This window comes from Peromyscus leucopus, chromosome 2, assembly GCF_004664715.2.
Source record: "Peromyscus leucopus breed LL Stock chromosome 2, UCI_PerLeu_2.1, whole genome shotgun sequence".
In the NCBI taxonomy this organism is placed as follows: domain Eukaryota; kingdom Metazoa; phylum Chordata; class Mammalia; order Rodentia; family Cricetidae; genus Peromyscus; species Peromyscus leucopus.
The window spans coordinates 11,186,473-11,258,561 of NC_051064.1; the positions used below are offsets into that span (position 1 = coordinate 11,186,473).

Consider the following 72,089-nt stretch of genomic DNA (forward strand, 5'->3'; position numbering starts at 1 on the left):
CCCAGGACACTCAGCATGAACTTCCTCAGGCAGTGATTGTCCGCTATCAGGATCAAATGGAGGGTTGATAAGAATTACAAAGAGGGGCACTAGTTGTTAATTACCATTTGTGACCCAAAGGGGAAGTGACTAATAAATTAACTAAAGGCTAAATACGGGTAATATCTAAGAAGAGGGATCTTATGTGCACAACTATAATCTTAAATGTGTTTGGTAAAAGATGTTAAAAATCTATAAGTTGCTAGGTCAATGGGAGAAAATAAAACTGTCTTCTTTTTTCCTGTGGCTCCTATCTGTCCAAGCTGTCTGCTGTTTTTCTGCAGGGTGGGGGAAAGTGTGCTCAGTCTCTAGGCAACCTGTCTACAGGTAGATGCCTCTGGTGATAGTTAAAGGGAGACCTGGAATTGGAGGTAAGATTTGGGAAAGGAGGAAGTTGAGCTTAATTAGCACATCCACCAGGCCTTCTCAAACAGGTAGCCTGGATGCTTAAGTCTGTTCTTAGAGAGTACAGAGGTATCTCTGATAAGGCACTTCCTCCGTCTGGGGATGCACCTGGCTGGATGCTGCCAATGATGATAATTACAGGGAGGCTTGAACTGGGAGTTCTGGCTGAGCATAGCTGTTAGCGCAGAATGTTATCTAAATATTCCTAGAAATGGTTAGGTAAGTAGTTAGAGGTCTATAAAGTTAGTAAGGAGGGTTCTGAGCTAAATTGTGTAAAACTATTACTTAATGTCTACCTGACCTAGGTGGTGTCCCCTTGTGGAATTTACCTTAAGTCAGGAGACTCGACTGTGGGTTGTTATCACTGTTAATCCTCAGAAATTGGGTGACCACCTGGGTGATGTCTCTTTTAGTCCTTGAAAGTGGCTAGGGGAGATATCTGATTCCAGAGAAAGCCTTTCCTGAGGCTGTTCTCCAAATGCCTGGAATGTGTATGTCTAGAGAGTGATCAGTCCACATTGTTAGCCCTTCTTAAGGAAAAATCAATTGGGAAAACTATGAAGGCACACATGATTTTCATAACAGAATACAGCTGATATATAACAAGCCAAGTAACACCAAAAACTCCTTGGGATTTGGCTTCCTCTGGAGGAATTCCCTGATTCCTCCAGGTAGTGACTTTGCCATAACCAGCTGAGTTCTTATGATATTCCTGCGGTCCGCAGCAGAAAAACTCTCCAACTTAGTGTCAGGTCAGGGCCCTGCTTTTGTCTTTACAGGGGAAAAAAATCTATCTTAATGATATCAAGAACCTTTAGACAGAGAGATATCTAAAGAAAGAGGGAGAACTAAAGTCTCCAAGAGGATTTAAGGGCCCCAAATAGTGATTATACCTGGATCACTATAAAGCCATTAAGCCAATAACACCACCCAAAGATTGATTTTGGAAAAACAAACTGCTCAAGACAGTTCTAAGATGCTAGCTGAAATGGTCACCCTCTTCAACCAGAACTTCAGAATTTCGGCTTTACCCATTACTCAGGGACAAGCTACAAATGTTGCAGCTAGTTCTAGTAAGAATTAACTATTGTTTCAGTCCTTACAGTGTCCCATAGATACACCACTGCCGCCCCCCTAACAACAAGTATTTCTAAGAAAATGACACCCACTTTATCAATTGATGGGGAGGGTGGTTTGGGTTATTTTCTCAAAGTTATGGATAATTGTCATCTGTAGGGGGTTGATAACAAGTTGTTACAGGGTTTGGGGCAGAACAATAGAGATTAAATTCAAGAATCTTGTTTGGAATAGAAAAAAAAATGGGATAGGAATGATAGGACCAAAAGGTAGACTATCAGTTTTAAGTAATATACATTGATATGGAATCTTGTATATTGATATAAATTCAAAATTATTTTTGTTATACTGTATATATTTATATTTCTGTCTAAGATACTTTTGTATATTGACAAAAATTCAAAATTATTTGGTTATATTGTATATGTTTCTTCTTCCATTTAAGATATTTTTGTATCTTTGATTTTGTAAAATTAATTTTGTTATACTGTATCTTTCTGCTTCTGTTTAGGATAATTTTGTATATTGATGCAAATTAAGGTTATTTTGTCATATTGCATTTTACGTTTCTACCTCTGGTTATATTTTTGTATATTGTCAAAATTGCAAAATTATCTTTATACAGTACTCCTGTTTCTATTTTAGCATAAAGTATTATCTCTGCAGCTTGTTTATTTTTATATGTGAAGCTTTAGTCCTTAAAGTATAAAATAAAAATAAAAATTACAGGTTGATAGTAACCCATGTTTGTCAAATTTATTGTCATGGTAGTTAGATTTTCTAGGCATGCAGAGAGATACATTCCCAAATAGACAGGTAGTTTTCAAACACTTCAAAGACCTACAGAATATGTCATTTAAAATGTTTTAATAACTTAGAATTCTTTGAACATGAGACATGTCTTCTCTTAGTAGCACGGATCTACTCCTGAGAAGATGATGGGCACCAAAGACACTCCTTATGGAGTGTGAGGCATTTGCCCACCAACCCCACAGCTCCCCAGAGTTTTCTTGAGTGCCAGCAGCAGGAAATATTAGATAAAAGGATATATTGCCAAGTATACTGCAGAGATATACAGTTAGAAAATAAATGATAGCCTCGAGAGGGCCTGGAACCTACTCCAGTGGGTCCTGTTTCTGCCCCAGAGTATTTATAGAGACGCCAAGGGGTGGAGCAAAAGACCTCCCCTCAGCACAGCCAAGTGCAGACCATCTCAGACACCTGCACTCAGGCCTGCGGGTCTAATCATCCTCTATGTGGACCTGCTGGGTAAATCCACAAGGAACCTGAAAATAGGCTCCCACAGGTTCCCCTTTCTTAATATATACAAAATAACTCATTATTAATAGCTTACAGAAATCTCCATAGTTGTTATACTCCCCAGTATGGGAGTAGAGAATGATATAGATGGCATTTCTCTTTTGAATTAGGTCCAAGGTGACCACAGCAGTCTTAGCTGCCTCAATCCCTTTCTAAACCAAAAACTCTTAAGGCGACTACAAACTTAAAGAATCCCTTAGCTTCATCATTACCATTAACAGGTTAACATAAATATTGCTATACATAGTCACAATTCTCTCAATCTTACAACTCAAAGCAAACTCTTAACAGAACCATTTGAATTAGCATATATGGTGCTATATATAGTTAACAATTTTCTCCGTCTTACAACTTTAACTCAATGATTTGAATTTCTTGCTAACAGAACATAGGAAAAACTTCTGATGTATTCACATCAAACTTAAACATTTCCTTAACTCCACAAAACCAGGGTGTATTAATATCGATAGGTTTCTGCGAACATAATTCAATCTCATAACTCCTCCTTTTCTTTATAATTTTTTAAACAAAATCACAAACCTAGTTAGAGGAACCCAAACTTATACAATTCCTACAAACCCATATTGAAAAGCAATATTTTCAATCTAACCATTAACACTTTGAAAACTTTTAGCAAAACATCCAAAAGCAGTTTCTTAATAAAACTCTTTACACACTTTAAAAGTAGTCTCTTAGTATACCCCATTTGCATTTCTTCCTAACAAAACATGACATTAATCCACTCAAAGAAAATATTTTTTAAATTACATAGACTAAGGGATATGAGGTCTCCCTTTTCTTTATAATTTTTTAAGCAAAGTCTCAAGCCTCGTTAGAAAACCCAAACTTTCCCAGTTAGTTCCATTTGCAACACAAAACCAGTTCCAAAAGTAATTCCATTTTTACATAAGCAGTTCCACAAAACAATTGCATTTTTAAGCACAGAACAATACATGAAGCACCAGCATATATGCATACACAAAACTGCATCTTGAGTCAAGGTAGAAACAATAAATTTCTTCATTTAAACAGTCCCATTTTTAACCCAATTCCAGAAAACGGTTCCTAGGTCATTACTATAAGTAAGCTCAAAATTGTCCCATTGCAATGAAATCTCTATTATTTATTTCATTTCTTAAGTCCCAAAATTCAAATGATAAATTCTGGTACTAGCCTTCCAAATATGAAGAAATCCATAACCAAAATCTTTTTGTAGTTTTTAATCTCATTTTATTCAAAAAATACAAACAAGAAATTAATTCTGGTATCAGGCTTTCACTTCCAAATATGAAGAGACGTTTTACAACCAAAACTTTTTGCAGTTAACAATTTTAGTTCAAACAAGCGTCTCTGCAACTTTTGTTCTCACAGACAGAGATCTTTTTAGGTACAGTAGTATTCTAAACCGCACCATTTTTGATGTTAGCTCAGGTTTTTCTCTGTTGTGTTGATTTTCCACAAATCTGAGCTGCAGATGCCTTGTTGTACTGGTTCTGGCATCTGCCTTTATTAGCTTCTTAGTGGCTTCTGGAGCTTTTAAAACCATTCAGACTGCCTGCTTTGCAGTCTAGTAGGACACTACCTTCTGTGTCTCAGGTTCTTTCACCATGTACATTAAGAATAGACTCACACTTAACTTTTACACTTTACAAACTCACATATAACATTTTTTGCCTTGCAAAGCATTTAGACTCATATTCAACATTTACATTTTACAAACTCACACATGATGTATTAACATCTACATATTTATACTCCTTAAGGAAACTAATAGAACTAATTTAGCAAATATATTTCTTATTACTTCTTATATACTTCTTATCTTATTTCTTATTTAAAGTGACATTTGCAACTAGTATCTTTATTCCTTATAAGCTTATTACTACATGTCTTAAGACTACCTTAGATATTTCTTGCAAGTTTATATTCTTAAAGGAACTCTATAGATCTATTTTACAAACTTATATAGGACTACCATTAGCATATATTTAACTTAGCAAACACAGATCTAACAAGACAGAATAATTTCTACAAACTCACATATCTTATTTTCATCTTTTTCTACTTCTTACTCTTAATTATTATCACCATCTCTATTAAAAAGATTCTCTTAACTAGACAAGAAGTACGTACATCATTTCTAAATATTCACCTTTATAGTTATAGTTTATATGTTATAGTCAGCTTTGCTATACAACACTGGAATTTAGTGAGTGTTGTTGTTACAGAATTGTGATAGTTGTTGCTAGAGGACTGTAACCTTCCCTGGATGAAGCCACACTCCAAAGTTGCCAGTTCTCTCAGCTATTCCAGGACTGGCAGAGATGCACTGTCAGCGGTAAACGGTTTTTAACTAGAGGCTGTCCCTTCACCCAAATTCATAATGGTTTCCCTAAGTGCTTCAATTCAGACAAATGTTTCTATTACAACGGTACTTTTTGTTTGTTCTACCGAAAAACTTCACTTCACATTGAGGGTGAAATTACCGTATTTAGCTGCTGTGAAGCTCTTTGCCAAATACTGCACAGCTATTAGGTGATATATTAGGTGATATAAAGCATTTTTTCTAAAGGAGCTAGTAAAGCCAAAAGCAGCACAGCTCTGAACTCTATTTCCTCACTGTTTGCACTAACCAGTGACAAAACCTCAGAAACACTAATCGAGTCACTTTCATTCTGGTTCCTTTATAGGAACGTCATTGGAGCTGACTTTTCTTAATTCCACACTCCTTACCAGATGCTCCGATAACCACCGAGCTTCATTCTCCTCTTGTGAAAAACCACAAACATGTCCTCGACCCCATATTAAAACAGGATCAGGACCCTTCCATAATCCCAAACAGGGATCTTTCCATTTCACTTGAGCAAAAGTCACTTGGATACCACTGTGCCAAAATCTGTCTGCAGCAGACTGATCATGGACATCCATATTCAAAAAGTTCAGAACTAAAAGAGCATGATTTAATGTATTATGTGGAGATTGAGGGCAAATTTTTTCCTTTTTTACTTTTAATTTTAGAAGTTGTATTTTAAGACTGCTATGAGCCCTTTCTACAATACCTGGTCCCTGAGGATTATAAGGAATACCTGTTTTATGTACAATTTCCCATTGGGTAAAAAATTGTTGAAATGCCTTACACTACTATATCCAGAACCATTATCAGTTTTAATAATTTTTGGTATACCCATATACGAAAAACACTTCCAAAGCAGTGCAAAATTACATGTTTTGTAGCTTCCCCAGGTTGTGCACTAGCCATTAAAAATCCTGAATAAGTGTCAATGGTCACAAGTACATATCTTAATTTGCCAAATTCTGCAATATGCATAACATCCATTTGCCATAGATGATTGGGAAGAAGACCTCGAGGGTTTAGCCCTAAGTGAGGAACAGGAAAATATTTTGGACATACCCCACATCATTTAACTATTTGAGGAGCTGCTTCTTTGGTAAGATTGAATTGCTTTCTTAAGCTTTTGGTATTTTGATGATGAAGAGCATGCGACGGTTGAGCCATTTCCACTTGGGATAATGCTCCTATCTTTGTTAACTTACCAGCCATTGCATTACTCAGCTAAAGGACCAGGAAGTTTAGAATGAGCTCTAATATGGCCCACAAAGCATGGCAGGTTTCTTTTCTGAATAGCATCTTGAATGTGTTGAAACAATTTGACTTGATTGTTGTTAGTTCCAATATTTTCACCAAAACTGTTACTATTCAAAGGAGTCAAAAACATAGATGTTCTTTCATGAAACATATCCATTATTAGCTTACTCTGAGAAAAAGCATTTTCAGGATTTAGTATTTTCACTTCATTAATTTAACTCCTGATGTTATTAGCAGCTGTGATATTTACCATTGATTTCTTATAAGGAACTTTCAGGTAAAGCAACTCTTTTGTAAGACAGCTAGATTTTCTGAAGTTTGTTCCAGTCTGTAAAGCAGTCATTTCTTTTTTGAATGCCTGTTTCCTTGTCTCCTTATTAGATTTGCAAAGGAATTACTCATTGAAGGCAGTTTGTTCAAAAGGCAAAGAACTTTTTTAATTTCAACATAAGTTTATTCATATCTAAGACAACAAACATTCAGTGTATAAACTGCTTTCCCTAGTTTTAAGGATTATAAAGTGGCTTGTTTGCTCTTAAAGGTAGCTTTTTGTCATCCAACTACCGTAAAAACTTTGCACAGCTATTAGGGTAAATAAGGCATTTTACCAATGGAGCGCCAAACCACGAAGCACCTAGTTCTGTATCCTTTAAATTTTTCATTGGAACTGACACTTAAACTCTTAAACGATTTTCCTCTTTATTCTTTTAAAAGCTGTATTTTAAGTTTACCATGAACGTATTTTCGAGCTGACAAAAGTGTTTCAGGGCAATGTCGCCATCTTTAGCGGAAAAACTACCTTTCCCAGAATGCATTTCCCTTTATCAGTCCATAATAATATCAGTCCCTTATATCAGTCATTTCCCATAGTTCTTTTCGGGTCTGAGAGTCAACTTCTAAGTTCTTTTTTAGCAGACTTGCATATAAATTCTTGCCTGGGAGGTTTGAACAAAGTTTTTTGCTTTTGCAACGGGAGATTTGAACAAGCATTTTACATTTTCAGCTATGGCACATTGGGAGATTCCTATTCTCTCCTCAGCTGGCTTCAACAGTTGTCTCTCCTTCCTTTGACTCTGACCCTGGATCAGAACCGCACTTGCCTCATTAGCGCGCATTGAGGCTGGCATTTCTGATAGCAACTTTCCTCGGGGCTTGTGTTTGTTTTAGCCAGTCAGTGAAAAACAAGATCATGTACAACAGCTTTTCCATAGTTCTTTCAGAGAGATTTTCTCCCACTGATTTTATTCTTATTTTGCTTGTTCCTTTCCCCCCAGATGCAGAGCTTCAGATATCTCAGGCTGCTCTGTTCCTCTGCTAGCTGCCTTTGGAGGTAGGGTTTTTTTTTTTCTCCCCCCAAATCTGCCTCAAATTCTAGCAGCTTTTTCAGGTCATACATTTTCAGGGGAGGTATCTGTCCCATCTCTGTTTCTTCAGAGTCTTTCTCCCAGACAGTTCTCAGTTTGGTCTCAATTTATCCCCTCTACCCCAGAAACATTTCCCAATGTCACAGTGACAGCTTTTTTGCTTCTGAAGGTAGGGGCTTTGGCCCGTTTCTGTTTTGGGGGTCTGTGTGGTTTGCATACAGACCGAAAATCTAACAAGAGAGGTGTTTGCCATTTCTAAACTCCCATTAGGACAGGTGCTTTGCCTCATCAGGCCTTCACCTGGCCCAGCACCCCAGTGGGTTGTGGTTGGATGTCTGGGTGCTCAAGAACAGAGCTTAAGCCAGAAGCAATTACCCCTCAGGGCTACACTCCCTCTTCTCACTGGGTGTAAGTTGAAACAAAGCTTTTCTCAAAGAGCTGCTTTCTCTGACAGAAAAGAAAGCTTTACTCCTGGATAGTTCTGTTTTGCCCTGGCTGGGCTCATTCCCCAGACAGCGTTCTGACTCAGCAGCACAACTGCTTCAGACACATTTCAGCTTTACTGTTTTCCCAGAAAGGTCCTTTCTCTGATAGGAAACCTTTTCTCAGATTTCTTTTTGCAGCTGTGTACCTGTCAACCCAGGACTTATAGGAAAGTGGATAACTGTGCTGTTCCCACTGGCTTTAGTTTTGTTTGTTCATTGGCAATCTTCCTCTGGGTCCTGCAGCTTCCTGCCTCAGCTCTGTGCTCCAGGAAGTTTACAACTGTAGGAACCCTAGTATCCCCGAAATGCATTTCAACTCAGAGATGCTGGCCAGTTGCCTCTGGGTTTTTGGTCAGAAGCAAGGATACAATGCTAACAGTTTGCATTGATTCAGGGGATATTTACATTAGGATTAGAAGCAACTTTTCAAAGATGCTCACTCAGAAACAAAACCCTTGATGCCTCAGCTTGGCTTTTTGGCTTTTCTCAGATAAAGTTTCCTGCCCTTTGGGGCTCTCTGTAGCTCTTTACCCACACTCTCCCAAGTGTTTCCCTTGGGGACTTTGACACACTGTCTTTTACTAGCTTGAAGAGACAGAGCTTAGAAGAGGTTTTTGGGAACTTGTACCTGCCTCCTGCATTGCAGGGAGGATTTTTAAAGCTTGAACGAGAACTTAGAGAGGTTTTGCTGTCTTAAGAGCTTTGTTGTTTTCCCATAGAGCTAATCACAGGTGGCCCCCATACTAATATCTTCAGGTGATTCTAATATTTGCCCTTTTCAGAAAGTTAAAGGCTTTAGTTTTTAAGTTTAAGAGCATTTGAGAAAGATTAAAGCTTTTTAGAGAGATTTTTTCCCCCAAAATTTTCCAAGAGAAGCTTTATAGTTTAAGAGAAAGATCCCCCCCCCCCAGGAGAAAGACCAACTTTTCCCAAAACTTCCCAATTCTAAACTTTGTCTTCTTACACCCCCATCTTTTGCCTCAGGGATTAAACACTTTCTCCTGCCACTTGGACTTAGCATTTCAGCTGCCCCCCAGGTCAAAAGCTTCCATAGGAAACTTTTTCTTCGCCATAAGCTCAGAGAAGAGCTTTTTTACTACCCGTAAAGCCCAAAGAAAGAATTTTTTTCCCAGTTTGCGTTTATAGCCCTCAAAGTTAGAAAATTGGAGAGTTTTTCTGTCTAGTTGCCTTACTTATTTTTTTCTACACGATCTTATACTTCTAAGTTTTTCCTACACTATATTACTACCCTATATCTTATACTTATTTTTCACAGATAGAAATTGAGAAAGGGATAGAAGATAGAAAATTTTGACAGAAGAGAATTGCGCTGCAGCATCGGACATCCTTCCAGTCTGCTTTCCTTTTCTCTTGAGGATAAAACCCCTGCCCCTCAATAATATATATAATAAAATATATATTTTCCATAACACTGGCATGCCTTTCCACTGGCAGGGCTGACAGCACTTTCGCCAAAAACACTGTAATAAAACTATTATTTTCCTTTATCTTTAGTCCCTATTACTTTGTCTTTAGTCCCTGTTCATTTGTCTTTAGCCCCCCTTCTTTTGTCCCCCCTTTATTTGTTTAGTCCCTTTTTCTATTTTCTTTAGTCCCTGTTCAGGCGCCATTCTGTGGGGTGTTTACCCACCACCCCCACAGTTCCCCAGAGTTTTCTTGAGTGCAATCAGCAGGAAATATTAGATAGAAGGATTTATTGTGGAGAATCTTGCGGAGATAAACAGATAGAAAATAAAAGATAGCCTCAAGAGGGCCTGGAACCTTTTCCAATGGCCTCCGACTGTCTCTGGCCCAGGGTATTTATAGAGATGCCAAGGGGTGGAGCAAAAGACCTCCTCCCCCAGCACAGTCGCATGCCTTTAATCCCAGCACTTGAAAGGCAGAGGCAGGCGGATCTCTGTGAGTTCAAGGCCAGCCTGGTTTCCAAAGCAAGCTCTCCAAAGCAATCTCCAGGAAAGGCACCAAAACTACACAGAGAAACCCTGTCTCGAAAAACCAAAAAGAAAAAAGAAAAAAAAATGCTTTTCCTCTGAGTTAGCTAATGAAGGATGTTTTGTGAAAGAACATCTGTATTCTTGACTCCTTTGAATAGTAAGTTTGGGTGAGAATATTGGGCTAATAAAAACCTATCAGAAACATCAGCATCGTTAAAGAACTCATGGCAAATACAGCTTAAAAATTAAGAAGGGGAAAATTGTATCAGAGTTTGATTATGAAAAGCAGCTAAATTAATTTTCTCGATATTGAGGTTCCATCTTGCAGTCCGGGGATAGTAAGAGTAGAAAGAGTCTTCCAGACTTCTGGGGAGTTTTGAGACAACTGTAACTAAGTTTCAGCAATGTTTTCAGACCTGTTGAAAGCTGCAGGTCTGGAATCTCACTCCAATTTAGACAACTATTCCCAACAATTTCTGTTGGGAAATTGACTGTTATGGAATGACTGACTAGCTAAGCATTTCAGAAACAGAATATTCATCACAGGGTTTTTCTTTGGTCTTTTCCTTTTTGGGTTTTCTGTAAACTGATGTGGCTCTTAATAGAGTTGTTATAAAACATCTGAAGCTGGGCAGTGGTGGCAAACGCCTTTAATCCCAGCATTAGGGAGGCAGAGGCAGGTGGATGTCTGTGAGTTCCTGGCCAGCCTTGTCTCCAAAGCAAGTTCCAGGAAAGGCACAAAGGTACACAGAGAAACCCTGTCTTGACAAAACAAAACAAAACAAAAAAATCTGAAATGCATAGCAAGAGAAGTCACTAAGTCCCAGAGTTAAGAGAAAGCTATTAAAGAATTACATTCTTGTTTCAATCTATCAAGAACTTTTAGAATAGCAAAGCTGATTACAAGCTCTGAACTTTAGAAATTATTTGCATACTTTCTGTCTAGTTTAGAGAATCTTTCTACTAGAGATAGTGATGATAATTAAGTGTAAGAAGTAGAAAATTATTCTGTCTTGTTAGAAAATATTAACACTCTTCTAAGCGTTAAAGAATCTTTAGGTGTTTGCTAAGTTAGATATATGCTAAGAAATAAAGATTTAAGTTAAAATAAGAAGTAAGAATATAAACTTACAAGAAGTATAAGTAAAAGATGCTAGTTGCAAATCTAAGGTAGTCCTAAGACATGTAGAAATAAGTTTGTAAGAAGTAAAGATGCTAGTTGTAAATGTAAGTTTAAATAAGAATATAAGAAATAAATAAGATGCTAGTTGTAAAAGATAAATATAAAAAGTAAATAAGAAATATATTTGCTAAAGTAGTTTTATAGTTTCCTTGAGGAGTATAAATAAGTGGATGCTCATGTGCTATATGTGAGTTTGTAAAAATGTATAAATGTTGAGTGTGAGTTTATGCTTAAGCACTGATTACATGTGAGTTTGTGAAAATGTGTAAATGTTGATTGTGAATCTATGTTTAATGTATATGGTGAAAGAACCTGAGACACAGAAGGTAGTGTCCTAGTAGACTGCAAAGTAGGCAGTCTGAATGGTTTCAAAAGCTCCAGAAGCTGCTAAGCAGTTTCTGGAGAATAGTGGACTCCAGAACAGGCACAACAAGGCATCCGAAGCTGAGATCCATGAAAAATCAATGCAACACAGAAAAACCTGGGATAACATCAAAAAACAATGTGATTTAGAATACAACTGTACCTAAAAAAGTCTCTGGCTTGAGAAATAATGCTGCAGAGACACTTGTTTGCTAAAATTGTTAACCGCAAAAAGTTATGGTTATAAAACATCTCTTCATATTTGGAAGTTGAAGTCTAATATCAGAATTTACTTTTTTTGAACTTAAGAAAATGAGATAAAACTACAAAAAGTTTTGTTATGAATTTCTTGAAATTTAGAAGGCTCATACCAGAATTTATTATTTGAATTTGGGGACTTAAATGAAATAAACAATAGTGAATTCACTGCAATGGGATAATATTGAATTTACTTATAGTAATGACCTGGGAACTTTTCTAGAGTTATCTGTGCTAAAAATGGAACTGTTTAAATGAAGAAATGTGTTGCTTCTACCTAGAGTCAAGATGCAATTTTGTGTATGCATATATGCTGGTGATTCATGAATTGTTCCGTGTTAAAATGCAATTGTTTTGTGGAACTGTTTATGTAAAAATGGAATTACTTATGGAATTGGTTTTGTTTTACAAATGGAACTGTTTAAATGGAAAAGTTTGGGTTTTCTAACTATGCTTGAGATTTTATTTAAAAAAATTTATTTAAAAGGGGAGAAATAATATCCCTTAGTCTACTTAATTTAAAAAATATTTTCTTGTTGTTTGAGTGGACTGTCATGTTTTGTTAGTAAGAAATGCAAATCGGGTATACTAAGAGACTACTTTTAAAATGTAAAGAGTTTTATTAAGAAATTGCTTTTGGGTGTTTTGTTAAAAGTTTTCAAAGTGTTAATGGTTACATTGAAAATAATTGCTTTTCAATAAGGGTTTGTAGGAATTGTATGAATTTGGGTTTTCTTCTAACTAGGTTTCAGATTGTTTAAAAAAATTATAAAGAAATTATAAAGGGAGAGTTATGAGTGATTTAAGGTTGAATTTATGTTTGCAGAAATTATGTTTAACCTATTGATATTAATGCACCCTGGTTTTGTGGAGTTAAGGAAATATTTAAGTTTGATGTGAATACATCAGAAGCTTTTCCTATGTTCTGTTAGCAAGAAATTCAAATGATTCTATTGAGTTAAAGTTGTAAGACTGAGAAAATTGTTAACTATAAATAGCAACATTTATGTTAATTCAAATGGTTTTGTAAAGAGTTTGCTTTGAGTTGTAAGATTGGGAGAATTGTGACTATGTATAGCAATGTTTATGTTAACCTGTTAATGGTAATGATGAAATTAAGGGATTCTTTAAGATTGTGATTGCATTAAGTTTTTGGTTTAGAAAGGGCTTGAGGCAGCTAAGACTGCTGAAGTTAATTTGGACCTAATTCAAAGAAGAAATGCCATCTATATCATTCTCTACTCCCATACTGGGGGGTATAACAACTATGGAGACTGTTGTAAGCTATTAATAATGAGTTATTTTGTATATATTAAGAAAGGGGGACCTGTGGGAGCCCATTTTCAGGTTCCTTGTGGATTTACCCAGCAGGTCCGCATAGAGGATGATTAGAACCACGGGCCTGAGTGCAGGTGCCTGAGATGGTCTGCACTTGGCTGTGCTGAGGGGAGGTCTTTTGCTCCACCCCATGGCGTCTCTATAAATACTCTGGGGCAGAAACAGTCAGGGCCCACTGGAGTAGGTTCCAGGCCCTCTCAAGGCTATCCTTTATTTTCTATCTGTTCATTTCCACAATCTAAATCCTTCTATCTAATATTTCCTGCTGCTCACACTCAAGAAAACCCCGGGCAGCTGTGGGGTTGGTGGTAAATGCCCTGCAGGGGACCAAACTGGCCTCAAACTCACAGAGATTGGCCTGACACTGTCTTTCAAGTGCTGAGATTACAGGCATGTACCTCTAAGTCCAATTGAGATATATTTTTAAATGACCTACCTTTGACTCAGAGAAAGAAAGGATAAAATAAGATTTAAAAAGGGACAACCATACTTTTAATGAACATTAATACTGCTTGAAATTCTATAATTTGAACTGGAAAATTTTAAAATGAAAACGTTCTCAATAATTGGGTTTTTTTCTTTGCTTTGTTAATTTCATCCATTTAAAAATGTTTGAACTGTGTATGTGTGCATAAACCAGCTTAGAGGTGTCTCTTATGTACTTTCCCTATGTGAGCTCCAGTGATGAAAACAAGGGAGTCACATGGCTGCAAGTAACCGCTGTGCATTTATTTCGTTTTAAATGTTACCTATGTATGTGCTGACATAGGAGTGTGCAGATGCCACAACCCATGCAGAAATAAAAGAAAAACTTGTAGAAGAAACATGGGTCACTTAGAGTTAGAACTCAGGTCATCAGGCTTAGCTGCAGCCACCTTTACTGGCTGAGGCAATTGTCTGGCATACAGTTGAGGTTCTGAGAAAGTGTTATAAACAAATATTTAGTCTTCAGCATAAACAAATTTAGAAAAATGAATCATAGTATACATATTTTCATATGCAAAGAGGATTTATCATCCAAATTGTCCTGTGTTCCTCTATACTTGTATGAAAATACATTTACAATCTGAAAAGACAACAGTTTATTCATGTAATACTCCTACTAATCTTATCTGAGTATCAGTGGGATGGCTCAGTGGGAAGGGTGGTGTGCAAAGTTGGAAACCTGACCTTGATCATCATATGAAGTAGATACAACAAAGTTGTCTTCTGGTCTCCACAAATCTGCCTTGGCCTACAAAGCCATAATCACATTACACACATACCATAAACATTTGTTATAAAATAAATCTTATTGCCATTATATTATCTGGTGTCTCTCGAGAATCCCCTTAGAAGGCAAAGACGGTCCTTAAAGATGAAATGCCAGATGGTTAACTAATGGGGACAGGAATAAGCATGGAAAGTTTAATTTTACATATACACATATATATACACATATAAATACATATAGATATATGTATATATCACCATATCACAACAATCTGTGGTATTAGATACACAGTTGACCGCTGATTATCCCACTTTATTACATGCCTACCAGATAAATAAAAATATTGCTTTGTACATACACAAGGTATTTAATGTTTCTTCCTATTTATTTATTTATTTGTTTGTTTCTATCTATCTATCTATCTATCTATCTATCTATCTATCTATTTATTTATTTATTATGTATACAGTATTCTTCCTCCATGTGTCCCTGCCGGCCAGAATAGGGCACCAGATCTCATTACAAGTGGTTGTGAGCCACCATGTGGTTGCTGGGAATTGAACTCAGGACCTCTGGAAGAGCAGTAGGTGCTCTTAACCACTGAGTCATCTCTCCAGAACGGTATTTAATGTTTCTTATAGTCTCTTCTACTAAGCATTGTAACATTAACATTGTTATATCATACAGAGAAAATTGTACACTTTGGGGGTACATCATTTACCCTTGGAAAAGGAGGCTCATGAGTTAAATGTAGCCTTCAGTAATTACTGACATCCAAGCCAGGCTGAATAACAATCAACAAAATCTCAAGCAAATTTGTGAAAATATGAAAAACAAAAGCAGGAACAACCCACTACACTTTCACAGACACCTGTACTTGAAAAGTATGATCACACACTGCCTGGTATTTATTTTTTTCTTTATTAAGACATTTTTATTCATTTTGCATACCAACCACAGATCTCCTCCTCCTCCTGCTCCCTCTCAGTCTTTCTCCCAACCCTCCCTCATCTCCTCCTCCAAAAATGTAAGTCTTCCCATGGGGAGTCAGCAAAGCCTTGGACATTCAGTTGAGGTAGGACCAAGCCCTTTTCCTCTGCATTAAGGCTGTTGAAGGTACATGATCTGGGTTTTTGGATCCCACTACCTGATAATAAACAGTGGACCGCTTAGATGATGGGGATCCCATTCTATCCATTATGATAAAAAATACCTGTTACTAAGTAAAAGCACCAAAGAAGATGAACAAACCCCACAGAAGAAATATTACAAAAACAAAATAAATTTCACTAAATGGACTTGCCACACATATATCACACTTTAGTAACTATCTCAAATGTTTCACAATACAAATCACAATGCAGCTGGGCGATGGTGGCACACGCCTTTAATCCCAGAACTCGGGAGGCAGAGGCAGGCAGATCTTTGTGAGTTCAAGGCCAGCCTGGTCTACAGAGCAAGATCCAGGAAAGGCACAAAGCTACACAGAGAAACCCTGTCTCAAAAACAAAACAACAAAAACCCAAACCAAAAAAAAAAAAAAAAGAAATCACAATGCAGTCATGTCCACCATCAGTCTGGAGTGAACATGGTAAGTAATTTACTTCCTTCAAGACTATGATGAAATAGAAATGAAAAAAAAGCTTTTTTTTTCTTGAAGCTGAAAAAGTCTAAAGTCTTTACCAAATTATTTAGATGAATAGGGTTTCCTCTTCTATAAGTTCATCCCTATTTCCTGACATCAAAATAATATGTCAGTTCTAAAATACTTAGGAGGCTAGAGACATAGTTGGGCAGTTAAGAAAAGTTCATTCCCAGGACCAGGGTCCAATTTTGGATGGCTTCCCATAATTCCTGCTACAGGGAGATCCAAGTGTCTAAGCTTCTTGGGAACCAGCATATAGATGTACATATGCACACAAACGCACTGACACCACATAATTGAAAGAAAAACAAATCTTTAAACAAGTTTTACTCATGAAAGTTTTTCTCTTACAAGCATTCATTTCTATAACACAGGTGCTGAGGCATCTACAAGCTCACTTACACAGTTTTTCTTTATCATAAATTGGTTTGTGTAACAGAAAGCAAAAATGTAGGCTTGAAGTGAGAGAAGTCAATCCTATTCAGTTGCTGGCGTCCATTGGAATGATTTAGGAAATGCTGCTGCCTTGCTGTAGGAAATATGTTCCTGGGTGGAAGGCTTTGAGAATTTACATCTGCATACCATTTCCAGTTCCCACTCTATATCATGTTTCAAGCTGATGATCTGAGTTCTTAGCTTCCTGCTTTAGCTGCCATGTCTAACACTTGTTACCATGCCACTTTCATGGTGATCCTATATCCCCCTAGAACCAAGGGTCAAACTAAAGTCTTTTATAAGTTGACCTAGACATTATATCACAAAAACAGACAAGGCACTAATACAAATCCATAAAGTTTTACACCTGAGTTAGTCATTTCATGTAATTCAAGTACAAAAATCTAAAAGGGTAATATTATTGTTGAGACTCATAGGGCTTAATACATTCATAAATTTATTTTTTTCAATGAGTTTTCAAATACAATTATATAAAGACAGATATGAAAATGCTTGACCAGATTGTTGACAATCTTAATTTTTTTGAAGATCACTGATGTGTAGTCTTACCAAACTTATTAAATTCATAGGGTTCCTCTCTAGTATGTGTTCTTTTATGCCTTTGAAGAGAACAAAGATGAGCAAAGACTTTACCACACTGGTTACATTCATAAGGTTTCTCTCCAGTATGTGTTCTTTTATGCCTTTGAAGAGAACAAAGATGAGCAAAGAATTTTCCACACTGATTGCATTCATAGGGTTTCTCTCCAGTATGTGTCCTTTTATGCCTTTGAAGATGAGAGCTATGTGCAAAGGCATTTCCACACTGATTATATTTATAGGGTTTCTCTCCAGTATGTGTCCTTTTATGCGTTCGGAGATGACTTTGACATACAAAGGCCTTACCACAGTGATTACATTCATAGGGTTTCTCTCCAGTATGTGTCCTTTTATGTATTCGGAGAATTCTTTGTTCCGCAAAGGCTTTACCACATTGATTGCATTCATAGGGTTTCTCTCCAGTATGTGTTCTATTATGTATCTGAAGACGTTTTTGTTCTGCAAAGACTTTACCACACTGATTACAAGCATAGGGTTTCTCTCCAGTATGTGTTCTTTTGTGCAATTGGAGATTACTGGGACGTGGAAAGAGTTTACCACACTGATTACATTCATAAAGTTTTTTCTCCAGTATGTGTTCTTTTATGCTTTTGAAGATGACTGGGTCGTGAAAAGCCTTTACCACACTGATTACATTTACAGGATTTTTCTCCAGTATGCGTTCTTTTGTGCATTTGGAGATTACTAGGACGTGCAAAACCTTTACCACATTGATTACACTTATAGGGTTTCTCTCCACTATGGATTCTTTTATGCTGTTTAAGATGACTGACTTGTGAAAAGCCTTTACCACACTGATTACATTCATAGGGTTTCTCTCCAGTATGTGTTCTTTTATGCACTTGAAGATTACTAAGTTGTGAAAATCCTTTACCACACTGATTGCATACATAAGGTTTCTCTCCAGTATGTGTTCTTTTATGCACTTGAAGAACACTGAGTTGTGAAAAGCCTTTACCACACTGATTACATACATGAGTTTTCTCTCCAGTATGTGTTCTTTTGTGTTTTTCAAGATTATTAAAATGTGGAAAGCCTTTAGCACACTGATTACATTCATAGGGTTTCTCTAAAGTATGTGTTCTTTTATGTCTTTGGACACATCTTTGTTCTGCAAAGAATTTTCCACACTGATTGCATTCATAGGGTTTCTCTCCAGTATGTGTCCTTTTATGCCTTTGAAGATGAGAGCTATGTGCAAAGGCATTTCCACACTGATTACATTCATAGGGTTTCTCTCCAGTATGTGTCCTTTTATGCGTTCGGAGATGACTTTGACATACAAAAGCCTTACCACAGTGATTACATTCATAGGGTTTCTCTCCAGTATGTGTCCTTTTATGTATTCGGAGAATTCTTTGATCCGCAAAGGCTTTACCACATTGATTGCATTCATAGGGTTTCTCTCCAGTATGTGTTCTATTATGTATCTGAAGACGTTTTTGTTCTGCAAAGACTTTACCACACTGATTACAAGCATAGGGTTTCTCTCCAGTATGTGTTCTTTTGTGCAATTGGAGATTACTGGGACGTGGAAAGAGTTTACCACACTGATTACATTCATAGGGTTTCTCTCCAGTATGGGTTCTTTTATGCCTTTGAAGATGACTGGGTTGTGAAAAGCCTTTACCACACTGATTACATTTACAGGGTTTTTCTCCAGTATGCGTTCTTTTGTGCATTTGGAGATTACTAGGACGTGCAAAACCTTTACCACATTGATTACACTTATAGGGTTTCTCTCCACTATGGATTCTTTTATGCTGTTTAAGATGACTGACTTGTGAAAAGCCTTTACCACACTGATTACATTCATAAGGTTTCTCTCCAGTATGTGTTCTTTTATGCACTTGAAGATTACTAAGTTGTGAAAATCCTTTACCACACTGATTGCATACATAAGGTTTCTCTCCAGTATGTGTTCTTTTATGCACTTGAAGAACACTGAGTTGTGAAAAGCCTTTACCACACTGATTACATACATGAGTTTTCTCTCCAGTATGTGTTCTTTTGTGTTTTTCAAGATTATTAAAATGTGGAAAGCCTTTAGCACACTGATTACATTCACAGGGTATCTCTCCAGTATGTGTTCTTTTATGCTTTTGAAGAGTACAGTGATGAGCAAAGGCTTTAACACATTGAGGATATTCAGAAGGTTGTTGTCCAGTACGACTTCTTTCATTCCTGCAAGGATAATTGGCACATGTAAAAGCTTTACCACTTTAAATATACTGTTGAATCTTTATATTTGAATGAGCTAATTTGCAATTTGGTCCAGTTGCAAAGAATCAGATATTAAGGTTTTATTACTTTGTTTACACTCATATTATTCCCATTTATTAGGGGTTGTTTTGCATCTTTAAAGATACATGTGATAGTAAAAGCATTTATTACATGATTCACATTTACACATTTTTTTTCCTATATGAGATTTTTCACATATTTGAAGAGAACTGGAAAAACTCAGCTTTATCAAACTTATTGCTTTCATAAATTTTCCTATACTGTGAGTCACATTACATTTTCTAGGTGAATTATGACAAACAGAACTATTTACACAGTGCTAGTACTCTTAGGGCTTTTCTGCAGTGTGAGATTGTTGATGTATTTACAGTGAAGGTAGAAAACCATTTACTTGTATACTTGAATCAGATTCAACAAGTCTATTCAATGTGGGGACTGCTATATATATTCTAATAGTTCTGAGAGGTATGTTCCATCATTCCATATCCATATGTTCATGTGGCTTGTATCCAGAATGATATATGACATACATAGTAAAGGAAGAATGACAAAAGGTTTCCACATTGAATTCATACAGTTTGAATTTCTGTTTCTCATAGATATGTGGTATGGGGATTAAGGTCTCTCCACAATAGCCCTTGACTCTAAGTGCCTCTTTCACTAAATTTATCAAAGTCACAAAAAGTATATGAGTAACACTAACTTTACTATGGACTATTTGCTTATTTTTGAATGTTTTGAACATATACTTATCACCTCTTCAATGTGTCTGCCTTTTTTAATATGAGTGTCATGAAATGAAATGGACTGGCAGATGTACAGCACAGCACGAATGGGGTTTTGATTCAAATGGCCACGTCTGTTAAGGCATTGTTTTCTTGTCGTCTTTCTTAAAAGAATGCCTTGAAAATGTAATTCACTTACCTGAAGTTGAGGAATATGGTATTTGTTATCAGAATTTAATAATCATCAATGCATTATAAGCTGTGCTAATTTACACTGTTGTTTTTCTTTGAAACTTCCAGGACACATTTACAGTTTCTTCAAAGGCACATTTGTAACAGCTTGCAAAAGAAAATTACCTTTCATGTCTTCTAGAAATTTTACAGTATTCTTCGATATTATGGTCATCTCTGCTGTATCCTAAAATATAGTTTCAGAAAATGTATGGTATATTATTAAAAATTGTGCAAAATTTAAGTTACTATCTTCAGTGAACCTTAGAACCATACCTGATTTATTCACCTAATTCTTCTTTCTCACTCAAATTACAGAGAAGCATCAATAGCCAAAGAAGAGTTGTCCCCTTATTTTATATGAAGGAAAATTCAGTCTTACCTATAGTAATGAGGTTCCTGTAGGTCTCCAGCATCACATCTTTGTAGAGATTCTTCTGGGAAGGATTCAGCAAAGTCCATTCTTCCCAAGTGAAGGCAACATGCACATCATCATAGGTCACTGCATTCTAAAATATCCCATAGATGTGTACAACAGAAAGCATGGTACTGACAACATTGTAAATCTATACTTCTTCATGATATAGTCATATAATTCTGGTGCTCCACTTACTTCCTCCATAACACAGACATTGTAAAGTAATCATCAAGTCACTCTAGAAGGAAACTGAATAAGGAGGTTCACTTCTCTCATTTCTGTACCCCTTGTATGGGATATAACCTTGCAACAGAAATGCCTATTAACAAACATAGAAAAGTAAACAGATCAACAGTACAGACTACACATTAGAAAAATTGTATGAACAATTACTAAGTATAAAAAAAATAAGACAGACAAGCTGGGTGTATTGGATCATGCCTTTAATGCTAGCACTCAGAACACAGAGGCAGGTATATTTGCTTGAGTTGAATGGTAGCCTAGTCTATGCAATCAGTTCCAGGACAGCCAGAAGTACATATTGGGACCCTGTCTCCTGTGCAAAAAAATCAGCAAATAAGCAAAAAGACAGAAAGAACACAGAGGTTATTTACTTTAGTTTCTACAAAGAGTTAGACATTCACTCCACTTCTGTATTCATCTTCCAGAAACCTGAAGTACCTCATTTTAATGTGTAACATCAATAAGATCTTTCTAAAAGGCACTGAGTGTTTAAACACAGTTTCAAATGGACAGATGAAAACATTAGCAATATAAATGTTGATAATAAATAATCAACACAGGGCAGAAGAGATGGCTCAATAGTAATGAGCTCTTGCTGGTCTTGCATATAGGTGGGGTCAACTGCCAATATTTACACAGGAGATCAAAACTATCCATGATTCCAAGTTTAGGGTTTCTGAGGCCATCTTTTGATCATTGTGAGGACCAGGTACCCACATGGTGCATATCCATGCATACAGGTAATACTCATATTCATTTAAAATATTCAAAACAAACACAGCAGGCAGGAAGAATGTCCTGTACCTGCAATCCAATGACAGAAGGATCAGGCAGTATTAATGTCATGAATACATGTCATGCTGGAAAACAAAACGATACCATCTGCCAAATTTCAAATTTCAGGATGGGGTGAAGCTCAGTATAACAGTATTTGTTTGGCATGTACAAAAACCTACATTTCAGGCCAATCATCCAATAATATAAAAACAGAAAAGCCAAGAATTTTGGCCCAACTTTAATCCCAGCACTTGTGAGCCAGAGTCAGGTGGTCTCTGAGTTCAAGGCCAACTGGCTTACAGAGGTACTTTCAGTTCAGCCAAGGTTACACAGACAAACCTTGTCATCAAAAACAAACAAACAATTTAAACAGCAGGCTACCAAACTGGCTTGGCATTGAATGGCAACTGCTTCTACTGTATCTAAAGTCTATAATGGTGGTGAAGGCATGACTGCAAGAGAAGGATGTTGGCTCATGAATTTCAACCAAAACAAAGAATAGGAAATTGGTTGAGTCTATAGATGCTTATAACCTATCCCCAATGAGGAATTTCATCCAGAAAGGCTCCTCCTAATCGAAAGAAAGTTCCCAAAAAGAGAAACATGTTCAAATACATCATCATATCTGGGAAGTTTTTCATACAATCAACTACATTCTGATCCAGGTCACTATAGGCTCATGGTCATCCATGAAAAAAAAATACATTTAGTCACTTCAATGATACTCTTGGTCTGTGATATCCCCTATGCTGTTCAAATGTCCAAAGCCTTTTATGACACTCAAGAAAATCTTGACAGTGAAATCTTGTAAAATCAGAAAACAAATTACATCTTTCCAACATATAATAGCACAGAATACCATTCACTTTCTAAAAGAGAGGAATGGGAACAGAGTGAGAGAAGAGCAGACCAAGGCAAGTCTCAAACACAGAGGAAAACCATCAAATCTTATAGCTCTGTCTCAGACACATAAGGCTTCAGTTTCAAAGGACTTAGATGTGCCCTATCCCTGCAACGTCTCATTCATCTCTCTCTTTGGTTACTTTAACTCCCTGTATGCAGCCAGCTGGCCATGGGAGATGTCTCATAGCATAGGTACCTCATCATCTTGTGGTCTCAAAATGAAACACAGGTTTCATCCTCACAGTTTCACACAATAAACTCTGTTTCCTCACTGTATTCTGACACTGCCAAACATAGATGCCTGCCACAATGCTGAACTGAAACCACAAACTAAGAGTCCATGACCTAAAATTTTAATGTTTTCTTGTTTCCACGATCAAGAAGCCTGCAAATTCTGACTTCTTAATTAGAATGGACACCAACATGCTTGGACCACAGGTGCAGCAGGTTTTATATGAAGTTGCTTCCAGGGACTAGGAATCACTTTGCTTCCTCTATAAATTGAAGGTTTAGGTGGATGGTGTCTTATCCTTATGACACCTTGCTAGGTTTCCATTACAGAGCAAGGGACTTCTGTATAATGATGATAAACTCCTTGAAAAATTCCCATCTATTTCAATACTTGGCTGCCATCTGAAACTACCTTTTCATTTTCATTAATTTCTGATCCATTTTTTTCACTGCAGAGCTGAATGAGTCATCAGTAATAGCCATAAAAGAGATTCAATATTCTATTTAAGAAATTAGCCCATTGTTTTTTAATTCTGCCTTACTAAATTTCCAGGGCATAGCCAGAATAAGAAAAACTATGAAGCCACAATATTACCCAAATGATCTCTAATATATATATATATATATATATATATATATATATATATATATATATATATATTGAGTCTATCTACTTCTGTCTGGAATCCTATGATCTCAACCTACACTTTCTGCCATTACTCTCAACAATCCTATCTACCTGGTTCTACAACTATAGCTAATTATGTTCTCTGTAAAATTTTCTAAATTTTTTGCCATCTAAGGTGTTGATATCATCCACATTCTTCCAAAGGACAACATTCCCATATTCTACCTAGCAACAAAACCAATTTTGGTGCTCCATTTTTTTGTTCTTACATTCTTTTATGCTGTTGTTTAAAAGTCCTCTAACCAAAAGCATCTTGGGCAATGAATGGGCTTGTTTGGCTGATTCTGTCAGATCACAGTTCATCATTTTAGGAGCTTAGGATAGAAGCTCAAGCTAGCATTTGAAGGAAAAACCCATGGACAAAGATTTTTCCCCCTGGATTTCTCTCTTGCCAATCACTGCCTCAAGCTCAAATTGCTCTCTTTTCCATCCCAGGCCCACTTTTTTAGGAATACAGCTACCCTCAGTGGAGGAGCCTTTCCAGATCAATCATCAAACATCAGTCAACAAAAATCTCTCAAAGACACAGCAGTTTATGTCTGTTATGAACAAAGCCACCATGAACATAGTTGAGCAAATGTCCTTGTAGTGGGAGGGAAAGGCATCTTTTGGGTATATGCCCAAGCATGTTATTACTGGGTCTTGAGGTTTGCACTTGCTCCAGATCCTTTCCAGCATTGGCTCTCACTTGTGTTATTGATCTTAACAATTCTGAAAGGTATAAGATTAAAATCTCAAAGTAGTTTTGATTTATATTTCCCTGATGGCTACGGATGTTGAACGTTTCTTCAAGTGTTTCTCAGCTATTTTAGATTGTTTTACTGAGGATTCTGTTTAGAAAGGTACCCCATTATAATCTGAGTATTGGGTTGTGGTTTTTTGGTTTCTTGAGTTCTTTCTTATCCTAACTGAGGCAACCCAGAAGCACATAAACAAACATAGTATACTCACTTCTAAGTGGATATTAGTAAATAAAGAATAATCACAGTTAATCACATTACATTCCATAGATGAAGAGTGGCTAAGTAACAAGAACAGCTCCAGGAGAGCTGCATAGATCTCCCTGGACAGAGAAAATAGATTTTGTGGGCACACTGGAGGGACAAGGGTATGGAAACAGGAAGGACCAAGTAAGTATTTAAGAGACATAGGGGGAAAGTACAGAGAGAGATTATTGGAATAGGGGAGCTTTTAGCAGGGCATGTGGAACATAATGCAGTGCAAGCTTCCTGAAACCTATAAGGGTGACCCTGGAGAGGACTCCTAGTAATCAAGGGCACGGATACTGAATCAGCCATCTTCTGTAACAACATAAGGCTCCCAGTAGCAAGACTAGGACATCAAGCTAGCCACAAAACATTCAACCCACACTTGTCCTGCTTGCAAGATATGCTAGGGCAGAGGTGGCTCAGAGCTTCTGTAGTGGCCAAACAATGACTGGTCTAACTTGAAGACAAGGCTCTGAGAGGAAGCCCATGCCTGACACTGCCTGGATGACTAGGAACTGGTACTTGGATGGCTCAGAGAACTAGGATAGAATCAAATATAACAGAAAAACAACAAAAGATATGAAATGATTCATAACTATATTCTGCTATAATATATATCACTGCCTAGCTCAATTGTCACCAGAGAGGCTTCTTCTGGCAGCTGATGGGGCCACATGCAGGGATCATTACCCAAACATTAGCCTCAGCTCTAGGAATCATGTGGAAGAAGGGGATAAGGATTGTAGGAGCCAGAAGGGTAGAGGAAACCAGGAGAATACGGCTGGCAGAATCAACTAAGCAAGGCTCATAGGGGTTCAGAGAAACTGAAGTGGCAATTATGGAGCCTGCATGACTCTGTGCCAGGTCCTCTGCATATGTGCTATGGTTGTTTAACTTGGGGTGTTTGAGGGACTCCTAACTATCAGAATCAAGGTGTCTTGGACTCTCTTGCCTGTTCTTGGGATCATTTTCCTTCTATTGGGTTACCTTGTCCAGCCTTGATATGAGGGTTTGTGCCTAGTCTTATTGCACCTTTTTATGATGTGTTAGGTTGATATCCCTGAGAGGCTTGCTCTTTTCTGAAGGGAGACAGAGGAGCAGTGGATCTAGGAGAATAGGGATTGGGTGGGGATTGGAAGGACTGGAGGAAGGAGAGGCTGCAGTTAGAATGTATTGTATGAAAGAATAAATACAATGAATAAAGAAAAAAAATGAAAATGCATTTAGTCTAACTTCAATGATCCTTAAAATCTGTAACAGCCCAAATGTGCAAAGTCTCTGCTGATACTCAAAACAATCTCTTTATTGTCACATCTTTTAAAAATCTAGAAACAACTTAAGAGAGCAGGGAACTTAGGGATAGTATATTTTCAACATACAGTGTCACAGGATATGTTCCCATTAAGGAAAAGAGGAATATGGCTTCCAGTTCAGGCAGAAATCCCCTGCTCATGTGTGTGTCACAACAGTCAGAAGAATAGGTAGGCAGGTCACCAGCCCAGGAAACTTCCACACTCTGTACATTTCCACAGACACAATCCCCACAAACCTTATAGTTGCTACCAGCAAAGCCATATCCCCAGCCCCAAATCAGATGGATAGACTCTGCTCAAGTGCAGGTCATACCAGCCAGAAAAATAGGTAGGCAAACTGAGGCAAAGACTCCCTGCTGGACCAGAGGCCATGCCATCCATCAATAATCCACATAGGCTGCTTATCTGTGGACTCCTCCACTCATTCAATAATCCCAACACTATCCTCAATCCCACTTCCATAATCATCTCTGGGTTGTAGCCTTCAACTTCGGTGAAGGAAGACCCCTTGCTCAAGCAAAGGATACATCATGTACCAGAAGTTCATGTAGGCCAACTGCCCATAGCTTCCCCAACTCTCGCAGCGACCCTCAACACTATCCCTAAGTTCCCTCCTCTCTTCACATTTTATCAGCCCCAAACTTGGGCAGCTACTCCCTGCTGGAACAAAGGCCACACCTACTGCAACATTTGTAGTCCCCAACTTGGGATAACAGTGTTCAACCATAGCCCACACAGAGCAGAAGACCAAAGAACAAATAGAACCCAAGGAACAAAACACCCATCCAACAAAGACAAACTGAGAAATTGGCACCTAGACCCACAATCATCTCAAACCCAGATACCCAGACACTAGCATAAAAACACAATCAATAAGAGCCACTATAATATGTCACTACAAGATTCCAGCTATCTTACTACAGCAAGCCCTGACTATTCCAACACAGTTGAAGCATAATTAAGAAACCTTAAGACCAACTTTATAAAAAAGAAAGAAGTTCTTAAAGAGGAAGTGAATAAATTCATTAAAGAAAACAGGGAAAGGATAAATGAAAAATTGGAGAAAATTAATAAACTCCTTAAAGAAAGCCAAAACAAAAACAAAAACAAACCAAACATGTGATAAACATAAATGAATCTGGTCAAGGCCTGAAATTGGAAACAAAAGCTATTAAAAAATACAAACTGAAGCAATTTTGGAAATGAAAATCTGGGTAATCAAACAGGACTTACAGTGGCAAGCTTAAACAAAAGAACACAAGACATGGAACAGAGAACTTCAGGCTTTGAAAATATGATAGAAGAAATGGATATATTGGTCAAAGAAAATGCTAAATCTAAAATTTTCTCGAAACATAACATCCAAGATATCTGGAACACTTTGAACAGATGAAACCTAAGAGTAATAGGAATAGAAGGCAAAGAATCTCAACTCAAAGGCCCAGAAAATATTTCTAAAAACAACTGAGAGTCATAAATTTTCCTAACTTAAAAGAAAACGGTCTCAAAGGTGCTCATAGAAAATGAAACAGCAACCATGGAGCCTACAGGAGTCTGCACTAGTTTCTCTGCATATAAGTTATTGTTGTGTAGGTTGGTGTTTTTGTGAGACTCCTATAAGTGTGAGTGGAGGGGTGTCTCTGACTCTTTTACCTGATCTCAGAACCCTTTCCCTCCTACTAGGTTGTTTCATCCAGCATTGGCATGTGGGTTTGTCGCTAGTCTTATTTTAACTTGTTATGTACATTTTTCTGGGAGGCCTGCTCTTTTCTGAAGGGAAATGAAGGAGTAGATCTGGTGGAGAGGGGAACAGTGGAAAGGACTGGGAGGAGTGCAGGGAGGAAAATGGCAGTTGGAATATATTATATGAGAGAAAAATACATTTTTAAAAAAATTTTAAAAAAGAAAGCAATGTGGACACATTGTGGACAGTGGGGGAAGATTGGACCATGGCAAAACTAAATCTGAGCAAGAATTAACAAATCTTATAGCTCTTTTTCCGACAGTTTAGTTTTCATTCCCAAAGGGCTTAAATAACTCTACCCCTGAAATTTTTCATACATGTTTTTCCTTTGCTACTTCCACTCACTGTATACAGCTCCCCATGGCAGACGTCTTATAGCTTGGGCATTTCAATATCTTACCATCTCAAAATACAACACTGGCGTAATCTTCACAGCTTCATGCGATGACCTCTCACAGTCTCTTTACTGGGTTTCTGACTCTGCCAAACATAGATGTGTGCAGCAGTGCTCAACTGAAACAACAGAGGAAGAACCTATGACCTACCTGTACATTTTACATCTGTCTTGTTTCCAGAACCAGTACGACATGAGTTACTCACCACAAATTAGGCTTCTATGTTGGGATGGATGCTACCACACTTGGAAAATATTTACAGAAGGTCCTCTGTGAAGTTGCTTCTTGGGATTAGGAATCAAGTTGCCTATTCCCTCCATAATTTAAAGGCTTAGATGGATGGAGTCTTGCACTTAGGGTACCTTTCTGGGTCTCAAATGCTGAGAAGGGCCTTCTCTTTAATGGTCCTAAACTTCAAAATTCTCTGTCTCTGCTCTACCAAAGGACTACTATTTGAAACTACCTAGTCTGTTTATCTCTTCAAAACAGACTTTTTATTTCTTTCTGCACCACTTGTTTCTTTTACACTGTAGACCTGATTGAATTATCAGTAATAAACACCCAAGAGAAGCAATACTTTGTCCAAGAAATCAGCCTATTATTTTTTAATTCTGCCTTACTCAATTTCTTAGGGAATGGAGAAAATAAGAATGATATGGGGACATAATATTATTCAAATTACCTCTAGCTAAATTTTTAATGGAGTCTATTTCCCACTGAGATCCTATTCCCTGAAGTGCTACTGTGACCATTACTTTCAATACTCATATTCCTGGTCCTACAAGAAGAGCTGATTAAGTTCTATGTGCAACTTTTTATGCCTTTTGCCATCTAAAGTCCTAATATCTTTTTTTAAAGTCCTAATATCTTAAACATTACTCCAAAAGACAACATTCCCACATTCTATCCTCCAACAAAAACACTTTTGGTGTACCAAATTTTGTTCTAACTTGCTTGTTTCTTGCTGTGATTAAATTGTCTAATGAAAAGCATCTCAAGTGATGAACAGGTTTATGTGGCTGATATTGCCAGATCACAACCCACAATTGTAGGTGCTAATGATAGAATCTCACGCTAGGAATTGAAGACAAAAACCACAGGGAAACTTTGTTTACTGGCTTTTTCTCTTGCTTGCTCACTGTCTTGTGCTCAACTGTCTTTCTTATCCATCTTATGCCCACTTGTTTAGGGTATTGTAACCTCAGTGGAAGAGTCTGCACATCAATCATCAATTAACACAGTTTCTCAAAAACACAGTAACCAGCAATTCTGATCTGGGCATAGCCTCAATTTATGTTCCCTCAGATGTTTAACCATATCAACCCCTTAAGCTGAAAAAAAAAACACGCAAATATGAAGATAATAACAACAGGAAAACACAGATATACCAAGAAATAAGGAGAAGTGAGCCTCCAAGATCAAGAAAACTAAATCTGTCTCTCCACGGAAACTTCCCAAACCAACAAAAGCTCAAGAAACTCAAAGCATAATATAGTAAATTTTCTGAAAAATAAAATGGTGAAGTTCCATCATTTTCCAGACAAACAACAATAAATTTAGATGACAAGTAATAGACTCAACAACATAGATGGTACCAATGACCAAACAAGACAAAAAGACTTACCTACAAATATATATCACGAGCCCATAAACACGAACTACAAGATTCTAGTCAAAATTTAACCACGAGAAATCACTGGCCAGTACTCGTCCTGTGCACTCTGGTACTCTCTGGTGCTAATAATAGAAAATGGATTGTGTAAGGATGGCTGTTTTAACAGAATTGGACAGATGCACTTGAAATCTTCTGATGTTTTAACTTTGTAGAAAACAGATTTGGTTACTAAAAGGATCTCATTCTCTTATGACAAGGTAAAGGATATTTGTTATGATCATTTAGGAATCCTTTTGTTTCCTATAACTGATGATTGCTTATAAGTCTACATCAGGCAAGGAATTGAAAACTTGTCTAAACCAAATAAAAAATAACAGATTTTTAAAGAAACAGTGGTGTATGATTTGTATTATACACCTAAAGCAACTTGTTTTGTCTAATTGCTTTTTGAGTCACAAGAACTTAAAGAAAAAAGTTTATCCTCACATTTTGTGTATGTTTGTGTGTGAGAGAGAATGTGTTCCATATGTATAAAAGTGACATACAAGAAAAAAGGGGGTCAGATATCTTGGATCTGGAGAAGCAGGTGGTTATGTGCCTCCCCGACTTGGATACTGAGATAAACTCAGGTCATCCCAAAGAAGAATACGTTGTTCTTAGAACTTTTGATCTAATAAACTAAAAGTTTTTTACAGATTAACAACAACAACAACAACAAAACCTAAATAAACAAAGAAGTAAATAAATGATCCATGGTGCATCAATATTAAGATGTTGTATATGGTAAATCTGTAGCATGAATTGAATACAATCCCAAGAAAATTCCCAAGAATTTATAACAGGATACCCAATTCCAAAGCTACATACAAAGCAGAAACACTCAGAGTGTTCAATAGGATCATAAAAAAAATACATATATTGACACAATCTGACTTCTATATTTACCGCAAAACTAAAACAATCCAGAATATGTACAACACCTGTGAAAGGATAAAGGAAAAAGAATAAGCCAAGAACAAAATCAGGAAAATATAGTCAACTTTTAATCAAAGGACCAAAAACTGAGCTCTGGAAAGTGTGATCTTGATGAATGTTACCAAACTTTCTATAATTCTATATATATAAATTAATGCAAACTTCATAATTCCCACAAAATTAACTAAAGTGACCCTTAAACAGTTATGTTTCTGACCTTCCAGCTCCTGAGTGAGGTAACCCAGACTCAGAAAGAAAAACATGGTATATACTCATTCATAAGTGAATACTAGATGTAAAGGAAAGGACAATCAGACTACAACCCACAGCTCCAGAGAAGCTAGGAAATAAGGAGGGATGTGCAGATCATCTTTGGGAAGGGGAAACAGAGGGGATCTCCATGAGTAAACTGGGGATGAGGAAGGGCAATAAAGGGGAGGTGATGGGGGATGAGAACATGGGGAAACTGTATGGTTGAGCTGGGGGAGGGATGGAGAGGGAGAGCAATGAGAGATATCTTGATAGAGGGAGACATTATGGGGCAAGGAAGAAATCTGGTACTAGAGAAATTCCCAGGAATCCACAAGGACAATCACAGATTAGACTACTAGCAATAGTGGTGAGGAGTCTGAATTGGCCTACCCTGATAATCAGATTGGTGAACACCCTAAATGCCATCATAGAGCCTTCATCCATTAACTGATGGAAGCAGATGCAGAGATCTACAACCAAGTACCAGGCTGAGTTCTAGGAGTCTAGTCAAAGAGAGAAGAGGGAGTCTATAAACAAGGGGGTCAAAATCACGAGGTGGGGAATCTACAGAGAAAACTGAACAAAGCTCATAAGAACTCGGAAACTTTAGATGAACAGCCGTGGAACCTGAGTGGGACCAGACTAGACCCTCTGCATACAGGGGACAGTTGTATAGCTGGGTCTGTTTGTGGGGCCCCTGGCAGTGTGATCAGGATCTATCCTTGGTGCATGTGCTGGCTTTCTAGATCCTATAACCTATGGTCTGACACCTTGCTCAGCCTTGATGCAGGGGAGGACTTGATCCTGCTTCAACTGAATGTACAAGACTTTGTTGTCCCCCCATGGGAGAACTTATCTTTTTGGAGGAGAGGATGAGGGGTGGGTCAGGGGTGTGGTTGGGCAGGGGAGAAGGGAGTGGGAGGACAGGTGAGAGGGGGATCTATGGTTGGTATGTAAAATGAATAAAAAAAATTAATAAAAAAAACAACATAGACTTCACAATTTCCACAAAATTAACTCAAAGTAACTCTTAAAAAATTATGTTTTTGACCCTGCCACTAATGATCTTTCTCCCAAACAGAGAGGCCAATATTGTGGAATATTATTTTAATGTGTTACATTTGTTTATGCTGTGGAGCATTTGTTTAGTGATGCAAAAATGATACATTGCATTCTTTTATGTTGCATTTGTTTAACTTGTGTGAAGCTATGTTACTTTGCCTGTCTAAATTATCTGATGGTCTAAAAAAGATCTGAATGTCCAATAGCTAGGCAAGAAAAAGTATAGGCAGGTTTGGCAGGCAGAGAGAGTAAATAGCAAGAGAGAAAAAGAGCAAGATCTGGGAGCAAGAAAAGAAGTTGGCAGCTACCCGGCCACACAGCCAGCCATGGAATAAGAGTGAAAGTAAGATGTAAGAGAAGGAAAAAGCCCAGAGGCAAAAGGTAGATGGGATGATTTAAGTGAAGAGAAGCTGGCTAGAAACAGGCCTGGATAAGGCCAGGCACTCATAAGTAATAATAAGCCTCTCTGTTTGATTTATGTGGAAGTTGGGTGGTGAACGCTCAAAAGGACCAAAACAGCAAAGAATAAAAACAACTGACAGGCCCCATTCCATAGAGCTCTCTTGGTAAAGGGAGGTAATCTTCTTCTATAGAAAATTCTGTGAAGAAAAGGGGTGGAGGGAGGTGACCCTGGCCCGCCACCCAAGGCACAACATGCCAGCAGACCAGTAATGCCATGACTATGTGGCAATACATAGATTAATAAAAATGGGTTAATTTAAGATTAAAGAGCTAGCTGGGAAGAAGCCTGAGCCATAGACAAAACAGTTTGTAATTAATATTAAACCTCTGAGTGATTATTTTATGAAACAGCTGCTTCCCTGGGCAGGACCAGGCAGGACTGAGAAACTTAAGTCTACAATTGGTGCCATATGTGTGACATTGATCCACATAGACCAGAAAAAGCTTAAAAATATTCTGAATGTACATAAACGGAGCTACACTGGGCTTCTTAGCCTCACAGTCTCTTGCTATCAGCAGCACAGAGACACATCTCCCGAGAGCTGCCTGCAAGATAGAGTCAATCACCATGAGCTAAGTGGCATGATGAACATCTGCAGTCTCTCCCATAGGCCATGGTACAGAGAGGCTTCTCCCAGCCACTGCCTGCAGGCTTGAGAGCACAGCTGCAGACTTAAGAACACAGTTCCATGATGCTTAATACTGCTTCTTAGAACTGGGGAGGTAAGCATGACTCATTGGTACCTGCACCATGTTGAAAAGCCTGGCTTTCATCCTAGCTGTGAGGTTTAACAGTTTTAAAACTCCTAGTCAGAGAAGGGTTAAAGATACACAATATAGACAGAGTCAGATAGAAAATACCTCTAAACATGTTATAAGATGTTTAAAAATATACATAGGCTTTAGAGAGAAAAGAAAAAAGGGTAGAGAAAGTCCTTAAAAAAGAAATAGTTATAAAAAAAAAAGAAGCCATATACATATGGCAAATACACAGAGAGTCTGGATTCTGTATATTATTTTGTTGTCTTTGGGATTTTTAACTAGAGAGAGAGAGAGATTTGATTATGGGGACTGCTCAATTAAACCAACATATATATATTTAAAGGTATCTTGACTTCAAAATCTGGGTCTAAGGATATGTTGCTTGGGAAAAGAGGTTCTGCTTTTGTTTCCACAGAAGATGAGAAGCTGGTTAATTCCAGGTTAATATGGGTCTATCAAGGAAGATTCCCTGAGAGGTTTCCAATAGGAAAGATGGGCCAAATGATCCAACATCCAAAACTACTTCAAGCCAACTGGCTGACACGACACAGTATCACAGACTACTATAGCCAAGATTTAACCATAATTTTAAATGTTCTCAGGATTCCCATAAGTGTGCTAGCACCACATCGGCAGGAAGTAGTATGAAAAGCTACACCCAAATTCGCAAAATATTGTTTATGAATGTTTGTTTTTATTTAAAGGATATTGATTATAAATGCAATCTCTTTCTAAAGAAAAAAGGGGGCCAGGTGGTGGTGGCACACGCCTTTAATCCCAGCACTTTGGAGGCAGAGGCAAGTGGCTCTCTATGCGTTCAAGGCCAGCCTGGGCTACAGAGTGAGTTCCAGGAAAGGCACAAAGCTACACAGAGAAACCCTGTCTCGGAAAAGAAAGGGGGAAGGGGGAATACGATATAGAAATGTTAAAAAAAAATCTACCTTGATCCAAAAAACAACTGTTAATATCAAAATACTTTATATTGATATGCATTTGGTTTGTTGACACAAAGCTAACATCAATTTTGTTATACTATATGTATATTTCTACTCTTGTTTAATGATTTATGATTATGCAACTCATTTAAAATAGTAATGTATAATTAAGAAATACAGACTAATAATTAGTCATCTATGATAACCAAACTTATACTCATGTTACTTAAGTTTTCTAGATATACAAAGATATATTTCAGATAGATAGGCAATCTTCAAACACTTCAAAGACCTACAGAATATGGCATTTAAAATATTTTAAGAACTTAGACTTTTCTGGACAGTAAAACACATCTGCTCCTGGCAGCACCAATTTAATTCAAAAAGGAAGATGGGCATTGAAGACACTCCATATGCAGTTTATCTTCTTCTTGGCAAAACTGGCTATTTGGGCAAGAAATGGCCCTTGCATGGAACGCTTGATAGTACATTATATAAACTAGACATGCAGGACCCATAGGAAAGTGACCAATGAACTTTGCCAAATCAAGGAGAGATAGTCCTTCAGGTTCCTGCTTTACAGAAGAAACTGCCAGACATTCTGCAGTACACAAAAGAAAGCAACTGATGAACTTTGCCATTAGGCAGAGCAGTCCTTTAAATTTTCCACTGCATTGAAAAATATGCCAGAGACTCTAGGCCTGTAGATTGAAGATGGATGCCCCAACATTGCTGAGGGACTTTGGATGACTGTCTAGGCAGCCAGATGTCTCTGTCATTTCTAGATTTTTGGAAAATGTTTACAATGCACTTCCTGTTTACTTATATAATATTACATCCTTTTGAGTTCTTTGATGGACTTGAAAACTAAATAGTTATAGTTTTCCTCAGTTATATTAGAAAGTAAATTAGATACAAAACTTTAGACTCACCAAGATAAGATAGATACTTTCTCTAATTTTGTCAATGCAAATGGATTAGATATTGTTACTGTAATTCTTACTTAATAACTGTTTTTATTTTATTATAGTAATGCTAAAACCTTCCTTTTTAATTAGACAAAAAAGAGGAGATGCTGTGGGATAATGTCCTTTATCACTGTAAAGATCTGTCACTTGAATTGAATTAATAAAATGCTAATATGACTTTGTATCAATTCTTAAGTGTAGCTCTCCTTCACAAGACCACATGTTTCCAAAGTCCTTTCTTTCTACTAATATCTGTGTGAAATCCATGAAAAACATCTCTTATTAGCCAGTTGTGGTCACATGAGGCAGAGGCAGGTGGATTTCTTCAAGTTCCAGGCCTAGCCTATCTACTATATAGTGAGTTCCAGGCCAGACATGGTTAGACAGTGAGACTGTGATTCAAAACAAACTCACTTCAAAAATCTCTACTTAATAAATTTTAGGGCTGAGAAAATGTCTTAACAAATCAAGTACTCACCTTGCAACTATCCCTTTACTTCTGCACTATAAAGCCAGTTGCAACTGTTCAGTCCTATAATCCAGTGCTTTTAAGGCAAAATAAAAGGCAGAGAGAAGAAATCCTACAAGCCTATTTTCACATGACAGTATACTAGCGACCCTTTCTCAAACATGCTGAGGGAAAAGGACCAACACCTAAAGTTTTACTCTAACTTTTACACCCATATGATAATACACATGCACACCATTCCATATGTAAATGAGAAAACATATACAAACAGTCTAAGTAAATAAATAATACTATTCCAAGTTGATATGGCACACATCTTTTATTCCAATACTTGAGAGGCAAAGGCAGGTAGAATTCTGGGAGTTTAAGGCTAACCTTGTCTACATTCTGAGTTCAAGGACAGGTAGAAATACATAGAGACCCCATCTCAAAATAAAATTCCAATTCTGATCTGTATTAACTCATCCTGAATTCCTTTTCCAAAGTCACTGAAAGATCCCAACTTAACCTCAGCAGAGGTCTCTACAAACATCTAGCATGGGACTGTTTCTCTAATTCTTTCATTTTTCCACAGAACTGCTATTTTTGTCTGAACATTTTCAAATCTCACTAATAGTTTTAGAAGAGCCAACATGAGCCAGAAATGGGACTACTAGCCTGTAATAGTAACACAATAGAGACAGAGGCAGGTAGACTACTGTCAGTTTGAGGAAGGCTTGTGCTACACACACACACACACACACACACACACACACACACACACACACTTTCATAAGTATAGTTGAATATAATTTTGCTTTGTTGTTTGAGACAGGACCTCATTAGAAATCTCCAGCTGGCCTGGAACTCACAATGCATAGTCCAATGGATAATATATATCTACCCTTCCAAGTCCTCTAACTATCCTCAAGGACAGACTAAAATCCAGAATTGTATTTTATTCTTAGTTCAAATAGTCTGTTTTCACCCTCATGATCCAGGTAAATACTCTGTTAAAAAAATTTAAATATAAGTATAAAGGTATATATTCTGATATTAATATAACTGCATAATCACTAATTTTTACAATTTGCTTACACTTTATCATAAAAATACAACAAAATGTACCTCTAAAAATAGTATCAAGAGCCTAGTAAGGTAAAAATAAAAAACTACTATTAATGTATTATATGTACATGTACTGTATTGCTCTAAGTATGTAATTACCAAACATTAAAATGCACAATGTCCAAGAAGAGATCTTAGATTTTATGAGCAGAATGAGAAGCAAATGTGGTACAGTTATGTTACCACACACCAGAAATAAGTATCACTGCTTTTAATTAACACAGAAATGGAACTCCTCCTCTTGAAAAATATTTAAGTATCTACACAATGACCTATAGAACAGAAGGTAATAACAAAATTGTTATAAGCAATAATTTTAAAACAGCTTGATTCTGAAAACATTGATGATATTTCTATGTCCACATGACCAAGACACATGTATATGAGCACAAATAATAAAAACTAGAAGCAATCTACATGGTTATAAACTGTGGAACTGAATAAAAGTTATGCTGGACTGCATTAAGTCCTGGGATAACAGGCAAATCTATGTATGCTTAATGCTTTAAGAATAGACAGACAAGACCATCTGAGTCAGATCCTTAGACACACATGCAAATTATCCTGACAAATAAATAAAAGGAATAAAAACATATGAGAGCTAAGGAGTTGCCTCAGACAATAAAGGTAATTGCAACCAAGGCTAAAGACCTAGTTTGATCCACAAGACCCATATGTCAGAAGGAAACGAATTCCCTGTATTTGTCATCTGGCTTCTATGAAAGCACTGTGGAGTCTGTGTGTATGTGAACAGTAGAACATTGAACATATGTGTTTACATGAGAGACAAGTGGTGTGCTTTTATTTCTTTCAATCCTCTAATGACAGGACACTTTCTGGTACACTATTGACATTGCTCCTAACTAACTTCTGCTCCACTAATTTACACTTAAACATTCCTACTAATGCTCTTAACTGAAATGGCTCTTCTGAATCTTATTCCTCTCTCAGACTTCCATCAGCCCATTTAAGTTACAAAATTCAACTTGCCTTTTAGCAATCATCATATTAATAAACTCTTAAGCCGGGCAGTGGTGGCGCATGCCTTTAATCCCAGCACTCGGGAGGCAGAGTCAGGCGGATCTCTGTGAGTTCGAGGCCAGCCTGGGCTACCAAGTGAGTCCCAGGAAAGGCGCAAAGCTACACAAGAGAAACCCTGTCTCGAAAAACCAAAAAAAAAAAAAACAAAAAAAAAAACAAAAACTCTTAGACATTTTCACTTCTCACTATTCCTAATCTTTACTTTTTCCTTATATTTTGCATATGTTTTCATATGAAGGTGCACATGTGTGTATGGGGTGCAATGTTTATGAGGGGGCCAGAGGACAACTTGGGGTGTTACTCAAGTGTCATCCTGAGATTTGCCTCAGAAATAAAGATCAAAGTATATGACACCTGGATCAAGTCCTATCCACATCCAAAATTTCCCTGTTTTATACCTTTGCACAAAATCTTCAAATTGGTTAAAAGCCAAACTTAAGAAAGGAAAACACTACTAGGTGCTTTCATTACCAAGTCTTTCAAAGTCTTAGAAAGAGGTTCAAATTATTTGAATAGATTAATACTAAAAGATGAATAAAGTATGAGGGTTTATTTATTTATTTTCTTGTTTGTTTAAATATTTTGTTACTTTATTTGACTTTATTTTCAGACAGAATCTCACTACACAGCCCATGGTTTCTCTAATGTCATGATCCTTGTCTTGCTTTGCTTTTCCTCAACATGACACAAGACAGGAATATTTGGGAGGAGGACCTTCAACTATCAGGTTTTTTTTTTTTTTATTAATGACTTATGAGGGAGGGTCCAGTCCACTGTGGAGCTGTATTATTCCTGGGCAGGTGGTACAATGGTATATAAGAAAGCAAATAGAATTTCTAGATGACTGTTTATTTTCTAAAGAGAGAGAGAAAGAAGGGATGCGGATTAGGATGGGAGCGGAAGATCTGGGAGGAGCTGGGGAAGGGGAAATCATAATGAAAATAGATTGTGTGGAAATTTATTTTCAATTGAAAAAGGAAAGAAAAGAAAAAAGAAAGAAAACTGAATAAGCCAGGAAGAACAAGCCAGTAAGCAGTATTCCTTCAGGGTCTCTATTTCAGTTCCTACCTCTAGGCTTCTTCTGCCTTGAGTTTCTGACTGACTTCCCTGCATGATGGACTGTGAACTGGACCTGGAAGCCAAATACTCTTTCCTCCCCAATCACTAAGTGAACTCAGTGAGTCTAAAATTAGCCCACGAAGTAGAGAAGGGGAATCAAAAAGAGGGAGGGGTATAGAAGAGGAGGAAATAGGGGGTGGTTTTGATCAAGATACATTATTATTCATGTGTGAAATTCTCAGATAATAAAGGGTGGCTAATGTATGGCTAACAAACCTACACCTAAGTGTCTGTGAGTCGATCACACTGAATTTCTCAACTAATCTTGGTCAGTTATGAGCCTAGGTAGAAGAAAAGCAACTGTAACATGATATAATACCACCCTAGCACCTATAAAGTAAATGAATGCTTCTGAAACCAGAAAACAGCTTTTCCAGCAAGGAGCACATGTTCTCAGCAGCCTAAAAGAACATAGACTGGGACTGCAGGAAACTTCATTCCTTACTTGATATTTGTCTGGACATTCCTGGTACATTGTTACTGTTATACAAAAGTAATAGTAACTTCACTAAACATAAACACATGTTTCCATACTTCCGTAGAATTGAAAATGTATCCTGCATTTAAGTAATCTAAACTCAAAAATCCTAACTTCCAAATAAAGAATAGGAAATGTCCATCTCAATGATTATCTACTTGTAAGCAACATTTGTTAGCAGACTGCACATTTGGTGCAATACACAATCATTAATTTAGACATACATTAGGGGGAAAAACAACTGGAAAATAAATTAAATTTTATTGGGCACATACCTGTAATCTCAGCTCTTGGAAGGTAGCAGTATTACCAAGTGTGAGAACAGTCTGGTCTATATAGATGAACTCCAGAGAAGCTACCCAGCAAAACTAGCTGAAATATATTGATTAATTCATTAATTAAAAATTTATAAACAGGGTAAATATAATTTAACTAAGACATATATTAGCCTTTGTGACAAAAAGAAAGACAATTCCATACATGCAGTCTCAATATTATCCACAAGAAAAGCTTGAGTCTTTATTCAAAGATATCATATATGAAACAAAAATGCTTTAAAAACTCAGAAATGAAGTCATCTAACAGCACAATTATCCCACAGTGGGAAAACCCACAGATGAACAAAAAACTAATACAAAAGATTTATGAAGCAAAGGGCTTGATCTATTACTGAAACCATAACAAAGAAAAAGTATTTCCAAACATCGAAGTATTTCTAAGGAAGGGAGCAGCTCTGGAGTAGAGCAACTGCCTACCATGAGCTCTGCCTGGCTTTCACTCCCAAAACAAAATTATCTAGAATAATGGAAAATCTAAAATATGTAAAGAAATGATAATTGAAAAAGCAAATAAGCTTTTTAAAAGGAAAGCTGAGTAGAAATGATGATTTTGAACTAATTTGTGTGCACTTGGGCCAAAAAAAAACCAAAAAGCAAATAGAAATCACAGATATCTGAATGAAAAACAAGATTATTCTTCAACTCTGAATCAAAATCTATGCAGTATGAATAAAAGAGCAACATTTCCACATTTTACATGTTATATCATAAGCTGGACCTTGGCTTGTTTATAGATAAATCATCAAGACAAGGCCATCCTCAGGTAAATATGGAATTCAAGGCCACTCTGGCCTACTAAAGACCAGTTTACAAAATAAGTCTGGCCCAAAATTTTGGTCACATAGGTTATTCAACTTTTTCAAAGCACACCCAACACTGGCAGTTAGTGGTCATATAAAAAAGATCTCAGCCAGGTGTGGTTGCATGCGTTTTAATCTCAGCGATCTGCAGTCAGAAGCAAGCAGAACTCTGAACTTGAAGCCAGTCTGCTCGACTCAGCAACTACAAGGCCCACCAGAAATACATATTGAGACTCTTTCAAAGAACCTAAAACAAAGGTCAGGTGTGCTGGTGTAAGCCTTCATTCCCAGCACTTGGGAATGAGAGACAGGAGGACCTGCCTGTGAGTTCAAGGCCAGTCTTGTCTACATGGCAATTTCCAGGACAGCCAGGGCTACATAGAAAGAATGTGTCAAATAACCAAGCCAAATCAAAACACGGTGTCTTTTCATTACTTTGAGATATTAAAGTTTTTTATTACTTAACGCTCAAGAGTCTTTAAAATTTGAGCATCTCCAACACTCATGGCCTTTTATGTTACTGATAAAGATTCAAAATGATTCCTCTAAACCACTAATATTAAATGAAAAAATATTTTATGCATCCTCCCCTCATAGTAACCAAAGTATTGCAAGTATCACACTTTGCAAATATTTCTACTTTGGCTACCAGAACAGACTCATTCTATGAGGTCAGAACTTTTCAGAACATGCTGTTATATCACACAAATAAAGAATAACAAATGGAACAAAAAATTCAATCCTGTGTAAATTTATTCACCATACATGCATTAAGTGTTTTTAAAAATGCTAATACTATTTTTGAAAGTTTCTTTGTGGGTGTATGATTTTGTGCACGTGTATGTGTTTGTGCATTTGTATGTATGGTATGTGTATATTTATGTTTGTGTGAGGATTTATATATGTGTGTATTTGTGTTTGTGTGTGTTTGAGTGTATATGTTCATTTGTGTCTGTGCTGTGTGTTTATGTGTGTGATGTGTGTGCATTTGTGTGTATGTTGTGTATGTGTGTACATGAAAGAGAGAGAAGTGTGTCCAATTGTGTGTCTGATGTGTGAGTACAGGCACATGCTATATATTTCATGTGTACTGGCCAATGGACAACTATCCTTATAGGACTTGGTTATTTTCTATCATTTGTAGCATGAATCTTAAAAGTTCTTATTAATAAAAACAAACCAAGAGCCAAGTATTGGGGTAAACGCTGAATGATCAGAGAAACAGAACAAGACACAGCTACCTCATCTCGCCAATTCCTCAGCTGATCCTGTTTCCTCAGACTGGAAGCCTCTGTGTCCTCATCCAAATAGATCTCAGCTGAACTGCTGCTCAAAAGTCTAAAAGCTTAACCTGCCATAGTTCCTGGTCCTCACACCTTATATACCTTTCTGCTTTCTGCCATCACTTCCTGGAATTAAAGGGTCACTTCCTGGAATTAAAGGCTTGAGTCACCATGCCTGGCTGTTTCCAGTGTGGTTTTAACTCACAGAGATCCAGATGGATCTCTGCCTCCCAAGTATAGGATTAAAGGTGTGAGTGCCACCATATTCTGGCCTCTCTGTCTATCTAGTGGCTGTTCTGTTCTCTGACCCCAGATAAGTTTATCAGGAGGCACAATATATTGGGGAACACAATATTACCACAACCATTGGTTCCCAGGAACTAGCTTACTGTGCTTGTACAGCAACATGCTTTGACAAATACATATAAATAAACTTTATAAAATAATTGCTGACTCCTAATGTCACTGTAAATATACTGACTTGTGTGATTGTTCTTCTTTCTTTCTTTTTTTATTTTTTTATTTTTTATTTATTTATTTTTTTTTTTTTTGCTTTGTAAGACAGGGTTACTTATGTAGCTTTGGAGACTATCCTGGAACTCACTCTGTAGACCAGGCTGACATTGAACTCACAGAGATCCTCTTGCCTCTGCCTCCGGAGTGCTGGGATTAAAGGTGTGAACCACCACACCCAGCAGTGATTTCTTTTCAAACATACAAGTATTAACACAAGTTCATTACTAAACCATCTTAGGTCAACTTCATGAGTCGGGAGGTTTTAGTGTATAAACTAATTTCCTCTAAATCAACAGTGGCTACATTTAGACAAACTTGCTATATTCACTGATCTATATAGTCACTAACACCAGTTTGAAACTTTTCTAGTGCTAGATATTAGCTAGATGCCTTTGCCACAGGACAAAGTTAGCAATGTAAGATGCAAACAATTTATATTATCATCCATTGGTATAGGCAAGTGACAGAAAAGTCCTTAAACTTTAAAAAATTCTGAATGCATGCCAGGCAGCGGTGGCACACGCTTTTAATCCCAGCAATCGGGAGGCAGAGGCTGGTGGATCTCTGTGAGTTTGAGGCCAGCCTCGGCTACGGAGTGAGTTCCAGGAAAGGCACAAAGCTACACAGAGAAAGCCTGTCTCGAAGAAAAAAAAAAAACAGAAAAATCAATTAAAGAAATAAATAAATAAAATAAAAAATTCTGAATGCATGCCTGATGGTAGTGGCACACGCTTTTAATCCCAGCACTTGGGAGGTAGAGCCAGGCGGATCTCTCTGAGTTTGAGGCCATCCTGGTCTACAGAGCAAGATCCAGGACAGGCACCAAAACTACACAGAGAAACCCTGTCTCGAAAACAAACAAACAAACAATTCTGAATACACATACTAGGAAATAATCCCTGTAGTGTGAAGATCCACATGATGCCAAGTTGAGAGTTCCTCCTTCTGTGAAACCCCCTAGAGCTGTGGATTACAAATTACTGCATTAAATCATTTCTATTTAAAATTCCACTTTCTAGGCTCCATCTCCATCCACAAGATTCAGAGTAACTCAGGTGTTGTCCAGTAAGCTGTAGTAAGCTCTTCTGATAAGCAGCCAAATTTGGTTACCATTACCCCACATTTGTTTGGTTTTTGTGTTTTAATCTTTCATATCAATGCCCACAAATGAATGGCACAATGGACATGAACACATGTCCTCGGTCTCTGCGGCCTCTGCTGTATAGCTCTCTTTGGCTAAAGCACTTTCCCCTCTAATTCTACAAGAAGCAGTGAACCTAGCTCTTCAGATCTGACTCGAACTTTTAACTAGTCAGAGAAATACATAGCATATATCCCCAGCACTCAGAAGCTGGGGTAAAAAACTGCCATGAATTGGTGGCCAGCCTGCACTAGACAACAAAACAACAAAATACCATTTGGGATAGTAAGAGCAGGTCTAAGAATTTCAAGTCACTGAAAAACTCTTAAACCTCAGAATGGCATGAGCTGAGCAACACTTTAACTCCATCACTCTGGTTCCTGTGTGGGAAATAACTTTTATAAACTTGAATAGCCAATATGGAAATCAAAATGGCAGTTCCTCAGAAAATTGGGAATAGATCTACATCAAGAAGCTGCTATACCACTCTTGGGCACATACCCAAAGGATGCTCCATCCTACCACAAGGACACTGCTCAGCTATGTTCATAGCAGCTATATTCTTTGTGTGTGTGTGTGTGTGTGTGTGTGTGTGTGTGTGTGTGTGTGTGTGTGTGTCTGCCTGTCTGTCCTGGAACTCATTCTGTAGCCCAGGCTGGCCTTGAACTCACAGAGATCCGTCTGCCTCTTCCTCCCGAATGCTGGGATTAAAGGCTATATTCTTAATAGTCAGAAATGAGAAACAATCTAGATGTCCCTTAAGTAAAGAATGGATAAAGAAAATGTGGTACATTTACACAATGGAATATTATTCAGTTAAAATAAAGACATCATAAAACTTGCAGACAAATGGATAGAACTATAAAAAAAATCCTAAACGAGGTAACCAAGATCCAAAAAGACAAACATGGTATGAACTTATGTATAAGTGGATATTAGCTGTAAAGTAAAGGATAATCATGCTACAATCCACAGACCTAGAGAGGTTACTTAACAAGGAGGGCTCAAGTGGGGACATATAGATCTCCCCTGAAAGAAGAAATAGAATAGATTTTCTGGATAGACTAGAGATGTGTGGAGATCAAAGTAGAGATAGCAGTCTGGGTGGAGGGATACAAGGAGAGAGTATAAGGGAGAGACTACTGGAATGGGGGGAGGTATTTGGGAGTTGGTATGGAAACCTAATGTAGCTTCTGTTATATAACCTTCATTGGCTGAACCACTTTCCTTTCTAACTCTAAGAGAAGCCGTAAACCTTCTTACTCTTTGGATCGTCATTAGATTCTATGAAAATGACCCTAGAGAGGACTCCTTGGAATGGGGGATAAAGAGTCTGAACAAAATTATCTAATTAAACAAGGCTTTCAGTATTGAGACTGGGATACCAACCCAGACACAAAATCTTCTACCTATAATTAGTCTTACTTGCAAGAGGCTGGGTTATTGGTGGCTCAATACTTGCGAGAGTGGACAACCAATGACTGGTCTAACTTTAGGCCCATTCCATGAGGAGGAGCCCATGCCAAACACTGATTGGATGTCTAAGAACCTGAAGGTCAATAGCCCAGAGACCTAGAATAGAACCAAAAAACGACCAGAAAAAAAAAAGTCAATGAAAGGATTCCTAATAATATTCTGCTATACTCATAGAATGGTAGCTAGCCCAATTGTGTTCAGACAAGCTTAATCCAGAAACTGATGGGAGCAGATGCAAAGACCCTCAGCCAAACATTAGGAGGACCTCAGGAATGCCTGCAGATAAGGGGGAAGAATTGTAGCAGCCAAAGAGATTAAAGACTTCAGGAGAACACAGCCCAGAGAATTGGACAACCTAAGGTTATAGGTGCTCACACAGACAGAAGCAGCAATCATGAACCTTGTAAGTGTCTATGCTAAGTCCTTTACAGATACATTATAATAACATACTGTGGTATTTTTATAGAACTCCTAAAAGTGGGTTGCCTTATCCAGCCTTGATATGATCATTTATGCCTAGTCTTATTGTAATTTGTTATACCATGTGTATAAGCTGGTTTTATGTGTCTACTTGACACCAAATTAGAGACATTAGAGAGGAGGAAAAGTATGCTGAGGAAATCCTCCCATGAGATCCATCAGTGAGGCATTTTCTCACTTATTAAATGATGGAGGAAGGTCCAGCCCATTGAGAGTGGTGCTATCCTAGGTTCTATAAAAAGGGAAGCTGAGCAAGGCATTTGAAGTAAGCCAGTAAGCAGCACTCCTCCTCCATGGCATTTGTATCAGCTCCTGCCTCCAGGATCCTGCCCTGTTTGTGTTTCTGTCCTGACTTCCTTTAAGAGTAAATATCGATTTGGAAGTGCAATCCAAATGAATCCTTTTCTCCCCATCTTGCTTTTTGGTCATGGTGTTTCATCACAACAATAGAAACCCTAACTAAGACCACATGTCTAGTTGATATCTATGAGAGAGGTCCTCTTTCTAAGGGAAATGGAAGAAGAAGGGGGTTGAGTACAAGATGGAGGACTAAGAGGAGTTGGAGTGAGGAGACACCGAAGTTGGGATGAAAGAAGAACAAATAAAAAATAAAAGAAAGAGATGAATGCAGACAAGTGAGGGAAGAGTGGACCAAGGCAAGATTACAACTCAGCAGGGCAAATGCCAATCCTTTGGCTCTGTCTCAGACACATGGGGCTTCATTTTCAAGGGGCACAGATAGTTCTATGACTGCAACTTCTCATGTATCTCTCTCTTTTGCTACATCCAATCCCTATATGCAGCTCTCCATGGCATATGTCTCATAGCTTGAGTATCTCAAGATCCTGTGGCCTCAAATTCAACGATCTTCATCTTCACTGCTAAATACAATGAAATCTCATACTTTTCTCACTGAGGCTTTGACTCTGTCAAACACAGTGGGAAGAATAGTGATGAAATGACCACAGAAAAAGAATCCATGACCTTTAATTTTAAATTTTGCATCTTTCTTGTTTCCAGAATCAGTACAACATAAATGATCCCGCCAAGTTTTGATGGACCCTACCAAGCTTGGACCACAGTTGCTGCAGGTTCTGTATGAAGTTGCTTCCTGGGACTAAGACTCATCTTGCTTACTTCTTCCATAAATTAAATGCTTAGCCAGATGGAGTCTTAGTCTTGGGGCACCTTCCTAGTCTTCTAATGCAGAGTAAAGGCCTTCTAAGTAATGATGCTAAACTCCTTGAAATTTCCTGCCTCTTTTTAGCCACTTAACAGCCATACAAAACTACCTACTGCTGGTTTTCTCTACAAAACAAAGACATTTCATTTCTTCCTAAGCCCATTTTTTTTCACTGTAGACCTGAATGAGTCATCGGTAATAACCGTCCAATAGAAGCAATATTTTGTCTGAGAAATCAGCCCATTACTTTTTAACTCTACCTTACTCTCTTTCTTGGGGCATGGAGAGAATAAGAAAAATTTGGGACCAAACTATCACACAAATGACTTCTAGGTAAATTTTCATGGAGTCTTACAAGTGTCTGTGTTTACTTACCAGGCCAAAGTTACGAGATAGGCCACAGGAAGGATACCAGGCTTTGGTTAGAAGGGGTCACAGCAAGATGAGGCTGTGACTGTTTTATTGATAACAATCAGATGTCTTATGCTTTATCAGAAATAGAAAATAATGGCAATTTCCAGGATCAATAGTTGCACTTGCCAGGACAAAAGGAAGTTTGCAAGCTGTACAGGGCACACAACATCAATATCTAAGACCAATTGTCCTGTTAAGCTTCCATGCTTCCTTGACTATTAAAGGATCTTACAGAGAGAAACAAAAAACAGCCTGAATGCTTCACTGCCTGTGGGGTGCACTGATCTCTTAGGAACTGGAAGGCACATTGTGCCCCAGGAGTCATGGACTTTAACCTGATAAACTTATGACACATCTCTCCAGGCAGGTAGGCCAGACAAACTCCATGGTTCCCTGCAGGGCCTATTGCCCACTAAAATCCTATGACCTTGACCTCCACTATCTGCCATTATTCTCAACATTCCAATCTTCCAGGTCCTACAAAAACAGCTGATCGCCAGGCAGTGGTGGTGCATGCCTTAATTGCAGCACTTGGGAGGCAGAGCCAGGCAAATCCCTGTAAGGCCAGCCTGGTCTACAGAGCGAGATCCAGGACAGGCACAAAAACTACACAGAGAAACCCTGTCTTGAAAAACCAAAACAAACAAACAGCTGATTAAACTCTGTGAACAGCTTTCTATGACTTGTGCCATCTAACGTCCTAGTATCTTCAACATTCCTCCAAAAGTCAGCATCCCCACATCCTTTGCAGCAACAAAAACACATTTGAGGTACCATTTTTTCTTCCAACTTCTTCTCTGTTGCTGTCATTAAATCCTCCAACCAAAAGCAACTCAGGTAATGAACAGGTTTATTTGGTTGATACCACTAGGTCACAATCCCTCCTTAGGTGAGCTTGGGATAGAAACTCAAGATATTAATTGAAGGTAAAACCCAAGGAAACATTGTTTACTGGCTTTCTTACTTGGTCACTGTCTCATGCTCAGGTAGCTCTCTTATCCAGCCCAGGCTCACTTGCTTAGAGATGTTGCCAACTCAGTGGAAGAGCCTTTCCACATCAAGCATAGTGAACACAATCTCTCTCAGACATAGAAAGCAGATATTCTGATTTGGCAGGCCCTCAACTGCTGTTCCCTCGGATGACTCCAGGCTATGTCAGGTTGACAGCTGAGGCTAATTAGGACACAAAGACAATAATATACAACAAGGTTTAAAGATTCAAAGCCAATGTATTAACCATACTAATCACTTCAGCAGCAAAACCCCAAACATGAAGACAGCAACAAATGGAAAATACAGATATGCTAGAAAATGGGAAGAGGCAAGCCTCTAAATCAAGAAGAGAAAACTAGTTGGGGGCCCCTCAGCCTTTGGTTCATAGATCCTGTGCTTCCATTCATTTGGTTATTTGTCCCTGTGCTTTATCCAACCCTGGCTTCAACAATTCTCGCTCATATAAACCCTCTTCTTTCTCACTAATTAGACTCCCAGTGCTCCACCAGGGGCCCAGCCGGGGATGTCTGCATCCAGATTCCTCAGACCTTCCTTGGATGGGGTTTATGGCACAACTAACAGGGTGTCTGGCCATCCCATCACCGGAGTAGGTCAGTTCCTGCCGTCTCTCGACCATTGCCAGCAGTCTTTTGTGGGGGTATCTTTGTGGATCTCCGTGGGCCTCCCTAGCTCTCTGCTTCCTCCCCTTCTCATGTGGTCTTCATTTACCATGGTCTCCTATTCGTTGTTCTCCCTCTCTTTTCTTGATCCAGCTAGGATCTCCCAATCTCTTTCCCTCAACCATCGCCCTTCATTGTTCCCACTCATGACCAGGCTGTTCATGTAGATCTCATCCATTTCTCCGTGTCTTTTTTGGGGTCCCGTTTTCCAGGTAGCCTCACTGGTGATGTGAGTAGCAGTCCAGTCATCCTTGTTCCACATCTAGCATCTTCCTATGAGTGAGTACATACCATATTTGTCTTTCTGAGTCTGGGTCACCTCACTCAGGATGGTTTTTTCTAGATCGATCCATTTGTCTGCAAACCGTATGATGTCATTGTTTTTCTCTGCTGAGTAGTATTCCATTGTGTATATGTGCCACAATTTATTTATCCATTCTTCAGTTGAAGGGCATCTAGGTTGTTTCCAGGATTTGGCTATTACAAACAATGCTGATATGAACATAGCTGAGCAAGTGCTCTTGTGGTATGATTGAGCATTTCTTGGGTATATGCCCAAAAGTGGTATAGCTAGATCTTGGGGGAGATTGATTCCCAATTTTCTAAGAAAGCACCATATTGATTTCCAAAGTGGTTGTACAAGCTTGCATTCCCACCAGCAGTGGAGGAGAGTTCCTCTAGTTCCACAACCTCTCCAGCATAAAGTGTCTTCAGTGTTTTTGATCTTAGCCATTCTGACAGGCGTAAGCAGTCATTTGGCTTAATCTGTTTGGGAGGCAGCTGTGTGTTGGTGCCGGGTCCTGGGCTTGTTGCATGAATTGGCTGTTTGAATCCTGGGACCTATGCAGGGACGCTTGGCTCAGTCTGGGAGGGGGGACTGGACCTGGCTGGACTGAGTCTACCAGGTCCTCGGGGGAGACCTTGATCTGGAGGAGGTGGGAATGGGGGGTGGGGTGGGGGGAGGGGGAGGGGGGCGAGAGTGGGAGAACAGGGGAATCTGTGGCTATTATGTTGAACTAAATGATGTTGTAAAATAAATTTACTAAAAAAAAATAAAATAAAATAAACATTTATAAACAACAACAAAAAAAGAGAAAACTAAAACTGTTTATCCACAGAAAGTCCCCAAACCAACAAAAACTCAAGGAACTCATATCCAGAAATCTTCTGAATACAAAATTGGTGAAGGTCCATCATTTTCCAGAAAATAGACAATATAATTAGATTACAATTAATAAAATAAACATCGATGGAACCACTGATAAAACAAGACACAAAGACAATCCTACAAATATATATTATGGTCCCTTAAACAAGAACTACAAAATTCTAATCAAAATCAAATTCCAAGAAATCACTGGCCACCACTCATCCTGTACACCACAGTTCTCTCCTTTGCCAATCATAGAAAATTGGTTGGGAAAGGAGGTTGGCCCGCCAAAATTGGAGAGATTCATTTGAAACCTCTGATGTCTGAACTTTGTAGAAAAGAGTTTTGACTACTAAAAGGATTTCATTCTTTTATGATAAAGAAAAGGATACCTGCTAGGATCACATAGATACCATTTTGTTTTCTATGATTGATGACTGCCTGTAATTCTGCATTGGAGTAAGGAGATGAAACTTATTAAAATAAAATGCAAGATAACAGATTTTTAAAAAGTCAGTGTGCACCAAGAGCAATTTTGTTTTGCTCTAATTGCTTTATAAGTCACAAGCACTTTCAAAAACAAGTTTATTCCTATGTTTTTGTATATGTTTGTGCATGAGAGAGAATATCTTCTATATGTACATAGGTGACACACAAAAAAAGAGGATGGCAGATCCACTAGGTCTAGAATAGTAGATAGTAGATAGTTATGAGCCTCCCAACTTGAGTGTTGGTATTTGAACTCAGGTCTTCCCCAAGAAGAATATGTGCTGACCCCGCTTCCAAGACACATTAACATATTTTATCCAATAAACCAAAAGTCTTTCACAGATTAACAAGAACAACAAAACCTAAATAATTAAGAAGTAAACAAATGATCCTTGGAAACATGATGCATCGATATAAGATGTTGTATATGGTCTATTTGCACCATATAGTGAATACAATCCAATGAAAATGCCCAACAGTTTATAACAGGAAAGCTGATCACAAAGCTACATTCACAGTGGAAACATTCAGAATGCTCAATGTGATCAGGAAAAATAGTACACAGATTGACATGATATGACTTCTATACTTACCACAGAGCTGCAACAGTAAAAAATGTGTATATTTGCGAAGGAATAAATGGGATGAAGAGAAAAGGCCAAGAAAAAGGCAGGAAAATATACTGAACTTTTAATCAAAAGACCAAAGGAAACTAGCCAGAAAAAGTGTCATCTTGACAAACGTTACCCAGCTCCCTATGATTCTGTGTGTATAGAATTAATTAAACACAGACTTCAAAACTTCCACAAAATTAACTCAAAGTGACCATCAACCTGTTGTTTCTAACTCTGCAGCTACTGATATTTCTTCAAAAGACAGAAGCCTCATGCTCTAAAGTACTTTCTGAAAAATGGAGGTGATCTCTTGCTATGGCTCTGCAATCCTTTATGGCTCCCTGTGGTTTCAGATAAACTCAGTCACAATGATACCTAATCCCAAAACAACAGAAGAATAATTTAAAATCTGCTTTCTGCCACAATATGTGGAATCTGTCCTACCTACCTGCACAACACCGTGGACACATGAGGAATCTCTGCAGATCAGAAACCCTCTCTGTCCTCTGAAACTGAACTTCACTGAATCACACCATGGTGGCTAGTGATAGCAGAAAGTTAAAAGAATTCTAACCATGTGTTGCTGAAGGATGATCCACATACACTCCTTCTATCAGTTCCTAAACTACATATAACATTTATAAGACAAACCTGAATGTGGAGGGAAATATTCAGAACTTCTAGGAACCAAAACTTCAGTTTTCCAATTTGTTTTCCCACCACACCCCACAAGAGTGCTTTCATGTGCACTATTGCCAGTGATATTACAAACAACATATCATCCCATGCCAAGGCTGCAGAGCCTCCAACTACCCAGGAAATCCCACACAGGGAGACTTGGAGGACAAAGGCCACTGCCCAGGTCGCCAACCACATGGAATGACAGAACCACAGTCTGGGTAATGGTCCACCCAAGTCCCAGCATAAATGATAGTGCAGCAGACCTCTGAACAACCCACACTCACAAGGGCATGGCTTGTGGTCCTCCTTACAACTTCCTACAGCAAATCAGAGAAGAATTCTGGAAAGAACCTGCAAGCTAGAACTCCTTTTGCTAAGCTTTGCCAGAGTCCCTCACTAGCTAGGACTACCCAGCTGGGTCTTGGAATATTAGCACCTCCCCTATGGGTGAGCAGAGATTAAAGGCCTCCTCACCTCTGCCCTTCCAGCCCAGCAGACAGAGCCCTAGTCAGGAAAGTTTGTATTTTAGTAGACATTCTTTGACTCTCCCAGAGCACTTCCTGTTCCTTGCCCAAGATACAGGGTTCTTTGTGTGCACATTCCATTACACATTCAATGGCCAGTACATCAAACTCTTTGCTTCTTAGCTGGGACGTTCTGCAGCTAAATATAGGTAACACACAAACATTGACTGTTGTTAAAGCAAAAGAGAGGCCATGAATTAGAAAACAATGAAGGGTCCAGGTAGGGCTTAGAGGAAAGAAAGAGAATGGGGAATATGATATATTTTTCATCTTAAATAATTATTTTAAAAAGTTGAAACAGGCTTTAGGGCCATGTTCTCCAGATACTAGGGGTTTGAATGAGTGCACACCAAGGATTACTCACACCTTTTCTCTCAGCCTGTATATCTTCAAACTGGAAAATAACAGTCCTGTTAGGCAGGGCCACAACTCTTTACAAAGATTCTCTATTTTGTTTGAACTAGTGTAACTGCAGTAATTTGGATACATGATAAGATCAGTCCCTTACTCAGATTCTTGATTGTTGTGATCTGTAGATCTCAAGAAATGGCCAGTCAGGAAATTAATGGAGCATCTAAAATTGATTACCTGACTTCACATTGCTAATATCAACTACTGCCAAAGCAGGAAAGCTCTTACCCTCCTTCCTGCCCCTATGACTACATCACCTTCTATGTTGGTCAGTGAACTCAATTCTTGCATGGGTCCATCTACTTTTGTAATTGCCCAATAAAAATCAGAGAAATTGGAGGTCATTCATTCACTGGGCTCTTATCCTTCTCACCCACCAGTCAAGGCTGAGCCTGGAAGGAGTTGCAGGACTCTCTTCCCAGCACAGGGCAGTAGACGCAGGGTTAGGTGTTCAAAGCAATTCTCAACTTCATAGCTCCAGGCAAGCCTGTGCTACAGGAGATATGGCTCTGAAGAGAAGTAAATAAATCAATAACACTTGAGGAAAAAAAGGAATAAAATTCATAATGAACAAGAAACATGAGAGAACAGAAACAAATGGAGATAAGAGCACTAATACTCTGATAAAAAAGTTAAAAAATAATATGAATAAGTGGCTTTTTTAATGAGAAAAATGATGTATTTTTAAGAATAAATACCTTAGCTATATTGACTTTGAAAAAGAGCAGACCCTTCTGTAGAAGGAAGGAATTAATAAGAGATTGATTGATCTTCCGTATTTACATATTGGCTGCTAAGATCTATAACCTGACACACTGAGTTACTGTCAATGGTCAGTGTCTCAAACCTCTAAGCTGACTTAAATTTGTCAAGCAGGACTGAACTTACCTGCACAGGAGAGTTCCCTAATTGGAAATTCAATATTTATTGCCTCAAGGGAACTTCCTCAAATTGTACATCCATCAATATGGTCTGTCTTCATTCACATGACATGAATTAATACATGCTTGGAAATTAACACCTCCTGCCATAATCAGGTCCTTTTTCATAATGGTGGCTCCAGCAGCTGACTGTCTGTCTACTCTGTTTTCTCCTGCACTGTACACAATAAACTATTCCTCCTATTCTGGTCTAAAGACAGACGCTATGCTCCAGATGAAAATTCTTTTCCTGTAACTGTAATGGATAGTTTACTATATAACTCAAATGCATAATTTTAGAACTCTGAGGTGGTATAGTCATTTCATTTAAGAATTTTGCAGGTGCAATATAGAGGACAACAAGGTTATTGCCATGGCATGCAAATGTCTAAAATCAAAGCCACTTCAGTCAATGGAAGATAACTTGTCTCAGAAACATTTTTCTACAAGGCCAGAAATGCAGCTGTTCTAGAATTAATATGCCTTCCCGGGAAATATCACTTTACACACTTACAAGATTAATAAAGAAAATTCTCTTTAATGAGAACATACACCTATCTCTGTCTAATGCTCAAAGAGCCAGTCTAGGTAGATTTTGCATTCCACATATGCTGTCATCCTAAGTGTCTTTTAGGTTCACACTCCAGGTTACACTTTGAACAATGTAAATCAGGACAGGAGACTGCAAGTCTAGCCACTTAGGCAGAAGGAAGACTTACACAGAAAAGGTATTACCAGAATTATTTCTGAAGTACACCTGTGACCTGAAAGAGCAGGTCATTCTTCAGTGACAGGGTCCTGAGGTGCAGGTGTCAGGGAATGAGAAAGATAGGAAAAGTAGAAGGTAAGACAGATAAAAGCTGGGGTGAGGAGGTTTTTGCACAAGCTATGTCTCATGCCAAGTAAGCTTAAGAAGAATAGCTTCCTGTATGCTACTTCCAGGGGGAATAGAAGGAAAGGAGAAACTTCTATAAAGTCAGATGAAACTATCATACAATGGGATATACTCAGGAAGAGGCTAATCAAACAATGCTGCACAGGGGGAACACGGTACGGCAAGAACATTACTATTCTTACAGTGGCCTTAAGACTGATAACTGTAGCTCCATGTGGTGGGAAGGTCATGGCCCCAGACCATCATCAGCTCTACATTCCTGGTTTCAGACAAGGGGCTGTTTTATTTTCAATACCTCAAGGCCTTAGGCAAAGCTCTGAAGGTCTAGGCCCCAGGCTGTTCCTAGCTCTCCCAAGAATGTTCCTCTTCCTAGCCTAAGGGCCTAAATGAATGCCTTGCTTGAATAAGCCAGTCCTTAACACAATAGTGTTTTACTTTTTAAATAGTTGTGAGCTGGTGTCATATTGCCTGTCTCTCAGAACTATGCTTTTCTCAAGAAAGAAAACTGGATCTTTAAGGCACAGCAGGTCTTATGTTAGGTTGTAAACTCCTTGAGCTGCTTGTTAGAAGCCTGTATTTTGATACAGGGATGGGCCTAGTGGCTGGTTGTAAATCAGGGTGTCTATTTTGTAATAGTTTGGAGCCAAATGCCTGGACACTCCCGGTGGAAAAAAAAAAGTGTAACCTAGTATTCTTAATTCTAACAAGCCTGGTTAGCCTATACTTACCTTTGGGGTGTTTCAGAGGCAGTCATCCCTCAGCTTAACTCTACTTTGTGAGACTTACTATCTTCTAAGCATTGGTAAGTGTTGTGCCCTGGGCATGAGACCCCCGAAGAGACCACCAGAGATGTGAACTCACCGAAAAGCAAAAGCAAGGTTTATTGAAGCAGTTCAAGCCCCATGGCAGGGACCTCGTCAAGCTGTCCAACACAGTAGAGGCTGGAGGAAGTGCCCGCCCCTCTGCAAGCTCAGGTTTTAAAGGCAAAAACCACAAGGTTACATCATTTAAGCGTGCAAGTACAGGTACAATTCTGATTGGCTCAAGTTTTAGGGGCTTTCCAGAATTTCTGTGTTATCTTACTTTGTAGTTTTAACCAGTTGTTTGCCAAACTTTATAGATTACCTCCAGTATTGGGGCATTCTGTGGTTAATCAATTGTTAACAGATAGTCCTTCAATCATCCTGACTTTGTACTTTGACCATCTCTGGCATTGGGCCATTCTATGGCTAATCAATTGCTACCAGATGGTTCTTCAAACATCCTGACTTTGTACTTTGACCATCTCCGGCATTGGGAAATTCTATGGCTAATCAGTTGCTACCAGATGGTTCTTCAAACATCCTGACTTTGTCCTGGGACCTATGTCAGCAGCTCTGAGAATTTTGAAACTCAGGCCTCTTTAAAGTTGGGGTGAGGGGCTTGCTTGAAATGGGGGTGCTTTGGTTCTTCAGTAGTCCTTTATATCACCAGTTCTACTCTTCCACATCACAGCTAAGTAGTGGAGTGCTACCCAACACAAGAGATGCCTTTTACAACCTCCACAAAATTAACTCTAAATGGATCTTACATGTAAAGCTTAAATGCAAAGTGCTGAACCTCTAGAAGGTACTGGGGAAACTGGACCTGAAAGACCCCCAGGGGAGATCTTCCCTCAGGAGAGACCCCAAACCCAAGGAACACACTGAAACCACAGATCAGATGCAAACACCAAGAGGGTTTATTCAGATACACAGGTATCTGGGGCGAAGTCTCTTGGAGGACTTGCGCCCCTTCCTAGGGCAAGGGGGACTTTTTATAGGATCCCAGGGGCAGAGGCGCGGTTACAGAAGCGAGAAGCATAGTTACAGGGCTCCTATTGGTTGTTTCAAAGAAGGCCAGGGTGAACTTGGGGACGTACTCTTAATTTTCGGAAATTTGATGTATGTGGCTGACTTGGCCTTGCTCAGGGTACAGTGGGCGTTTTTCCAGCCCAGCTGCTTATTCCTCAAGGCCAGGGGCCAATTATAAATATCCTGATTTGACTCAACGGTTTTTCTCCCAAGGCCGGTGGCCGACCACAGTTATCTCTCTCTCAAGGCCGAATGGCTGGCCACAGTTATCTCTCTCTCAAGGCCGGATGGCTGGCCACAGCTGTGAACTCCTGTTTTTCTTATTCCCTCAGAATGGCATTTCTTAGGCTAAGTTATTGGGACTGGGGGGGGGGCATTTCATCGGCCCAACGCCCCGTGTCCTCATAATGGAGTGGGGGTCTTTCAGACCTTTCCAAGTTTGGCAATCTGCCTGCTATGGATGCACCAAAAGCATGTTGTTGTTGACTACAAATATGTTTCTATACACAGCTCCCTGCTCCCAATGTTTTGCACAGATGTAGCCACAGAGCAAAGTTATTCAGAGACCTATGCACGGGTCCATGAATTTGCACGGACTGCATGGGAATTCACAGGAAAGGGAATCTGGCTTCAGATTCTCACCCAGCCCCAGGGAGGACCTGCCACACCGGCTCCCATACCTCCCCATCCTCTCTTCCCCATCTGGGGACAGCAACTCCAAGCTTACCATGTCGTGGCCTTCATGTTCACCCTTGGCCTCCTCACAGCTCCCTGTAGCAGAATCCGCAGGACAGCAAATGAAAACAAAGGAGCCAGCTTCTCGGCAAAGCCAAGCCTGCAACCTGGCTCCCAGAAGGGCCCTGCACCACTTCTGACTAGCAGTTTGGCCTGCGGGTGCTGATTGGCTAATGAGGCATGAGTGACAAGAGCTCCTCCCTTAGGTTACAATGTGCTTAAAGACATAGCACACTGGATCCTTACAGTACCTTCTACTCCAGACCTAGACTGCAGAGATTTGCATTTCAATAGCACTTGCCCCTGGCTCCAATTGCTGACCCTGCTGTCTTCCTGCATTCCACAGGCACTTCCCATTCTTCCTCCTGGACTCAATGAAAGTAGCTTGCACAGTCATTTACTCAGAGTGGAGTGCAGTGATTCCCTGGCCCATTAGTGGAAGGGGGCCTAGAATATTAACAAGTTTAAAGAGGGATTTAGGGACACCAAAGGAGATGTTTGTTCTGTGGCTTCTGGCTGAGGTCAGGTGAACTGAAGGTACTTTTTAGCTGTTAGTCACAGGCACTAAGAGAACCAGGAGAGAAATGCAGGAACCAGATGAAAAAACATAATGATAAATCTGTCTCTCATCAGAAGGCTGGATGATGGCTCCATTGATTTTGAAGTTTTCTTCTGGAATTAAGGGCAAACTCTTGACAAATGAATAATAATAAAAAGAGTAGTCTTCATGGTAAGTTGAATACTTAGAGAATAATGGAGCTAGTAAGAATGCCTTAATAAGCAATATTGTATGCCAGCACATCTTCCTCAGGGGGCAGTGAAAAATAAAATCATGACTGCATTGTTCAAGGTTCTCTACATGAGCAGGACTTGTATAAATCAGTCTCTCCATGTATGTAGAAAGTGGATTTATTAGAATGTCTCACAAGCTGTGGTCCAGCTAGTTCAACCATATCTGTCTACCTATGGAAATTTGAAGAATCCAATAGTTGTTCACTCCATGAAGCTGAATGTCTCAGCTGGTCTTCAGTATGCACTAAAATTCTAAAGAAATAGGCTGTAAGGCTTTGTAAAGTAATGAGTCTGGTAGCCAGGGCTGGGGCAAGCAGTCAACGAGAGAGAGCTTCTTTCTTCAATATCATTATATACATTGGCAGATGGTGTGATCCAGATTATAGGTGGGTCTTATTTTTGGTTTGATTGCTTTTCGGTATTTTCATGACAGGGTTTATCTGTGTAACCCCTAAATTCTTTCTGTAGACCAGACAGGCCTCAAACTCAGAAAAGTCAGCTGCCTCTGCTTCTTGAGTGCTGAGGTAAAAGGTGTGAACTTCCAAAAAGATGCTAAAGATGGATCTCATCACCTGAAATGATCCAGATAGATTAAAGATGGGTCTTTAATTTCAAAACCTGTAAGAAAATTCTCTCACAGGTGTACCCAAGTGTTTGGGTTTTAGTTAATTCCAGAGTTAGTCAATTTGACTACAAAGAATAGCCACCACAAAAGCCAAAACAGAGAACTGAGAAAGATTCCTTATCTACAGGATGCAAGGAGAGCATGGAAGTTATTTCCAAAGCAATGCTTTTCCTAAACAATGAAGCATGGAGATTTAACTTAGGGAGTCTGGACATGTTCACATAGAATTCTGCCTGTTCCTAAACATGCTCAGTTAGAAAATCCACTTCTGAACATGATCACAGTATAAAAGCAGGGACACGTAGGGACATTCTTACATAAAAGTAATGCAGGAACATATATAAATTATAAAAATAATGGAAAAATGTCTCTGGCATGTTCCTTTTGTACCACAATGTCTTAGCTGAAAATCAAGTAAATGACACTGTGAAAATAGATTGCTTTGGAGCCTATGATACCTGTCAATCATGACCGTTCATCTACAAGATAGCTGTACCTGTTATGAATTATTCACATGGGATGGGCAGCCAAGGCTGGCTGGACCAGGGCCCACATGTGAGGGAAAACATGCTGGGCAGATGCAGCAGGGGCGGCAGCACATGAAAAGTCATTCACCCAGGCGCTGCATCTACTTGGAGAGTTTATTATAATAGAGAGATGAAGAGAAAGATCGGAAAGAGGAGGAGAAGAGAGGGAGAGGGGAAGAGAGAGAGAGGCCAAGGATGCACACCTCATGAGAGGAAAAGTGGAAGAAGAGAGAGGGAGAGGAGTTTTTCTTAAAATGAGGCTTTTACATCAGGATGAAGGGAGGGGCAGGATTTCAAGGGGTGCATCAGAATATCAACATTCCTCCATTTTGATTATTATAGAAAGAGGTGAGTTATAGAAGCAAGTGGGAGAACAATGGTACTGAATTCCCAAGACTGGGGGGTGGGGGGCGGCAGTACCAGGAGTCACACACAGAGGGAGGTGGGAGTGAAGAAGCATTTAGTTAAATGTCATTGTGAAGATCTCAGACATTTGTTCCTTAAGGTTGCTAGAGAAAAAAAATAGATTTTTATCATTGGCCTTTTGAGCTGGGCTAGCCATGGAAAGAGTGATAACTGCCAGAAAAAATGGCATGGAGAAGTACCCTGGTTGTGCAGAAGAGGCAAGAGTGAATGAGTGAGACATGAGAGCAGATATGCCCTTCATTGGGACATCTTGGAAAACCAGGTTCCAGCTGCCGGGCAGGTACCTGCCTGAGCCTTGAAAGGTGGTACCAGCAGTTAGTTGAAGGATGATGTGTTCTTTAGGAGTGCAGGAGCCATCGCATCTGCCATTTCTCTGGGGGTGGGGGTGCATCTGTCCCAGTTAGCATCCTCAGAGATGGTGTTAGCAGCTGCAGGGGCTGGCGTATCTGGAGAGCCACTTGGCCCAGGCAGGAATTGGGAAACTGTAAAATATGCTTGAAAATGGGTGCAGTCAAAAATGGGCTCTGGAGATTGCTAGTTTTCATCAGACCAGATTACTTGATACATAGCAGAACTTTTCCCAGGAGTCTGTAGGTATCTCTAAGACAGTTGGAATGGATTTGCATCATGGCAAAAGGGTTAAAAATTTTAAGAATCATTTGTTAAAATTTTGAACCTCTGGAGTTATATCTGAAACCAGTCTACCCTGTACTATGAAGTTTGTGAATGAAGCACACCTGTCTGTATAGGTAAATTATGTTTAGACCTAGTATTAGCCCTGGGAGAGGGGTATCTGTGAATTTCATATAGAGAACTGAGGAAGCAGCTGAAGTAAATAAAGCCTTGTCATCAAATGGAATCAGAGATCTGAGAAGGACAGAGCAGCTTTCAAATCTATTAAAAATGACAAGGACTAGTCCATACCCAGTTAGCCATACCCAGGTCTCCAAATCATTGGCAGAAGTATCAGAAAGCATCGATCTTTGACCCATCAGGACCACGAGGTGGGAGTTTTTTCCTGAAGGAGATAGGGAAGACTGATCTTATTTTGTCTATGCAAAAGGGGGTGTCAATTCCCTGATGTCCTGCTGTTTGTCCACAGTCTGGGCTGGGTCCTGGTGGCAGGTATTGCATTTGGGCAACTTACCCAGAGGTCAGTGTTGCCATCATCCAGATGGAGACATCTTTTTTGGAGACCTTGGGTCACTGATGGGATCTGGGAGTCTCTGTCTGATATAATAAGCTTTTTTGATTAACATTTTAAATGCCATATTCTGCAGATCTCTGAGCATTTGAGGACTACATTTATATTAGGTATCAATGGCTGACTATCAACTAGTAATCCCCAAGTCTCTCATATCTTAGCAGCTTCCATAAGGCTAGGACTTGCTGTCTCTTAAGAAAGCAAAGAATAGTGACAGAGGAAAGATCCCAAGGCAGAATGAGAATAGGAGAAAAGGGGTTTGTGAGTCAGGGTATGGCCCAACTCTGAGAAAAGGATCCTCCGAGAAAAAGAAAAAGACCCTCTTAGTGGAACAGAAACTCCATCAAGAATGATTTATATAGAAATAATAATTTCAGCCAGGTGGTGGTGGTACACACCTTTAATCCCAGCACTTGGGAAGCAGAGGTAGATGGATTTTTGTGAGTTTGAGGCCAGCCTGGGCTAGAGAGTGAGTTCCAGGAAAGGCTCCAAAGCTACACAGAGAAACCCTGTCTCAAAAAATAAAAATAAAAAAATTCTTAAGGTCATACAAACCCCCCCTGGTTTTACATAAAGAAGGTCAAGTGTCTTATCTTGTTGCAGAATCACTGTAATTAGTAAATATCAAATGACAATATTGGGTCTAGTTTTCTGGTCTGTCAATAGGCATTAGATAGCCAATTTAGTCCCCTATGCCATGGCATTCCATTCTTAACTTAGACCTCCAACCTGTAATGAGAACAGAAACAAAGGGTTTTGACTTTCCTCTCCTGGCTGTTCCACTTCCTCTTTACATGCAAATAGCTTCCCTTTCAGAATATCATTTACTTGGGAAATTCTGTTTCTGTCAATTTTCACATAAATCTTCAATTTAAAATGGACATCAATGATGCAGGAGAGTATCACATTGAGCATGATAATACTGGAGCTGAAAAAAAATATTGGAGCTGAATAGAAATGTGTTACTTTGGTGAATAAAAGAGGAACAGTGATTGCCTAGGTGGAACTTAGCTTTTACTAGAGGAAATGATAGTAATTTTTACTGGAGAGCTTCTCTCCAGGTCCCACCAAGCCCCACAGTCCCACAACCCATGTATAAAATACTCACTCAGATTGTGTCTCGGCCTTTTGGCTAAGATCAAGTGTAAAATAATCACTCAGATGCTTATATTACTTATAAACTGTATGGCCATGGCAGACTTCTTGATAGCTGTTCTTATATCTTAAATTAACCCACTTCTTTCTTTTTTTTTTAATTAACCCATTTCTATAAATTTATACCTTGCCACATGGCTCGTGGCTTACTGGCATCTTTACATGCTCCTTGTCCTGGCAGTGGCTGGCAGTGTCTCCCCCTCCTTCTTCCTGTTCCCCCAATTCTCCTCTCTCCTTGCCCCACCTTTACTTCCTGCCTGGTCACTGGACAATCAGTGTTTTATTTATATAGAGTGATATCCACAGCAGGTAATCAATTAATAGGTAAATAAAACATAATTTAAAAGATAACATACATTAGGGGGAAATGTTCAGTTGGCTGATAAAAGAAGAATTTGTGGCATAATAGACTGAAAATAGCGTAGTATGGGTATGGTGGTATTCTATTTGTACTGAAATGTGATTTTAATTGTATGTTAATAAATAAAGTTGCCCAGGGGTCAGAGCTATTAGAGCCATAGAAAGAGTGTGGCAGTGGTGGTACATGCCTTTAATCCCATAGATCTCTGTGTGTTCAGGGATACAGCCAGCATTGGAGACATACGCCTTTAAGACCTGGAGGGCTGTACTTACAGTCAGTGATGAGGCAGTCATGTGTTTGGGTTTACAACCAATGAGAAGGAAGAGCAGAAAGATTATATTAAAGACAAACACACAGGAAGTAGCTCTCTTTTGGAGAAGTAGGAGCACTGCAGGAGGAAGGGTAAGATTTTAGCTCTGAGCTCTGACCTCTTGGCTTTCTTTTTTACATTGGTTCTGTGTTTAACATTTAACAAGACAGTTGGTTACATCTACATCTGGCACCCAACGTGACAAGAATCCATTAAAAACCGCTTGGCTTGGCGGCAGGTCCGGTTTCCCACAAGGGCGGCAGGCTCGCTAGCCCTGGAGGCCTGCTCCCTAGTCCGAGCGGCCAGCTCAGTAGCCCAGGCCCAGATCTGCTTGGCCTCAGGTCGGACTAACCATGAGCTGCTTGCTTAAAGCCAGTGCTACAAACAACTCAGGTGTGCCGAACAAGGCCCCTGCCTGTAAAGCCAACGCACGTGGTGGGAGCTTAAGGAAGCCAGAGCCAAGACTTGACTCGGCTCAAGAGGGAACACGTGGCTGGATTTAAGCTTTAGCCAGCTACGCTTTCTCACACGTGTTCTCTCTCTCTCTCTCTCTCTCTCTCTCTCTCTCTCTCTCTCTCTCTCTCTCTGGATTCACACCTTGGACACTAGGTGGCTGTTTTGAAATTCCCTCAGATTTCTACTGTTCTACGCAGATTTGGTAAGTCACAACATATCAGACATTTTAAAGGAAACTATTTAAAAGAAAAATTTTTTCCACATTTAAAAAAATGGGTTTTATGTGTACATTGGAAGAAAATTGGGTTTTGTTTGAAATTTTAGGCAGTCTGACAATGGAACAACTATATGAGAAGATTAGCATTGTTGGAATAATGCAGTTTATCACTATGCTTATCCTCATTTTACTATTTAAAAAGATAGTCAATTTAAGTGCCAGGATGACAGCTTTAGAAAAACTTGTTAAACCTGTAAAAATTCAGACAGAAGAAATTAACAGTGAAGTTGTTTCAAGTTTGGATCATAAGTTACAGAAAGAAAGCCTGTTTTCACACAGTCACCCTTAATTTATCTTGTAACCATACAGCAGTTGCCTGATCAAATGGCTACACAAAATATTTGGGCTGCATTTGAAATGTTGGATTTAAAAAGGTTTAAGGAGACAATAGTATCTTATGGCATGCATTCCCCATATGTAAAGCAAATGTTAAACTCTTGGTCAACATATAATAGGATTGTACCACAGGACTGGCAGGACCTTGCACAAGCTGTTCTGGAACCCTGCCAGATGCTTCAGTTTTTAACATGGTTCAAGGATGAGACTAAAAACATAGAAAAACAATGGAGGGATAAAGGAATACAAGTTTGCCAGGATCAGCTTATTGGAGAAGGCCAATATGCTTCAGTGCAAACACAATGTTTACATGATGTCCAAACCCTAATTTTATGTTGAACGGCAGCCTTGAATGCATGGGACAGAGTTGAGGAACCAGGGAAAAAAACTGAGTCATTTACAAAGGTTATGCAAGGCCCAAAAGAATCTTTCACAGATTTTTTTACAAAGACTGGCTTCAACAGTAAAGAGAATGATCTCAGATTCAGAAGCTAGTAAGATAATAATGAATCTTTGGCCTTTGAGAATACAAATGCAGCATGCAAAAGAATAATCAGGCCATTAAAGGCAAGATCTGCACCTTTGAAAGAATGGATAAGAGACACAGTTAATGTTGAGGCTCATGAGCATGATGATATGTGCATAGGAGAAGCAATTTCAAAAGGTTTGAGGAATTGTTAGGTGTTTTGGATGTGGAAAGCAAGGACATTTGAAAAGGTACTGGAAACAGGTCATTCTAGAAACAATGTTTCTTCAAGGAACCTGGCAACAGAATGCCCCTTCCTTCTGGAGTATGCAGAAGGTGTGGTAAGGGAAAACACTGGACCAACGAATGTAGATCAACAAAGGACAGACAGGTGTGGGGCATTTACCCACCACCCCCACAGCTTCCCAGAGTTTTCTTGAGTGCGAGCAGCAGGAAATATTAGATAGAAGGATTTATAGTGGAGAATCTTGCGGAAATAAACAGATAGAAAATAAAGGATAGCCTCGAGAGGGCCTGGAACCTATTCCAATGGGCCCCGACTGTCTCTGGTCCAGGGTTTTTATAGAGACGCCAAGGGGTGGAGCAAAAGGCCTCCTCCCCTAGCACAGCCAAGTGCAGACCATCTCAAACACCTGCACTCAGGCCCGTGGTCCTGATCATCCTCTATTCGGACCTGCTGGGTAAAGCCACAAGGAACCTAAGAATGGGCTCCCACAGGTCCCCCCTTCTTAATATATAAAAAAGTAACTATTAATGGCTTACTGCAATCTCCATAGCTGTTACACCTCCAGTATGGAAGTAGAGGATGATATAGATGGCATTTCTCTTTTAATTAGGTCCAAGGTGACCACAGCAGTCTTAGCTGCCTCAAGCCCTTTCTAAACTAAAACTCTTAAGGTGACTACAAACTTAAAGAATCCCTTAGCTTCATCATTACCATTAACAGGTTAACAAATATTGCTATACATAGTTAACAATTCTCTCAATCTTACAACTCAAAGCAAACTCTTAACAGAACCATTAGAATTAGCATATATGGTGCTATATATAGTTAACAATTTTCTCTGTCTTACAACTTTAACTCAGTCATTTGAATTTTCTTGTTAACAGAACATAGGAAAAACTTCGATGTATTCACAAACTTAAACATTTCCTCAACTCCACAAAACCAGGGTGCATTAATATCAATAGGTTTCTGTGAACATAATTCAATCTAATAGCTCCTCCTTTTCTTTATAATTTTTAAGCAAAATCTCAAGCCTAGTTAGAAAACCCAAACTTTTCTGTTTAAACAGTTCCATTTGTAACAAAACCAGTTCCTAAGTAATTCCATTTTTACATAAACAGTTCACAAAACAATTCATAAATCTCAGTAATAAAATATAGCATAAACAAAATTGCATCTTGATTCTAAGTAGAAATACATTTCTTCATTTAAACAGTTCCATTTTTAACCCAATTCCAGAAAACCGTTCCTAGGTCATTACTATAAGTAAGCTCAAAATTGTCCCATTGCAATGAAATCTCTATTGTTCATTTCATTTAAGTACCAAAATTCAAATGATAAATATTGGTACTAGCCTTCCAAATTGAAGAAATCCATAACCAAAATTTTTTGTAATTTTTCTCATTTTAAGTCCAAAAAGTTCAAACAAGAAATAAATTCTGGTATCAGGCTTTCACTTCCAAATATGAAGAGACTTTTTCAACCAAAACTTTTTGCAGTTAATTTTTGTTCAAACAAGCGTCTCTGCAACTTTTGTTCTCACAGACAGACATTTTTAGTTATAGTAATATTTTAAACCGCACCGTTTTTGCTGTTAGCTCAGGTTTTTCTGTGCTGTGTTGATATTCCACAGATCTCAGCTGCGGATGCCTTGTGTTGGTTCTGGCGTCCACCATTCTTAGCTTCTTAGCAGCTTCTGGAGCTTTTGAAACCATTCAGACTGCCTACTTTGCTGTCTACTAGGACACTATCTCCTGTGTCTCAGGTGTTTTCACCATATACATTAATAGACTCACACTTAACTTTTACACTTTACAAACTCACATAACATTTTTTGCCTTCAAGCATTAGACTCATATTCAACATTTACACGTTTTTACAAACTCACATACAACATTAACATCTACTTATTTATACTTTATAGAAACTACTTTAGCAAATATATTTCCTATTAATTCTTATATACTTATATTCATTCCATCTTATTTCTTATTTAAACTTACATTTACAACTAGCATCTTACAAGCTTATTACTACATGTCTTAAGACTACCTTAGATACTTCTTACAAGCTTATATTCTTAAAGGAACTCGATTGATCTATTTTACAAACTTATATAGGCTACCATTAGCATATATCTAACTTAGCAAACACCTAAAGATTTCTTAACACAGATCTAACAAGACAGAATTTTTACACACACATATCCTGTTTTCGTCTTTCTACTTCTTACTCTTAATTATTATCACCATCTCTATCAGAAAGATTCTCTTAACTAGACAGGAAGTACGTACTTCATTTCTAAAGTTTACAGTTTATAGTTAGCTTTGTTATAAAGCACTGGGATTTAATGAGTGTTGTCATTATAGAGTTGTGATACTTGTTGCTAGGGGATTGTAACATTCTCAGGACAAAGCCACATCCCAAAGTTGCGAGTTCTCTCAGCAGTTCCGGACAGGCAGAGATGCACTGTCAGCGGTAAACAGTTTTTAACTAGAGGCTGTCCCTTCACCCAAATTCATAATAGTTCCCCTAAGTGCTTAATTCAGACAAACGTTTCTATCACAGCAGTGCTTTTGGTTTGTTCTACTGAAAAACTTTACGCTGAGGGTGAAATTATCATATTTAGTTGCTGTAAAGCTCTTCGCCAATACTGCACAGCTATTAGGTGATATAAGGTATTTTTCTAAAGAAGCTTACAGCTTAGAAAAATAAAAAAAAAAAAGCCAAAAGCGGCACAGCTCTGAACTCTTATTTCCTCACTGTTTGCATTAAACCAGTGACAAAACCTCAGAAGCACTAATCGAGCCACTTTCATTCCGCTTCCTTTATAGGAACATCAATGGAGCTGACTTTTCTTAGTTCCATCCTTACGTCATTGAGCTACTTTCTTAGTTCCACGCTCCTTACCAGACGCTCCGGTAACCACCGAGCTTCATTCTCCTCTTGTGAAAAAACACAAACATGTCCTCGACCCCATATTAAAACAGGATCAGGACCCTTCCATAATCCCGAGCAGGGATCTTTCCATTTCACTTGAGTTTCAGGATTTATTATTTTCACTTCATTAGCTTTAACTCCTGATGTTATTAGCAGCGGTGATATTTAGTATTGATTTCTTATAAGGAACTTTCAGGTAAAGCAACTCTTTTGTAACACAGCTAGATTTTATGAAGTTTGTTTCCATCTATAAAGCAGTCATTTCTTTTTGAATGCCTGTTTCCTTGTCTCCTTATTAGATTTGCAAAGGAATTACTCATTGCAGGCAGTTTGTTCAAAAGGCAAAGAACTTTTAATTTCAACATAAGTTTCTTCATATCTAAGACAACGTTCAGTGTATAAACTGCTTTCCCTTGTTTTAATGATTTTAAAGTGGCTTGTTTGCTCTTATAGAGGTAGCTTTTTGTCATCCAACTACCGTAAAAATTTGCACAGCTATTAGGGTAAATAAGGCATTTTACCAATGGAGCCCCAAACCGCGAAGCTCCTAGTTCCGAATCCTTTCAATTTTACACTGGAACTGACACTTAAACCCTTAGATGATTTTCCTCCTCATTCTTTTTAAAGGCTGTATTTTAAGTTTACCATGAATGTATTTTCGAGCTGACAAAAGTGTTTCAGGTCAATGTCGCCATCTTCAGCGGAAAAACTACCTTTCCCAGAATGCATTTTCCTTATATCAGTCCATAATAATATCAGTCCCATATCAGTCCCTTATATCAGTCCCTTATATCATTTCCCATATTTCTTATCGGGTTTGAGAGTCAACTGGTTCTCTTTTACCAGACTTGCTTACAAATTCTTGCCCGGGAGGTTTGAACAAATTTTTTGCTTTTGCAATGGGAGATTTGAACAAGCACTTTACATTTTCAGCTGTGGACATTGGGAGGTTTCTATTCTCCTCAGCTGGCTTTAACAGGTGTTCTCCTTCATCAGACACTGGTCCCCGAATCAGAACTCACCTGCCTCGTTAGCCGGCATTGAGGCTGGTATTTCGGATCGCAACTTTGCTCGGGGCTTGTGCTTGCTTTAGCCAGCCAGTGAAAAACAAGATCATTTGCAACAGCTTTTCCATAGCTCTTTCAGAGAGATTTTCTCCCACTGATCTTATTCTCATTTTGCTTGTTCCTCCCTCCCCAGATGCAGAGCTTCAGCTATCTGTCTGCGGCTCTGTTCCTCTGCTAGCTGCCTTTGGAAGAAGGGGCTTTTTTTCTCTCCCTGAATCTGCCTCAAATTCTAGCAGCTTTTTCAGGTCTCATATTTTCTGGGGAGGATTATGTCCCTTCTCTGTTTCTTCAGAGTCTTTGTCCCAGACAGTTCCCAGTTTGGTCTTAATTTATCCCCTCTACTCCAGAACAGTTTCCAACACTAGAGCGGCGGCTTTCCCTGCTACTGAAGGTAGGGGCTTTTTGTCCATTTGTGTTTTCGGGGTCTGTGTGGGTTGCGTACAGACTGAAAAATTTAATAAGGGAGGTTTTTGCCATTTCTAAACTCCCATTAGAACAGGTGCTTTGCCTCATCAGGCCTTCACCTGGCCCAGTCCCCCAGTGGGTTGCTTTTGCTTGTCTGGGTGCTCAAGGACAGAGCTTATGCCAGAGGCAATCACCCCTCAGGGCTACACTCCCTCATCTCATTTGGGAGTCAGTTAAAACAAAGCTTTTCTCAAAGAGGTGCTTTCTCTGACAGAAAAGAAAGCTTTACTCCTGGATAGTTCTGTTCTGCCCTGGCTGGGCTCTTTCCCCAGACAGCGTTCTGACTCAGCAGCACAACTGCTTCAGACACAGTTCAGCTTTACTGTTTTCCCAGAAAGGTCCTTTCTCTAATAGGAAAGCTTTTTCTCAGATTTCTTTTTGCAGCTGTGGACCTATCAACCCGGGACTTGTAGAAAAGTGGACAACTGTGCCGTTCCCACTGGCTTTAGCTTGCTTTGTTCATTAGCAATCTTCCCCTGGGTCCTGCACCTTCCTGCCTCAGCTCTGTGCTCCAGGAAGTTTGCAACTGCAGGAATCCTAGTATCCCCAAAATGCACTCCAACTCAGAGACACTGGCCAGTCGCCTCTGGGTTTTTGCCCAGAAGCGAGGATACAATGCTAACAGTTTCAGGGAATCTTTGCATTGGACGATTAGGAGCACCTTTTCATTCTGAAACACTCACTCATAATCTTTGCTGCCTCAGCTCGGCTCTAACTGAAAAGCTTGGCTTTTTTGCTTTTCTCAGGCAAAATTTCCTGCCCTTTGGGCTCTCTGTAGCTTTTTACCCTTACTCTCCCAAGCGTTTCCCTCAGGGTACTCTGACCCACTGTCTTTTACTAGCTTGAAGAGACAGAGCTTAGAAGGGGTTTTTAGAAACTTGTTCCTGCCTCCTGCATTGCAGGAAGGATTTTTAAAGCTTGAAAGAGAACTTAGAGGTTTTGCTGTCTTAAGTTTGTTGTTTTCCCTTAGAGTTAATCACAGGTGGTCCCCATACTAATATCTTCAGGTAATTCTAATTTTTGTCATCTCCCAGAAGGACAAATTTAGTTTTTAAGTTTGAGAGCTTTTGAGAAAGATTAAGGCTTTTTAGAGAGTTTTTCCCCCCAAATTTTTCAAGAAAAGCTTTAGAGTTTGAGAAAGGTTTCCCCCCCCAGGAGAAAGACCAACTTTTCCCAAAACTTTCCAACTTTAAACTTTGACTTCTTACACCCCCATTTTTGCCTCAGGGAGAAATCACTTTCTCCTGCCGCTTAGACTTAGCATTTCAGCTGTCCCCAGGTCAAAAGCTTCCATAGGAACTTTTTCTTCCCCATAAGCTCAAAGAAGAGCTTTTTTACTACCTGTAAAGCCCAAAGAAAGATTTTTCCCCTAGTTTGCTTTCAAAGCCCCCAAAGTGAGAAAATTGAAGAGTTTTTCTGTCTAATTGCCTTACTTATTTTTTCCTACACAATCTTACACTTCTAAGTTTTTCCTACACTATATTACTATACTATACCTTATATTTATTCATAGATAGAAATTGAGAACGGGATAGAAGATAGAAAAGTTTGACAAAAGAGAATTTTGCGCTGCAGCATCAGACATCTTTCCAGTCTGTTTTCCTTTTCTCTCAAGGATAAAACCCCTGCCTTCCCAAAAAATATATATAAAAATATATTATTTTTCATAACACCGGCATGCCTTTCCACTGGCAGGGCTGACTCAGCACTTTCACCAAAAACTCTGTATTAAAACTATTGTTTTCCTTTATCTTTAGTCCCTATTACTTTGTCTTTAGTACCTGTTCATTTCTCTTTAGTCCCCCTTTTTTTGTCCCTTTTTTTTCTTCAGTCCCTTTTTTCTTTTTTCTTTAGTCCCTGTTCGCACGCCATTTTGTGGGGCATTTACCCACCACCCCTACAGCTTCCCAGAGTTTTCTTGAGTGTGATCAGCAGGAAATATTAGATAGAAGGATTTATAGCGGAGAATCTTGTGGAGATAAACAGATAGAAAATGAAGGATAGCCTCGAGAGGGCCTGGAACCTATTCCAACGGGCCCTGACTGTCTCTGGCCAGGGTTTTTATAGAGACGCCAAGGGGTGGAGCAAAAGGCCTCCTCCCCCAGCACAGTCAAGTGCAGACCATCTCAAATACCTGCACTCAGGCCCGTGGTCCTGATCATCCTCTATTCAGACCTGCTGGGTAAAGCCACGAGGAACCCAAGAACGGGCTCCCACAACATAATCTTTATTTGGAAACTAGATATTATATAAAATAGAAACAAAGAAAATTAACAATAAAAAAAATAAAAAAATAAAAAAAAAAAAAAAAAAAAAAACATAAAGAAAATTTTTGGCAAACTTCTATTAATGAAAAAAGACCAAAATTACGATAAAAATAAATGGTGTTTTGTTGTCTGGTCTGGTAGACACAGGTGTGGATGTTACCATAAGTGCACCAGAATTTTGGCATCCAACTTGGCCTCTTCAGGAGGTAAACGTTCAACTGTAAGGAAATGGGACATTATCTCAGGTGAAACAGAGTGCAAGATGGCTCAAATGTATAGGTCCAGAAGGACAGAGAGGAAAATTAAAACCATATGTGGCTAACATAACTATGAACCTGTGGGGTCGAGACTTGTTGCAACAATGGAATACTCAGATTAACATCCCTCCAATCTCAGAAACAAATCATGAATTAGCACATGTTTCTGAGAGAAATATTAGAAGATATTGTTCTAATGAGTGGTCACCAGCCATCCATATTATACAAGAACAGGGCACAATAACTGATGATCTTCCAAAGCACCAACAGCTCTACCTTTAAAATGGTTAACAGACAAGCCTGTATGGGTCCAGCAATGGCCTTTAACAACAGAGAAACTCCAGGCTTTAGAAGAGCTGGTAGAAGAACAGTTAAATGCTCAGCATATTGGAGAATCAACCAGCCCTTGGAATTCTCCTGTATTTGTTATTAAAAAGAAATCTGGCAAATGGAGAATGGTAACAGACCTTAGAGCAATTAACAATGTAATTCAGCCAATGGGCTCTCTACAATCTGGGATGCCTTTGCCTACTCTGTTACCAAAAGGATGGCCTCTCATTGTTATTGATTTAAAAGACTGTTTATTTTCAATACCCTTACAAGAAAAAGACAGAGAAAGATTTGCTTTTACAGTGCCTACTTATAATAATTCTCAACCGGTTAAAAGATTTCAATGGAGGATCCTCCCACAGGGAATGTTGAATAGCCCAACTCTGTGTCAATATTTGTACAACAGCCATTGGAAGCGATACATAAAAAATTTCCTAAATCTATAATTTATCATTATATGGATGATATTTTACTAGCTGACTCAAATGCAGATACTTTAGAAAGAATGTTTGAAGAAGTAGAGAAAATTTTGCCTTGCTGGGAATTACAAATTGCTCCTGAAAAAATATAAA

General features: G+C 38.8%; 1 protein-coding gene across 4 annotated transcripts; it reads right to left on the reverse strand.

Annotated features, from left to right (window-relative positions):
• Positions 1–17,699: 17,699 nt before the first annotated feature.
• Positions 17,700–58,310, reverse strand: LOC114704107 (zinc finger protein 431-like). Of its 4 annotated transcripts, XM_037202370.1 has the most exons (6): positions 57,002–57,173; positions 39,730–39,826; positions 28,215–28,327; positions 20,891–21,017; positions 20,635–20,695; positions 17,700–19,492 (listed from the first exon to the last, which is right to left on the reverse strand). In XM_037202370.1, the coding sequence occupies exons 3-6, from the start codon at positions 28,215–28,217 to the stop codon at positions 17,860–17,862; spliced, it is 1,824 nt and encodes a 607-aa protein (XP_037058265.1). In that variant the 5' UTR covers positions 28,218–28,327; positions 39,730–39,826; positions 57,002–57,173; the 3' UTR covers positions 17,700–17,859. The 4 variants fall into 4 exon arrangements, 1 of the variants encoding a protein (XP_037058265.1); XR_005090789.1 differs by having other exon boundaries at positions 19,418–19,492; positions 20,477–21,245; positions 57,002–58,310; XR_005090790.1 differs by having other exon boundaries at positions 19,455–19,492; positions 20,635–21,245; positions 57,002–58,306.
• Positions 58,311–72,089: the final 13,779 nt, after the last annotated feature.

What these genes read in the sequence shown, in the direction of transcription:
- LOC114704107 (XM_037202370.1), bottom strand. An exon ending in CAGGAACCTCATTACTATAG is followed by an intron (nt 20,696 to 20,890) that starts GTAAGACTGAAT and finishes ACTATATTTTAG; the next exon opens with GATACAGCAGAGATGACCAT. An exon ending in ATTTCTAGAAGACATGAAAG is followed by an intron (nt 19,493 to 20,634) that starts GTAATTTTCTTT and finishes TTATCCTTGCAG; the next exon opens with GAATGAAAGAAGTCGTACTG.